This window comes from Eleutherodactylus coqui, chromosome 1, assembly GCF_035609145.1.
Source record: "Eleutherodactylus coqui strain aEleCoq1 chromosome 1, aEleCoq1.hap1, whole genome shotgun sequence".
In the NCBI taxonomy this organism is placed as follows: domain Eukaryota; kingdom Metazoa; phylum Chordata; class Amphibia; order Anura; family Eleutherodactylidae; genus Eleutherodactylus; species Eleutherodactylus coqui.
In genome coordinates, this window is record NC_089837.1 from 515,848,299 (window position 1) to 515,909,246 (window position 60,948).

A 60,948-nucleotide genomic window follows, 5' to 3' on the forward strand; every position below is an offset into this window, starting at 1 on the left:
TCACATGCTTCCCACACAGAGTATTGCGGGTCCTACCTCGGTCACGGTTTCTCTGGCTTATTATGCCACCTCCTCCTCCTCCTTGTGGCAATTGGCATTGGTCGCAGCTAGTGTGGTGCTTAGCTAAGATGTGCCAGAGCGTGTGCCTTGCTGCTTATGGTCTGTCTCAAGTAAATTGTTAGGGGGTGACCGCCAGGCTCTTGCCCCCTAATTGTCCTAAGAGTGGGAACTGGGAGCCTCAGATGCATGCTGCCCCTGCTATTCCCTATCCATTTCTGTGGCGTTTCCATCACTTTCTGATGTTTTCAGGTGAGTCACACAATCTCCCCTATGCGGAGCATCGGTCAGCTTGAAAAATGCTTCAGTCTCTCATTGACTTCAATGGGGTTCATTACTCGAAACGAGCTCTCGCTCATCTCTAAACAGTAAGTTACATGTTTGTAAAGCCCACTTATCCATAGCAGCATACAAGTTACAAATACAGCACAGTACCTCTCTATTGTAAAGAAAAGTCACCCTTGGTTAAACATATACAACTCCAGGAATTATAAGCCCTCCCCTCTCTAAGTCACATTCCCCTTTGCTTAGGGCTCGGAGTGGGGGGTGTCTCTATAGCAGCTCTCGTGTCCTTATAGTATAAGTTATATCTTTGAGGATTGAAGGAGGACTTGAACATCCACCATAAATTGGTAGACACTTGCCACCATCTGTTAGTCATGATGTCAATTTTATTAGGAGTGGATGGTGGAATTATCTGTATTGAGGTCATAGCATTAATTGACTACTAAATAGTAGCATTAATTGTACTGTGCGTGGCATAATAATATGAGCAGTTGTGGTATGACTTCACTTCTGCCTGAGGCGTCACATGTTCTTATTGTACTTTAAAAATAAATATAGAAAAGAACCTGGATCCAGGATGTAATGCTATGCCCAAAGCCTTTTTCATTTTCCATTCAATGAGGCTCATAAATCTGTCTGTAGTTTATTAGAAAATAAATATAAAATAGAATAGAAACCCGGATCCAGGATGTAACCTTATGCCTGAGGCCCTTTTCTTTCTTCATTCAATAAGGTTCATAAATCCTTATCTGTAGTTTATTTGAGTGAACTATATACATGGACTGGGCACTTCAGAGACCTCCAAATACTACCACATTGAAGCTCTTTTGATTTTCAGAACCAGAGAAATTTAACATGGCATAACATGGTGTTGAAATTGTTCTGCAGGAATATTAGCCTATGTAGAAAAGAAAACTTCCATTTATCTCAGATAAGCTGCAGGTGCTGATGTGCACCGCATAGTTTACACAAATGCTTCACAATTCATGTTGCTTGTACCAAATTCTAACCTTTGCATTAATATGGTGTAACAGAAATCTGGATTCATCTGGCCTGTTGACAATTTTTTACGGCTCAGTGATCTAATTTTTGTGTTCTTTTGCTCAGTGGAGTCTCACTTTTTTGTTTCTCTTAGAAAGCATTGGTGCTCAAACTGGTAATCTGCTGTTTTAACACATATGGGCCAAGAAACACCGAGCTGTGCATTCAGACACAATAGTTAAAGCAGCAGCATTGCATCTGGCTGCAATTTTCCTCACTGTGCACAGGCTGTTTGTCAGAGCGATTCTTAACATCCTTTCCTTGCCCTTTATATTGTCGAATAGTTTATGTCTAGGTCTGAATTGGCAATTAATAGTGTGCCACACTGTTTGCCTTGGTTCAGTGGGCCGAATTTGGAAAAACCCTCTCAAAACTAACTTTTTTCCATTCAAGACTTTGACATTATGTTTCACGTGAAAATGTTTGGCACAAAACTCAGTCACCTTAACCCTTTATTGATGGCCCCATTGCCTTTTTACATCCTAGCTAAGTGGGCTTTAATCATCAGGAATGTAAAAACATGCATCCCCTGAGGACTAAAGTCACGTGGTCTGTAGACGTGACAGCTGCATGCTGTGAGGTAGCCGACAACACGGAGCTGTCATGGGGGGGCCACGTGGAGCTTCCCTCCTGCCAATGCGATTGGCGCTATCCAATGGATAGAGCTAATTGCAATGAAGTCAATAAAATGTTTTTAAAAAGTTAAAGATTCAGCTGCCCTGATAGATTGGGTCCCTCAGGGCAGCTGAGAGTACTCACCCCTGTCCTCCGTGATTTTCTGCAGTGATCTAGTACTCCGGGACCTGACGCTGCTCTTCTGCACATACGCACCAGACATATGATGTCATGCGCATGTGCAGAAGGCCGGGGGCCCTGGCAAATTTGAAATCTCCTGTTTCTCTGCTCCTGAAGGTAGCCGGGATGCAGGAGATGTCACCGGGGACAGCGGTGACCGGTCCCCGGTCCCGTGATTGCCGGTATCAAATGGATACTGGCGATCACGGAAAAAAATTAAAAACTTAAAGTTTCAGCTACCCTTATTGATCGATCCATGAGGGGTAGCTCACCCCCATCCTCCGTGATGTCCCGCAGCTGCGGGCTTATGTGCAATGGGCCAATGTGGTGCGCATGCACTGATGGCAATTCTGCTCACATTAGCGGGTTGGAATTATGTAAACCAGTTGCAGAAAACAGAACACAGCAAGTTTTATTTTATTGCGGATAATCACAACATAGAACTCATTGTGCTCCATGGTCACAGATGTACCCGCAGCCGATATAAAACTACATTGTGTACGAGCTGCGGGTACCCACGTCATCGCTAAATGACGGTGCAAGAAACTCAAACAAAAAAAAAAAACTGCGCATGACTGCCTGTGTGAGTACACAGTTATGCGCAGTACATTTTGTGGCCATATGCAGGGCCATGGCCGGGCTCAGAGCTGGCATCTGCTGCAGGCCTCCAAAAGCGGATTCCACATACGGCTGTGTGAACCCGGTGTTATTCAGACTGCTACCTGTAATTCGTAATTTACAAGAAGCCCTAGGAACGTTTGCCTTCCTGCAGTTCCAAGAGCAGCTTGTTGAGCGCCTTATGTGTGAGATTAGTGCACCTAAGCAAGCTTACAAAGCCTCACAGAGTGTCACATTTCACACCCCATCCCTGCCACTTGGGTCAAGAAATACCCCACAAAAAAGCATGGGAGCAGGAGGGATACCTGGTTTAATAGGGATACCCGGTTTATTTGCCCCATGTGCCCATCTCAGCCAGGGCCACGTAATTACCGCTGTCTTTGGACATACCACACAGTTTACATTATTACTTTTATCTAAGTAATTAGGGAATCCCAAAAAGGGATTGGTGGGTGAATCATTTTTGGGGAATCAATTTTTTTTCCACACAAGTGAGCAATGGGGCCTGGAATTTATTCAGTTGTGCCCTAAAATTCAACAGGTTTTCACTTCATTATAGGCCAAGCCATGTGTCTGTAAGTACATTAGGGACACAATTGGTATGTTTCTCAACACAGCACAAACAGAAGTATCCATTTTGGGGTAAAGTCTTCATTGAAACAATTGCCAAAAAAATGTATTTTTTTTCCTTCTGCTTTGCTTAGATTTATTCAAATGCTGTGGGGTCAAAATATGCAGTACACCCCTAGATGAATTAATTAAGAGGTCAAGTTTTCAAATTATCGTTTTGGCTGCTCAATGACTCTACAAGTGGGGAATGGGGCTGGGAATTTATTCAGTTGTACCATGAAATCCAATGGGTGTTCCCTCTGTTAAAAGCCATACCATGTGTCCTGTAAGTAGGTGAAAGTATTTATTCCTGTGTATGTTATACCAAAAAACTTTTAAAAATGACATAATGAAAATTGTAATTTTTCTCCTTCTACTTTGCTTGGAGACATTCACAAACTGGGGTCAAAATATGCAGTACACCCCTAGATAAATTTGTTAAGGGGTCTAGTTTTCAAAATGAGGTCATTTGTGGAGATTCTCTATCGTTTTGGCCATGCAAGGGCTCTACAAGTGGGCAATGGGGCCTCAATCACCTTCAAGCAAAAGTTCTGTTCTGAAAGCAACAGGCTGCTCCTTTCGGATTGGGCCTGTTTTGCGTACAGAAATAATATTAGGGCCACAATGGGTATGTTTCTGAATACAGGGCAAACAGGGTTATCTATTTTGGGGTGTGATTCCTCATTTTCATGTGCACTATAGAAAAAAAAAAACATCCTTTTAAAATTATGTATATGCAGAAATATGAAATTTTATTTGTTCTCCTCTAAATCCCATTAATTCCTGAAAAAAAAAACTGTATAGAAAATCGCGATCACGTAAACGTTAGAAGACAGTTAAAGTTTGACGTTCCGTTCAGTTTGGGCCCTGTTGTGCATCCAGACAGAAGATTAGGGCCACAATGGGTATGTTTCTGAACACAGGACAAACGAGGGTATCTATTTTTGGGTGAAAGCCTCCATTCATATGTCTGCTGTCCAAAAAAAATGGTTTTTAAATCACATAATTGATAAAAAAAAAAAAAGTCGTAATTTTTTCCTTCTGCTTTGCTTTGATTCATTCAAAAACTGTTGGGTCAAAATACACAGTACATCCCTAGATTAATGCGCTAGGAGGTCTCATTTCCAAAATGAGGTCATTTGTGGGGTCCTCCGCGTTTTGGCCACTCAAGGGGTCTACAAGTGAGCAATGGGGCCTAAAACGCCTTCAAGCAAAATGTCTGATCTGAAAGTCACCGGCTGCTCCTTTCGGTTTTGGCCCCGTTGTACATACGGACAGAAGATTAGGGCCACAATGGGTATGTTTCTGAACACAGAACAAACGGGGGTATGCATTTTGAGGTGTAAATCCTCATTTTCATGTGCACTATAGAAAAAAATCCTGTGTTTAAAATTACGTATTTGCAAAAATTTGAAATTTTATTTTTTCTACTCTAAATTGCATTAATTCCTGAAAAGAAACTGTGGGGTCAAAATATTTCTGACCCCCTCAGTGAATACACTAAAAGGTGTAGTTTTTAAAATGGGGTCATTTGCGGGGTTATCTATAATTCTGACACCTATGAGCCTTTGAAATGTTGGCTTGGTGCCGGAAAATAAAGTGTTCCTCAAAATGTTGATAATTAATGTTAAATTTGTATGTCTCCTAAATGGTTAAAAAAATGAAAGTTTTTTTTACTGTTAAATATTTTTTATTTATCTAGAATATCAGAAATTACAGCACGTCCAAAACATATTAATAACAAATATTATCTCAAAACCTGTTCTGTGGAAGGTACATCTTTTGGAAAATAAATTTGGTAATACAAACATTTCCTCCTTCTTCAGCTAGAATTGTTCTCCAAGTCAAAAGAGAAACTCTCGAATACTTATCCTTGGCTTTAAGATGTCATAACTGAATCGAATTACTTATAGATTTTCTTGTGGTGCTGAGTAATTTTGATGCACTTATGAATAGAAATGGAATGCGATGATAGGAGGGAGGAGTGGGAGATATGGGAGTGTGAATTAGTAAGGGGAGAAAAAGGGAAAACAAGTGAGTGGGAGGGAGGGTCAGGGGAGGTTATAGAATCTCTTTTGAGAAGTAGAAATTGAATCCTTTAAAAATCTATCAAAATACGAGACAAGCTTTATGTTTTTGTAAGACAGAGTCAGCAAGTGAGCATGAGTTGGGAACAACTGCTCAATGCATCTGTGATCCTATCTACTGTGGACTGCTCTACTTTCTATTTATATTGTCTAAACTCAAAATTCTGATCAAGGAGTGAATGAACCGTGGAACCCCTCGAGATCCATTTTATATGGATGTATGAGAATCTTCTAATTTAAGATAGTTTACCCAGGGATCCCAACTTTCCCTAAAGACTATAATTGTGTCATTCCTGTAGGCGTGTATTTTTTCGTAAGATCAATGGTCTGATATCATCTTAATTAGCTCCTGCTCTGAGGGAATCTGGGGACATCTCCAATATTTTGCTATCAGTAGTTTGATGGAGAGTAGCCCATGCGTAATAAATTTTCTATGTTTAATGGGGACCCCCTCTATTCCCATATTCCCAACAACAAAATCGCCAGTTCAGGTGAAGGATGAATATCAATTTTCAGAACTCTTTTCAAGAGAGAGAAGAATGTCTTCCAGATGGTTTGGATGCTCGGACAGCTCCAGAAAATATGGAGCAGTGATCCTCTCTTCCCACCCCCCCCCCCCCCCCACCCCCAGCATCTGTCCGAGGTCCCCGGGAAAAAAATCTGCCAGTCTTGCTGGGGACCAGTACCAGCGTGTAATGACTTTGGAATGTACCTCCATGAGACTTGCACATAAAGGTGAATTGTTAGCCCATGTGTGTGTGTTTTTCCATTGCTGAGAGAAGAATGATCCTCCCACTTCTCTCTCCCAGTTTAAGATATGGGCTCTTTTGGGGTTGTTAAAGTCGGAGCTACTCTCCCCAATGAAAATCTCATAAGAACCTTAGAGAGGGATTATAGGGTGGGGGTTCAAATAGAAATTTATAGAGGAAAAGGGGGAGTGAGATCGTCTGAGAAGTCAGATCAGGCCACATCCTCCTAATCTGAGAGTATCTCGAAATTCTCCATCGGTTAAACCAAATTCCTCCTGGAGCTTACCGAATGATTTCAGTTCTCCCCCCTCTCCTAAATACACCAAGGTGGCAATTCCTCTCTCTTTCCAGTTCTGTAGGTGCAGATCTTCCACTCAAAACTCTAGAACATCTATAGGTAGTGGAATCTCTTTTCTAGGGCTGTGATTCTTTGAGCAGTGGAGCAAATGTTTCCATATACACAAGGCTGTTTCTAATGTCGGGCCCAACGTAATAATTAGGACATGCTCTAAGTATCCTGCTATCAGTAGATTACGCAACCCCTTTCTCCCCAGTGTGTACTGCTCTATGTTTGGCCAACTTACTCCTGCTGTTGGGAAGCACCAGCATCTTATTTGCTTTATTATGTTTGCCTTATAGTAGGCCTCTAGGTTTGGGACCCCCATACCCCCATTACTTCTGGGGCAAAAGATTATGGCCGCTGCTACTCTAGTTTCGTCTTATTCCATATGAAGGACATCATCTGTTTTTGGCGTTTCTTAAGCCAAGTCACAGAGCATTTAAGTGGGATTGTGCGGGATTTATACAAAATCTTTGGCAATATCATCATCCTATATAAAACAATTCTACCCAACCACGAGAACTCTATTTTGTCGTAGCTTTCTAGACTCCTATTTAAATCCTCTATTAATGAACAAACATTATCATTAAGAATTTCTCTCACTGGGGACATCAGATTTACTCCTAAGTATTGGATACCCACTTGACTCCACACGTATGGAAACTCCACTGATATTAGTCTTTGTGTTTTATTAGAAATCAAAAAACCTATTAAACTGGATTTTGTCTGGTTGACCTTGTAATAGGATATTTTTCCAAAGGAGGCAATTACCCTTGAAACCACTCTCAGGGACTCTAATGGGGAGGTTAATATTAGTATTATGTCGTCTGCGAAAAACCCTATTTTATGCTGTCTGTGGGAGAGATGAAAACCCATAACAGCTGTGTCCAAGCGAATTGCTTCTGCCAGGGGTTCCATGATCAAAATAAAAAGCCTTGGTGAAAGGGGGCAGCCCTGCCTTGTTCCATTTGTGATTTTGAAGCTATCAGAGACCAACCCATTAATCAGTACTCTAGCTGAGGGAGCACTATAAAGGGCTTGGATCGCTTCAAAATTCTCCCCTCAAAACCTAGTTTTCCTAAAGTCGAAAAGGCATACTCCCAGTTAATTCTGTCGAACGCCTTCTCTGCATCCAAAGTGAGGAGCATAAAAGGCGTCCCAGAAGCCTCCATCTCCCCCATCAAGTCCAACACTCTCCTTGTGGAGTCTGATGTCTGGCGTCCCCTGACGAAGCCTGTTTGATCACTATGAATAAGGGTTGGTACAATGTCTAATAATCTTGATGCTAATAGTTTGGTGTAAAATTTTGTGTCGCTATTTAGAAGCGAGATGGGTCTAAAGTTTGTGGGCGAGGAGGGATCTTTCCCTGGCTTGGGGATTGTTACGATATTGGCTCTGAGCATTTCTGACGGCAAGCAGCCCCTGTCCATTGCTACATTGAAGGTATCCATCATATGGTTCACTAAGTGGGAGCTGAAAATTTTATAATATTCATTAGAAAAGCCATCAGGGCCTGGGGCCTTGTCCTTTTTTGATTTTTTTATTAAACGCAATATCTCTTGAGATGTAATAGGAGAACCTAATTTTTCGAGTTGGATTTTGTTTAGAGTCAGGAGGTGTAGTGGTGCAAGGAACTGCTCAATCTCAATTTTGGTAGGGTGATTTACCGAGGATCCCCCTTAAGATTGTACAGGGAATCATAGAATTTCCAGAAAATCTCCGCAAATTCAATGGGATTTGAGGTTTTTGTGCCCGTCTCGGGGTTAATCATGTAAGGGATCTTTGCTTTAGTCCTTTTTTGTTTAACTCTGCTCGCTATGAGACTTGTGTATTTGTTGTTAGCGATGTAATATTTTGTTTTGAGATATTTCAAATTTTTTTCATGTTCATCAAACATTATGTTCTTTACTTTTAGTCTGGTCTCTAAAAGGCGCTTGTGCAAAGGTGGAGTGGGGGCAGCTTGTAATTCCTGTTCTATTTTAGCTAATTCTGTCAATGTGCTCTTAAGGAGCTTAGTCTTTTCTTTTTTATATATAGCACCCTGCTGTATCATAACTCCTCTGACAACTGAATTATGTGCACTCCATAATGTGAATCAACACGTTTCCAGCGTATCATTGATCTGAAAGTATTCCTCCAATACTTTCTTGATTGTTTCTTGAAATTTAGGGGTTTTCATAAGAAATGTGTTATTCCTCCAGTTCCCGGACAAGAGGGGATGGGGACCCAGGAGCAACGTGAGTTTTACTGGAGCGTGGTCTGACCAAGTCGCCACCCCTATAGAAGCTTCCCCCACTCTTGTCAGAGTAGGGAGATCTATCAAAATCATGTTGATCCTGGAGAATTTCTGATGACTAGGGGAATAAAATGTGTACTCCCGAGAGTTTACATTTAGGCATCTAAAGGAGTCATGTATCTCAGTTTTCAGAAATCGGGAAGACAAAGTCGTTCCCCCGCCCCTTCTTGTGTTAGTAGAATCTAATCCCGCTTCCGCTATAGCATTGAAGTCCCCACATAATATCAGATTCCCCTTTTGCAGTCTACTTATTTTTCTCATCACTCTATCCAAAAATCTTATTTGGCGGGTGTTGGGTGCATAGATATTGGCTATAGTCACGAGAAGACCTTCAATCTTACAGATCAACACAATAAATCTCCCATCCTTATCCTCCTCCTTTCCCAACAATTGAAAGTCCACAGAGTCCCTCACAGCCACCAGAACCCCCGCTTTCTTACGAGGGCCGTTAGCCAAAAATACGAAGGGGAATTTAGGATGGTCCAACTTTGGCTCTTTGCCTTGGGCGAAATGTGTTTCTTGGACACATAAGATATCTGTTCGTGTGGTCAGTGCCTCTTTCCAGAGCGCCGATCTTTTAAAAGGGAAGTTCAGTCCCTTTGCATTTAGAGATAGTAAATTTAACTCCATTTTGGGGTTGATGGTAAAGCTCCAAGACTCTCCTTTGGTATTATGAAGTCGTATAGAGGTGCATAATATGACTTCTGTCTAGAGTAATTTCTGTATTGATTCTCATTCTGGTAACAGATCCTATTCTCGGGGGTTAGACGGGTTCGGGGGGGAAGTTCCAGGGTGTAACTTTTGTTCGGTGTTAAAGTCCGAAGAATAAACATAAACACAAGTAACTGGGAAGGGCCCTTACGGGTCTCTGAACATCTTGAGACCTTATGTGCATAGGCCTTGTATTGGGGTACAAAACGTTCTGCCATTTACTGGATGGTGCCTCCTCTGTTGTTGTGAGGACCAGTGACGAGAAAATTATTCCCTATGCGAGGGAGAGGTCGGATGCCATGGAGATCAGCGAGGGCTGGACGGCGCTTTGTTGGGGTGCAAGGCTCTTTTTTTTTTAAACCAATCTTTTTCAATTTAGGAGAGGGGTGTATATTTAGGAGCTGGTAGTTTCCATTTTTTCAGTTGCCAAAGTCCGTCATCTAGAGACGATATGGTGGTGGATTTTCCATCTCTAAATACATATAATTTGGTTGGAAATTGTAGGTAATTTTGTTGTTTCTAATAACTTCTGTAATTGGGGCAAGCTTTTTACGTGCAGCCATGGTCAGCGGAGAAAAGTCTGAGATTTTTATGTTGGCATATGGAGAGGGGAATTCTTTTAGATGTCTGGATTTCTGAAGTACCTCCTCTTTTATGTGGAAGTAGTGTATTCTTGTTATCACATCCCTAGGAACTTTCTCCGGAATATTTTTTGACTTAGGGAGTCTGTGGATTCTGTCTAAAATAAACTAAGCTGGATTGGTATTTGGCAGCAAGGATTTCAGGAGATCTTTTACATAAGCACGTAAATCTTCAGGTTTCACAGTCTCCTCTATTCCTCTAAACTTTAGGTTGTTTCATCTATTACGATCTTCCTGATCTGCTAAATTAAATTAGAGGGCTTCAACTTCCTCAGACAGCTTGTAGTGAGCATCTATTAGCTCATTGTGGGAGCTTGTTATCTCCCCAGTTTTTGCCTCTAAGTGATCCCCCCTGTCGCGAGTTCTAGGATGTCAGAATTCACTCTTTTATTTATAGCAGCTAAATCTTTTGCAATGAGCCCCTAAGAAAGAGCCAGCATCATATCCCTAATGAAGAATTCAGAGGCCGTCCTACCAGAGCATTCAATACTTAGGATGGGATCTGGCATGCCCCCTCCCTCCTCAAGATCCCAGACAATAGGCTCCGGGGCATCACTCTCCTCCAGCCTTGGCTTTCTCTTCTCTGGGCTCTGTCTGGGAGAGGAAGATTTTTTACCTTCTCCTCTTCCTGCAGCCTCCCTGTTTGCAGGGCACATCGCCCCCCCCCCCTCACAGACTGTGCTATGCAGAGCTGATTCCTCTTGATCCTCTGCTTGTAACTGCCAGTCTGAAGTGTAAGGAGTTAATATCCATAGATTATCTGGAGATGAGGGGCTCGGGGAAGCTCTCTTACCTCCTCTTCTATCTTTCAGTTCTCCTCTGGCTGCTTGTGGAATGTCAGAGCTGACAGCCCCCCTTCTCTTCTGCTCACGCTGCACAGGGCTGCTTGCTCTTCCTTCCCTGACTGCACCTTCGACACTGTGTGGATCCAAGTAGGTGCATGGGGACTTTCAGAAGACGGGGAGCAGGGGGAGATGTCCTTATCACCTCTTTTGTTCTGTACGTCTCCTCCTGCTGCCTTCTCCCTCTCCAGCCCGCTCTCTGCAGGAGCTGCAGTCGCCATTTCCTGCTCCTCTGTCGCTCCCCGTGCTGGGGAAAAAAATCTGTCAGGCTCTTCGGTCCTGCTCTGGCTGACTTTCTCGTTTTTATCTCCCTTCTCCAGGTACCTTCCGATGTCCGGAGGGGAGGTTTCCTGGTCCTCTGGAGTTGCTGGAAGTTGCTAAAGCTGAGTGTTTAAACGGAGCTACACTATTATGTGTCCGCCATTTGCACCATCCAGGCCACGCCGCAAAAACGAAAGTTTTTTTTAAACGTGCATTCAGAATAAAGTGAACAGATGGAAATATATATCTCAGCAAAAATTTGTACAGTATGTTTACACATATTTGAGATATTACAGTTGAAAATGTGAAAAAATGACAATGTATTCAAAATTTTCCCAATTTTGGCACTTTTAATAAATATCCACAAATTCTATGGGTCTATTTTTACCACGTAAATGAATTACAACATGTGGCGAAAAAACAAAGTCAGAATCACTTGGATATGCAAAGCCTTTAAGGAGTTAGGATATGTTAAGTGACACGTCAGATTTCCAAAATTTGGCTCCGTAACTAAGGCTCAAACAGGCTTAAGGGTTTAAAGTGGGGTGCCCAGAACTGGACACGGTATTCCAGATGAGGTCTGACTAAGGAAGAGTAGAGGGGGATAATAACCTCATGTGATCTAGACTCTATGCTTCTCTTAATACATCCCAGAATTGTGTTTGCATTTTTGGCTGCTGAGTCACATTGTTGACTCATGTTCAGTCTAAGAACTATTAGTATACCCAAGTCTTTTTCACATGTGCTGATGTTTAGCTCAATTCCTCCCATTCTGTATGTGTTTTTTTCATTTTTCTTGCCCAGATGTAGGACTTGGCATTTCTCCTTGTTAAATACCATTCTATTGGTCACTGCCCACTGCACAAGCTTTTCTAGATCTTTTTGATCAAAGGCATCTCCTAGTGTTTCTATCATAAGGGTGTTCCTTAAGGTATTGAACATCATATCTATGGGTCAGCCCAACACAGCACCTGCTTTCCAGGCTCAGTGAGTATGAGCAAAATGAACCTTCTTATAAGGAACATTACACTTATACAACATGTGTGAAGGGACATGATAAGGAAATGCATCCTTTTCCCAAACTCATGTTCCTGGCTGTAATTTGCCCAAAGTACATGTCTATATGCATTATAGCCGCATACTGCATAGATGCCACCCAGAAACATAATCTGTGTCCCATGTATGAACGCATCTGCAATATAAGCTAATAACACAGTATTAGGAAATAAACATCAAGAATAATCTTTACCTTTGGTAATTTCTGCATAGTAAGCTTTAGCTAACACAGGGGCATTAGAGCATATCTAATATTCTAACAAATTTCTTGCTCCAGATATGATCTCATGATACATACTTAATTTGTTACTGCATTCTTCATCTAATGCATGCTCACTAGACACAATTGAAATCTCGCAAATAATACAGGAAGGAAAGTAAAATGCTCCCTTTTGTACCTTTCCCTTGCACCTTTATACAAGTACGATTAGTAAGTTGAACTTGGTAAGAGCCTTCAATTCCCTGGCTGCAAACTATGAGTACTTTCAATGATGATAGATCTGGAATAGAACTGAAAACACGTTTATGAATCTGCTGCAATATTTTCTGCATAAAAAGTCAAAACATAGCATCTATTAGTCACTAAAATGGGTACAAGGGCTTTAGAGAAAAAATTAAGTTGGTCCTTAACAGTTTTCCAATGTTATGGAAGGTGCAGATGACACATCTTTGCACAAACCTAGTGGCAGAGCGATGGCATCCTGGTGCTACTCAGTGCTGGTTTATCAGACTCACCATTGCCTCCTTGGACTGATTGCCAGGTCTTTTTGAGATTGTACAGGTCACGGGGTGCCTAGACCCCACCCTTAACTGCCTGTAGTTTTTTATACCTAAAACGGGATTTGAAAAATTCCATAATGTGATTAAAGTACATAAAATCACCATTTGGTCAGTTTGAACATTCCTTTTTATATTTTATAATTCTGTTAATAAATAATGAGTAACTTCTAAATGTTTCTTTCAAATGTTCCATATTTTCATAACAATGATACATTACATAAACAACCAGAAAATCTAATATCACATTTATTATATTGTTCCCTAGAATTACATTTGCTAGCAATACAAACTCAATCCTGTCAAATCTGGGCTCAAGAAAAACATAAAAAATTAAAAAAACAAACAAACAGAGCAAAAAAGTCATAAGTTAAATGCGACTTTATCTTGTGGTCTTCCTTCTCTTGATCTCACTTTCTCTGGTTACCCAAAGAACAAACCATAAAAAGGAATCTGTCCCCACACATTACATTGATCTCAGTCACTCTCCTCCATTCTTCATATTAATGGGTGTAAATAGAGCAGGTATCCACAGCTGACTATAGAGCCCCATCATTCTTTGTAGATTCCTCTGTTCCAGATGCCCTTTGTACACCATTTGTTGCCTTAGGTCTCCTGGGAGGAGCTATGATGCTTAGCCCCACTTTGACTTGTCATCAGCTGGCACTTGGGCACTGTTAGCAACATTTATCAATTCAAATTAAAGCAAAAACAAAATCACAGTCTTAGATCTTGGGGTGCTTTTCTTCTCCCATTCATAAAAATAGATGAAACAAAATTCTATATGTCAATTTTATCCATCTCTGCCCAGAGTGACCCTATCAGTTTTCTGCTACAGCAAATGAATATTTCTAATATTCCTAATATATCTATCTCTATGACAGCAAGAACAACTTCTGTATACTTTATACATACAATTCATGAATTAGCTAAGCACCACACTACCTCCAACAAAGCACAATCACTGCCTGCATGACACTCCGCTGTCACTTCTCCTGGGTTACATGCTGCCCAACCCCCCCCCCCCTCCCCCCACACACACACACACACACGACCCAGTGTCCACAGCGCACACCAAAGTGTCCCTGCGCAGCCTTCAGCTGCACTCATGCCACACGCTGGCCTCATAGCCACACCACCCACATGTCTATTTATAAGTGCGTCTGCCATGAGGAGGAACCGCAGGCACACACTGCAGAGGGTTGGCACGGCTAGGCAGCAACCCTCTTTAAAAGGGGCGGGGCGATAGCCCACAATGCTGTACAGAAGCAATGAGAAATATAATCCTGTGCCACTGCCATCAGGAGCTGCACACGTGGGCATAGCAATGGGGAACCTATGTGCCACCCACTATTCATTCTGTCAAGGTGTCTGCATGCCCCAGTCAGACCGCGGTTTTTTATAAATAGTCACAGGCAGGTACAACTCCGCAATGGGAATTCCGTGTGCACCCACAGCATGGGTGGCTCCCTGGAACCCACCTGCTGTACATAAATGTATCCCATTGCAGTGCCCATCACAGCTGAGGTAACGTCCGATTAAATGCAGGTGGGCTTCGGCCCACACTGCATGCCCCAGTCAGACTGGGGTTCTTTAGAAGTGGACACATGCAGTTATAACTCCCTGTGGACCCACAGCATTGGTGGGTGCCAGGAAGACATGGGCCAGGCATGGCACGTGCGTGAGGCTGCCGAGCTGCAGAGCCGCCACCAGGTTACGGCCGTTGTCACACACGACCATGCCCGGTTGGAGGCTCAGCGGCGAAATCCAGCGGTCGGTCTGCTCTGTCAGACCCTGCAGCAGTTCATGGGCCGTGTGCCTCTTCTCTCCTAAGCTGAGTAGTTTCAGCACGGCCTGCTGACGCTTGCCCACCGCTGTGCTGCCATGCCGCGCTACACCGACTGCTGGCGACGTGCTGCTGCTGCTGACACATCTTGATTGCGAGACAGAGGTTGCGTTGGAGGAGGAGGAGGAGGAGGGTGGTTTAGTGGAGGAAGCATACACCGCCGCAGATACCAGCACCGAGCTGGGGCCCGCAATTCTGGGGGTGGGTAGGACGTGAGCGGTCCCAGGCTCTGACTCTGTCCCAGCCTCCACTAAATTCACCCAATGTGCCGTCAGGGAGATATAGTGGCCCTGCCCGCCTGTGCTTGTCCACGTGTCCGTTGTTAAGTGGACCTTGGCAGTAACCGCGTTGGTGAGGGCGCGTACAATGTTGCAGTAGACGTGGTCGTGCAGGGCTGGGACGGCACATCGGGAAAAGTAGTGGCGACTGGGAACCGAGTAGCGCGGGGCCGCCGCCGCCATCATTCTTTTGAAAGCCTCCGTTTCCACAAGCCTATACGGCAGCATCTCCAGGCTGATCAATTTGGCTATGTGCACGTTTAACGCTTGAGCGTGCGGGTGCGTGGCGGCGTACTTGCGCTTGCGCTCAAACAGTTGCGCTAGCGACATCTGGACGCTGCGCTGAGAGACATTGCTGGATGGGGCCGAGGACAGCGGAGGTGAGGGTGTGGGTGCAGGCCGGTAGGTACTCATGCCTGTGTCCTGAGAGGGGGGTTGGATCTCAGTGACAGGTTGGGGCACAGGGGGAGAGGCAGTGGTGCAAACCGGAGGCGGTGAACGGCCTTCGTCCCACCTTGTGGGGTGCTTGGTCATCATATGCCTGCGCATACTGGTGGTGGTGGCTCCCCGGCTGATCTCGGCGCGACAAAGGTTGCACACCACTGTTCGTCGGTCGTCAGGCGTCTCTGTGAAAAACTGCCACACCTTAGAGCACCTTGGCCTCTGCAGGATGGCATGGCGCGAGGGGGCGCTTTGGGAAACAGTTGGTGGATTATTCGGTCTGGCCCTGCCTCTACCCCCGGCCACCGCACTGGCTCGGCCTGTGCCCACACCCTGACTTGGGCCTCTGCGTCCTTGCCCGCGTACACGTCCTCTAGGCCTACCCCTACCCCCCAGCATGCTGTATTACCAGTAGTGCAGAAACAGAACGCTGTAATTAAATGTGCCGCTTATTGGCCTGTGGTTGTAGGCTGACTTTGCTTACGGAACGCACAGCAGAGACAGGAAAGAATTTTGCGCAAGCCTGCTGTAACACTTAGCTGGCTGCGTATGAATTAGGACAACTACCCCCAGCAGAGACCCAGTACACTTGTGGACAGGAATACAGCGGTGATGTAAGAGGCAACACAGAGGCAGGAAAGAATTTTGCGCAAGCCTGCTGTAACACTTAGCTGGCTGCATATGAATTAGGACAACTACCCCCAGCAGAGACCCAGTACACTTGTGGACAGGAATACAGCGGGGATGTAAGAGGCAACACAGAGACAGGAAAGAATTTTGCGCAAGCCTGCTGTAACACTTAGCTGGCTGCGTATGAATTAGGACAACTACCCCCAGCACAGACCCAGTACACTGAGGACAGTCACAGGCAGCCCAAATAGATTTTTTTTCCCAAATGTTTTTGGAAAGGCCCACTGCCTTTATACACTAAATATGTCTTCTGTCCCTGCCTCGCCACTACTGGCCCTGGACAATGTAAAATTACTGCAGGACGCAATGCTCTGCACGGCCGATATACAAAAAAAAAAATGTGCAACACTGCAAAAAGCAGCCTCCACACTACTGCACACGGTTAAATGTGGCCCTAAGAAGGACCGTTGGGGTTCTTGAAGCCTAAAATAACTCCTAACGCTCTCCCTATAGCAGCTCCGGCACCAGCAGCACTGTCCCTGAACTATGTCAGAATGCATCTGTGGCGAGCCGCGGGAGGGGCCGATTTATATACTCGGGTGACACCTGATCTCGCCAGCCACTCACTGCAGGGTGGTGGTATAGGGCTTGAACGTTGCAGGGGGAAGTTGTAATGCCTACCCTGTCTTTCTATTGGCCAGAAAAGCGTGCTAACATCTCAGAGATGAAAGTGAAAGTAACTCGAACATCGCGTGGTGCTCGTCTCGAGTAACGAGCATCTCGAACACGCTAATACTCGAACGAGTATCAAGCTCGGACGAGTACGTTCGCTCATCTCTACTAAGGAGGGAATATTGTAGCCAAACATCTGCACCTATGTCTAGCTCCTATATGATGGGCAATTTACCTTCATGGAATGCCTCCCTCCACAGTCATAGCATCCCTGTTTGGCTGTGGACGGCTGTAATGGAAATATTTTTATGGCTATTTTGTAGCCAACAATCCTTGATTCTATATGTATATACCTATCTGAACAGGCTTTAATATATCAACTAGACCCCACATTCTAAGAACCTAACTCCAGACCTGTTCTACATGTTCTATTGTAGGTAACTAAGAGAATGGTTTTGGTGTTTGTTGTAACCACCCACATATGATACCAATCTGTCTGTTTGTATAGGAGCCTGCCATATACATTTCTATTGTCTAGGAGGTAGACCTTGTCTGACTAGATCTTATCACTCTGTAGAACCTGGCCAATTCTAGAGTTTGGTAACATCTTTGTTTTATGACGATACAAAGCTTGGGTATGACTAAGCAAGTTTTAGTGTATAAAATAGGACAAAAATTGTAATAGATCAGAAGCATCTTGTACCTGTAAGGAGATGATCTCCTACAGTGTGGGACCATGGAACCCGTCTGCCCGTCACTGTGGCTTCTCCAGTGAAAGATGAACTCCAGGCAGAAATGTTTAAGGAAGGCTCCTACTTATTAACGGATGCAGTTTGTATGTTGTAAGTATGTCTTGTAAGTCTTTTGTATTGTAAAGTGTGTTTATGTTTTATCACTTGCTGTACGTATTTTACCTGTAGAGTATCATTGTAAACATTTACACAATATCACCTAGTTTTATGTAAATTTGTTTTATCATAATCATTTATTCATTTGTATTAATAAATTGTGTTGTATCAACCCACTTGTCCTTCTTTAAAGCCGTATCCGAACTTGTTGTTTGCCAGTTGGCGAAACATTAATTGGCGCTGTGAACAGGATACGCAGAAGGTTCAGTGGTTGATATTTAGCAAAATTTCGATAATCTGGAATTTTAAGTACTCTGTCTAATAATACAGAAAAATAGTGTGATATTGCATAAAACATGTCTATTTTTAAGAAAAATAATGTTTTGAATGAATCTGTTGAGATCCCAGGGTGGAAGGAGACTCCCTATGATACATTGGCCGCTGAATGGTCAAAATGTGCAGGTTTAAGTGAATCATGGGAAAAGTGTTTGAAGGATGCAGAACCAGTGAATGTGGTAGCGTGTTTGCAAAAAGTCAAATTGAGGAAAGAAAAAGATTTTATTAATGTGTTGAGACGCGGATGGATGTTGTTAGAAGCGTATCGTATTCAAAGAGAAGAGAAAGAACGAATGTTGGTGCAAGTGCAAGAATTAGAAAAGCAGTTGTGTGAGGCAAGAAGTGCTTTGACAATTGCTCAGTGTCAGAACAAGTTGATTATGGATAAATGTGATGGCTATCAGAATGTGGCTGAGAAGGCAGCAGTACGAGTGGCTCAGTATAAGTGTAAGAAAAGACGAAGAGTAAATAGAAGGAAAGTTGCTTTGGCTGTAGCTGAAGCGGAGATTAAATGGGAGCCTGATAAATGGGATGGAAATATCTGGGATTCTAGCAGTAGTGAAGACGATGATGAGGGTTGTGGTGAACAAAGAAGAGTAGATTCCTTAACAGTTGAGGCTAAACCAGCTGTTAGAAGAAAGCAAGTAAATACTCTTGATAATGGTCAAATAGCTACTAAATTTACTAACAGAAAAGAAGATTTTTCTCAGCAAGAAATAACTGATCTTATTGGTAGATTTCAGCAGAAGTCAGGAGAAAGTTTAATAGCTTGGATGGTACGCCTATATGATCAGGGAGCTTCAGGGGTTAACTTGGATGCACAGGATGTGAAAAAGTTTATCACCCTTAGTAATGAACCAAATGTCCAAACAGCATTCCGTGATTACAGTAATCTGGAACAAGAAGGGTTAACAAATGTATTAGCTGTAGCAGCCCGGGGGTGTAAGGAAAAATATCCCAGTGAAGCTGATTGGCCTTCTGATGGTAGACAGTGGTTTACAGTAAGAGATTGTATTCAGCGTATTAAAGAAGAGATGATGAAAACAGCTATATTTATGGGACATGCAGATGAAATGTTACTGTTGCCCTTTCCAGTGGGTGTGAGGAATAAAACTATTAAATGTGCCCCGCTAGCGTACAAGACTGTTATTATGGCTTTATTGGTGAACCAGACTGGACTGAAAACAGGAGCCATCCTGGAGGCGGTCAGACAATTGGGAGATTTGGGAGAATGGGGCCCACAGCAATATTCTAACAGGGAAAGAGGAGATAAGTGTCAGAGTAGTAATGTTAAGAATCGGGTTTCCAGAAAAGAAATGTTTGTTGCATTATTGAAAGATGGTGTCATCAGAGATACAATAGATGGTGTAAGTACAAGATACATGTGGAGGATGTACCAGGAAAGGGGGCTTAATAAGAAACAGGGGTCCCAAAATAAAAAGGTAATGATTAAAGATGCAGAAATTCCACAGCGGGGGTGCAGCGAGTCACATGGCAAGAGAGACGTCCTTCCTTCCATGTCGCCGGAACAACCCACTACATCCAGGTTACAGGATTTTTATTCAGAGGTAAGATTCATTGGTGAAAGTATTAAAACAGGAAAAAAAGGAGGCGGAGTCACAGCAAGATCAAAATCCCAATCCTAATAGAACTCAGGTGACTGAAGATAGAGTGAGCAGGAAAGAGATGTTTCCAGTTTTATTAAAAGATGAAGTCCCACAGGAGAAAATAGATGGGATCCATGCAGATGACATGTGGAGAAAATATAAGAAAATAGGATTATATGACCCAGGGGAAGAATTCAGGGAAAAAGTACCTGATAGAACGCCAAATGCTCCAATGTGGAAAGACTATAATGATTGAAATAATCTTCTGTTTAATGTGCTATATGTCTCACTGTGTGTTTGTCTTTCCTTTTCCCCTTTTAAAGTAACAGGAAAAATATTCCGGCAAGGAATGCTGGGATGATGATGAGCCGGCTGAGATCCTTGGTTTTGAAAAATACTGAAGTACCTTTATTAATTATAGGTTTTATTTTACAGATCAGAGGTCAAGTCTGTTTGTTTGGAGGAGGGGATGCTAATAACTTTTGTTTGTTTATAGGAATAACAAGAACAGAACTTTGATCATCATTGACACATGATATCACCACACAATAGATAGAATAGATAGTTTTAGCTTTGCTTCACTATCAATTGTAAAACCAACTACACAACTACCTAAATTTAGACAAGGTTTTTTGATTTTAATTTTTTTTGGAGCTCCAGTGCATATGGAGTTCAGGAGAACTCATGTGTGTTGAAAAAACAGACTGTCTTTATTGTGCACATTAGCTGCAGCTTTGTCTGTGGTCTGTCTACATGTTAATTGTTTGTATATGTTCAATGTTTATGGATCCTGGTAACAGGTTTGTAGCTATACCTGAGAAAATGCAGAGTGTAATACAAATGTATGCAAATATATGGTTCTTTGTATGTAGGTAGAAGACTTATCTGCATATTGAATGAATGGATTGAAGGCAGGGAAAGTGAGTGTGAGATACACATAATTGATGACTGCGTGCTGGGATATTACTATGTACAAATTCATTTAGATGAGTTTGACTAATACAATATCTAGCTGGGTTTTGTTTTGTGGGAAACTATTACAATTATGTGAATATATTGCATAATAATGTACTTGTGAAAAAGTGTGTTGTGACAAATCTAGGAATGGGATGTGGTAAATACGTAACTACTAATGAAGATCATGACAAATCTAGGAATATTGGGTTATAAAATTTTATAAATTTGGTTTGCAGTATTTAATAACATATATGATAAACTAATAACTGTGTGGCTGCTGATGATAAATCTAAGGTTATTGTATTGTTACTTGATTGATTTGACTTGCAATATTTGATATTATGTCATTTGTTTAAATGACTAAGAATTCTTGAGTTATATGTATACTGTATATAGAAGTTATTTGTGCTGTAATGAAGATAGTTTAGGAATATCAAAAATATTCATTTGCTACAACAGAAAATTACTCCGGTCACTCTGGGCAGAGCTTGTTGGATAGATAAATTTGACCTACAGATTTTTGTTTCATCTATTTTTATGAAGAAGTGAAGAAAAGCACACAAGACCCCAGATTGTGATTTTGTTTTTGTTTTGTTTGATTTGCCATGGACTGATTTATTCTGGATCAAGTTTATTTGGGACCAGGACATTTGGACTTTTTCAATTGGGATTCGAAATTTCATCTTCTCTAAGTGCATGCTGCATCTGTCCATACGCTGAGACTATCCAACTGAGCCTGAAGAACTGACAAGTGTGCCTGACTGCTGCTACACTATCATCAGAGTGAACCTTAGATGTTCTGCAGAATGCTGACCGCCAGCTGATGATGTCAAAGGAGGGCTAAGCTTAACAGCTCCTCCCTGAAGACCTTGGGCAACAAAGTGCTGTAGAGAGGGCATCTGCAACATTAGAATAAAGGACTCTATAGTCAGCTGTGGATACTTCTGGATATGGAGAAGATTGTTTGATACCAATGTAATGGGCAGGACAGATTCCTACTTAGGGTCTGTTCTTTGGCTAACCAGGGAAAGCAGTGAGGGCATAATAATCCCCCCTGCTTCCCTGCATCGGAGATCCTATAGGTTTAGGGTCTAAAGAAGATCAAGAGAAGAAGAAACAATTTTACAGGAAGAGATATTTGTATTCAACATCTAACGGTTTTTGAATTTTTTGTTTTTTGTTATTTTCTCGAGCTCAGATTTGACAAGATTGGTTTTATGTTGCTAGCAAATGAAAAGATAGGGAACAATGTAATAAAAGTGAATGTATCATTGTTATGAAAAAATATGGAGCATTTGAAGGAAATATTTGGAAGCTGCTAATTGTTCATTAATAGAACTTGAAGATCAAACCATGATATGTCAAAATGTATATTCCAGCCCTAAATTGTATGTTTATTTTATGTTTCTTGATCACATTATGAAATAGTTGTGTGATATCTTTTAGTTATAATGGCTATAAAATAGCCAAGGGTGGATTGTAATGGAAATATTTTTATGGCTATTTTGTAGCCAACAATCCTTGATTCTATATGTATATACCTATCTGAACAGGCTTTAATATATCAACTAGGCCCCACATTCTAAGAACCTAACTCCAGACCTGTTCTACATGTTCTATTGTAGGTAACTAAGAGAATGGTTTTGGTGTTTGTTGTAACCACCCACATATGATACCAATCTGTCTGTTTGTATAGGAGCCTGCCATATACATATCTATTGTCTAGGAGGTAGACCTTGTCTGACTAGATCTTATCACTCTGTAAAACCTGGCCAATTCTAGAGTTTGGTAACATCTTTGTTTTATGACGATACAAAGCTTGGGTATGACTAAGCAAGTTTTAGTGTATAAAATAGGACAAAAATTGTAATAGATCAGAAGCATCTTGTACCTGTAAGGAGATGATCTCCTACAGTGTTGGACCATGGAACCCGTCTGCCCGTCACTGTGGCTTCTCCAGTGAAAGATGAACTCCAGGCAGAAATGTTTAAGGAAGGCTCCTACTTATTAACGGATGCAGTTTGTATGTTGTAAGTATGTCTTTTAAGTCTTTTGTATTGTAAAGTGTGTTTATGTTTTATCACTTGCTGTACGTATTTTACCTGTAGAGTATCATTGTAAACATTTACACAATATCACCTAGTTTTATGTAAATTTGTTTTATCATAATCATTTATTCATTTGTATTAATAAATTGTGTTGTATCAACCCACTTGTCCTTCTTTAAAGCCGTATCCGAACTTGTTGTTTGCCAGTTGGCAAAACAACGGCATGTGAATGTATCGCAGCCTCTATGATTCAACTCAGTAGCATTTTCACTTATTTTAAATTGCTTTATATATATCCTCTCTTTGATGCTACTAGCAACAATCAAAGTTGTTCAAGCGGGAAATACTTGAATCCAGAATATACAACATTTTAGCCAAGTCTTTCCGTTGACTAGAATGCCCCCCCTTATCCCCTCTGCACTGTCTGCATCTGCAGTCTATGGATAAGCAGAGTTTAACTTTCTGAGCACTCCAAAATGTCAAACAGCTGCATACTTACTTACTTAAGTACACATCATATAACCATGAATTTCTATTCAACATGTCAGTCTGAGTGCAAATTCCCTTCATCTCCATACCTGCTCTCATGTATTTTTGCCTCATATGTGACCCATACCAGATACCATCGTGAACTTTCACTTATCAGTTTTTCCCTGATTCCATCACATTGTGGGCCTTCCCTGATCGGTCATAGGTCCCATAACAATTGTCAGGAGCAACAATCTCAATCTTCAATATTTGCCATGTAAATTCTGTTTATTAGAATGACACCTGGTGGTGGGTAGCTAACCTTTTGCACCAAATATAGACTACATTTTGGAGAGGAATTTGTACTTATAATCCGCATACTTTACAGCTGATTTCCCGAATGTGATTCTAAGCAAGTCAATAATGGTTGGATTACACTTAGATATTCTATTGAACTTGGTAAGAGCCACCCCAATAACAATCTGTCAGGGAGAGCCAGTCCCATCTTCAGATATTTAGCTATGTAAATTACCTTACTCACACAACTGTCAGTAAATAGCTATTTCACAACCCTGTTTATGTATATCTATACCCTATTGGCAAGCCTCAACTGTAGGGTCATGGAGACTATGAAAATTAGGCGTAAAAAATCAAAACCATCAGGCTTTTTTTTGTAATAATAATGCCCATTATTTCTTATATCCATTCAAATAAAGAGACCTATTTAACTCTGCTGCTAGTCCCAAGCTCTGCAATTTATGCCTCTCTAGTCCCACGCTGACTTCCAGGCTGTATGACTACATAACCATTTGACAATTGGCTGCAGCAATCACATATACTCCTCATGTGATCACTCTGCTCAAAAGTGATTGGAGCAATGCAGATTGCAAAGGCTGGGAGCAGCAAAAGAAGTGAGTGTATATTTTTTAAAATTGCATTTCTACGAATTAAAAAAAAAAAAGTCATCTCCTGCAGCAACCCCAGGACCCAACCAGCCCACTGTGATTTCTACCGGTGGATTCTACGGCAATAGAATTGCCATTATATAGAATAGCACTATATACAGTATTAGTGATATTCCTTCAGCGATAACACCCTAAAGTCTTAGAATAAATATCCCTTACTGCAATAGCTACACATTATGGAATAACGTATTATGGAATGTACATATTATATTTCACATATAAAACACCCATATACATATAACATACTTCATGATATTAAGACATGTTTTGACATCTCTTTCTAATATTCCGTAATACCTTAATATATAGTACTTTGTAATACCAGAGTTTATATAAATTACAGATACATTCCACTGCTTTCTAGCATATATGCATACTAACTAGACGGACTCACAAACTTTTCTAGCTTTTATATACTAGTTAGCTCACTTTAGCTAAAAACACATTTTACTGCAGTATATTCAACCATGAAAAATATACTCGAGCGAGCAACTATTCGGGTGCCGGCGGGGGGCAGGGAGCGGCGGGGGAGAGCGGGTGGGGGGGTGTGGACGGGAGGGAGATCTCTCCCGCTCTCTCCCCGCTCCCTCCTGCTCACTCCCACAAGACAGCGCTCACCCCGTCTGGCACCCAAATCTTTGCGGGCGAGCAGGCAGTACTCGGTAAAGACGATACTCGCTCGAGTATCTGTCCTTAACGGGTACGCTCGCTCATCTCTACTAACAACACTACCTCAGATGTAGACCCTCTGCTGGTGTGGGAATTTTATAAATGTTTAATTCATGCACGAAAATATTAGCTAACAGACTTTCTCCCTTTCTCCAAACCATCATACATAGGGACCAAGTGTTACCATGCAGCGGTTGCATTACCTCCTGGGGCGGCAGGTTGCCTGGTCAGTGGTGTGCTGGTGGCTTTCAGCATCATGCACGCACACACCGGTGAGTGCAGCTGCCATGCATGAGCTCCTTTTTTATGTGCTGTTGGGAGTTGGCTGCCTCCCTCTCTCCGGCTTTGGGTGGAGTCTTTGGTTTAAAAGTCTGGCAGTGACTGCAATCACTGCCAGTTATTGGTTTCCTTCAGAGAGTGAGCTAGTCTGCTTCTGTAGGTCTCCTGCCTTTGTCAGCTTGTCTGCTTTCTTGTTACTATCTGCCAGGTTTTTCTATCTGCCTCAGTTTTATCAGTGTTGTTTTGTGTTGGTATTATCATCTGTCTTTCCTGTCGGTATTCTACCCATTCCACCCAGGTATGCCAGCGTCCCTTCCTCGGTCCCTAAAGAAAGTAGTGACCGCCTCCCAGTTGCCCACCTGGGGTTAGCCAGGAGTGGAGGCAAGTAGGCAGGGACAGGGGTTGCGGGTAAGATCCAGGGCAACCCGGGCTGGCGTATCCACGGTAGTATACCGTAACATAATAACTGGCCCTTAAAATTGCTCAGCGGGTCTTTGTTTTGCTCTCCAATAGAGGCCACGAGTGCCCTCGCAAGTCAGTTGCGGGGTTTAGTGGGCATGATCTAAGACCTGTCCGGTCGAATGGTGGCCAGCATGCAAGTAGATTGTACTTCTGGATGCAGCCTCGCTAATCCGGCTCAGAATCCCAGAAAGTGGGATTGATTATGCCCTTACTTCAGGATTCCCCCCAGACATGGGCCTACTCCTTACCCGAGAGTTCGGTTTGCCTGCAGTCAGTTGGAGGTATTTTTGATGAGCCGGACCATGCGGGGTGGGCTGTCTCTCATCTCATGTCTCCATGTCAGGGGCAGCAGTATTGCTCTAAATTTAGACAATATTCAGGTAAAACCTCTTGGAATGATGGCGCCCTTAGAGATGTGTTTTTGATGGGGCTGTCTGACGCTGTCAAGGATCTGCTCATTTCTCATCCCGCACCCGTGACACTGAATGATGCGATGGAATTGGCAGTCTAAGCTAACAGGAGGCTGAGATCTAGAAAAGAGGAACATCAGGCCCACGAGGCTAGGGAGTCCAGCAGACCTGTTCCCACTTCTCCCATGCCAACTTCTGGTGCCGAGCCTATGGAAGTGGACCAGCTAAATCCCGAGGAACGGCGATGGTTCACGATGGCTCAGCATCTCTGTTTCTATTGTGGGTAGTGACCTGTCCTCAGAAGCGGACGCAACATCAGCCTGAACAGACGGAAGAACTTCAGATCCTAAGCGACTGTTGAGAGGGTTGCCTAGGATCACAGGTACTCCCTAAGTTGTTGGTGCCTTGTCAGATTGGCTTCCGGAATTTCACTCGGTCTCATCAAGCCTTTATTGATTTGTGTGCTGCCGCCAATTTGATTAATTTAAATTTTGTCAGACCTCTTATAACTGAACTCTCAGTGTTAAAGATTCCCATACACTTTACTAGTATTGATTCTACCCCTCTGTCTGCAGGTGTTGGTTGTACAATGGAGGATTCCCATTTTACAGTTCACTGTGGGTTCTCCATAAAGAGAATCTGTCATTCCTAGTAATGGAAATGATGTCTGTTGATGTAGTGCTTGGTATGCCCCGGTTGGCACTGCACATTCCTCGATTTTATTGGTCCTTTCGGGAATTGACACATTGGCGGTTGTCCTGTCATGGTCACTTAGCTACTATACATATGTGTTCAGCAGATGCCGTACTTATTCCAGAGTATTTGTCTGATTTTCATGACGGATTTTCCAAGAACCTGTCTGAGACTTTGCCCCCCCCCCAATAGGAAGTGGTACTGTGGTAGTGATTTGATCCCCGACAGTCCCATCCCTAAGAGAGCCATTTTCAATTTGTAGAGGCATGAGTACGAAGCCCTTAAGTCCTATATCTCAGTCTATGGCCAAACAACATATCAGGCCATCCAGGTCCCCGGCGGGGGCAGGTCTCTTCTTTGTAGAGAAGAAGGATGGGACTTTGAGGCCTTGTGTGGATTTTAGGGCTTTGAATAAAATTACCATGAAGAACCAGTGCCCCTGAATCCTTGCCCTGAATCCTGACTTATTGAATCAGGTGGTAGGGGCCCACTGGTTTTCCCAATTGGACTTAAGAGGGGCTTACAATTTAATTCGCATTCGAGAGGGAGATGAGTGGAAGACCGCATTCAAGACCCCGTTAGGACATTTTGAATGTCTGGTCATGCCCTTGGGACTTTGTAATGCCCCCGCTGTGTTTCAAGGATTTATGAATGTGGTCTTCCACAACTTCCTGGGTGCTTCTGGTCATATATCTCGATGGCATTCTGGTGTACTCCCCAGACTGGGATTCTCATGTGCTGCACCTGAGGCTGGTTCTGACCTGTTTGCTTGAGTACCAACTTTTTGTCAAGTTGGAGAAATGCAATTTTGGCACTAAACAAGTGTCTTTCCTGGGTTATGCGATTTCACCCACGGAGATTCAGATGGAGTCTGATAAAGTGGCAGCAATCTCCCAATGGGTCAGACCTGATAACCTGAAAGCTCTCCAGCAGTTTTTAGATTTTATGAATTTTTACCGTAAATTCATTAAGAATTATTCTATTATTGCACAGCCCCTGACCGATCTTACCAAGAAGGGTGCTGACTTGGTGAAATGGTCACCAGAGGTCCTAGAAGCTTTTAGTCATCTCAAGAGACAATTTACTGCTGCCCCGCTACTAGAACAGCCTGACGCGCGGTGACCGTTCTTCATTGAGGTCGATGCTTCTGAGGTAGGGGCGGAGGCTGTACTGTCTTAGGAGATCAGTGGGAGATTTGGGCATAGCCCATGTGCGTTCTTCTCGCGGAAGTTCAGTTCGGCGGAACGTAACTACGACGTGGGTAATCGTGAGTTGTTGGTGATTAAGTGGGGACTAGAAAAGTGGCGTCACCATCTTGAGTAGGCAAGACATCCCATTACTGTATATACGGATCATAAAAAAACTTGGTATATCTCACCAATGCTAAGAGACTCACAGCTCATTAAGACAGGTTGGCGTTGTCTTACGCCAGGTTTAACTTCGTCGTTACATATATTTCAGGGGAGAAGAACGTGAAGGAGGATGCCTTCTCACGCAGTTTCTGTTCGCCGGAAAGTGAGACAGTGGCTCCCGAGAATATCTTGGCACCTGGGGTGGTGGTGGGAGCTGTAGAATATGATCTCGTTCCTCGTCTACGGAGTTGCCAGCAGGACGCTCCCTCGGAGTGCCGGAGGGCAGATGGTTTGTGCCAGAGACCTTGCGTCCCAGGGTCATTGAAGAGTCTCACTCATCTGTTCTCGCAGGTCATCTGGGAGTTCAGGGGACTCTGGACCTTTTTTCTAGACACTACTTGTGGCCAGGCATGTCTTGGGAGATCCGCGACTTTGGACCATCTGGTTAACGCAGCAAGAAGCTGTATTCCAAAGGTATGGCATTAAACCACCCCACCCACTATTTTGTTGTGGTTCAACACAATGCAGGAGATAAAAGAGATGGAGTATTTTTTTTACTGCATGTATTAAAGAAACACAGGCAAAATTTTCCAAAACATGACATTACTGGATGGAATTCCAAAATGCCACGGAATTTAGAACCCTATTCATCTGCTAGCCCCGATACACTTAAACTCATCTCTCCCTCCAATTCATCAAAATAATCATAAGATAGTGTGTAGTGCTTTTTTTTTTTCTCTACCCCTCCCTCCTTTCCTGCCTTTTCCCTCCTCCCATATTACCATTCTCCGTTTTGTAGGCTACTTCCACATTAATTTTAAAGTTCTTGTCTGTTCATATTTGGTTGGGCATATGAGCAGTGCACATGATACATAGATTTATATAGATTAAAGCGCTTTGCTTCTTTAGATCTCTGTGTGTACATACAGAACACTCAACTTTGTTTAAATTGATGTTATATTGTCGTACTGCGCAAGTTGTCCTACAAAAAAAAAAAAACTTCTCATAGTACTGTTGAATGAAGCGATATTAAAAAAAATGTTTTAAGTTCTAAAAAGGTAACTAAAAATCCCCAACCTACTGTATATATTGATGAAATCATACTGGCCTGTAGAATTAATAGAAAATTTTATACTGCAACTTCTCTCTGCAGAATTTGACACCTAGACCCTTTGACTCCTCAATTATTCAGCCACCTGCCTTCATTTTCCACACTTCTGCCCATTTATAGTACTCTAGATAGCAATAATGCCATATGATCCACACAGTAACTGTAGCCCTTTTATTATAATTCCTGTAGGCCCCACACGGTTATTGCTGCTCTTAGTACCCCCACACAGTAAGGGAGCCCTCTTGCATGCCCGCAATCAGTAGAAATGCGCTTCATGACCACCATTCCATAATAAATTAATAATGCTACTAATGTTCACCATTAAGTAATGCCCCTCCTAGCAATCTTTCCATAATTAGAATGCCCCAGGAGGCTCCTTTTTGTAATAATAATGCCAGCTTTTTGTTATATCCATTCAAATAAAGCCACCTCTTTACCTCTGTTTCTCCTTCCAGCCTCTGCAATTTACGCTGCACTAGACCCACTCTGACTTTCAGGCTACATCATCACATACCCAATTGAAAATTGGCAGCAGCAATCATGCATACTGGTCATCTGATCACTCCATACAACAGTAACTGGAGCAATGCAGAATGTAGAGGCAGGGAGCAGCGAAAGAGATGATTATGTATATTTTTATTATTGCATTTTCACTGAATAAAAAAATTAAAAATGTCTGTTGCTGCACCAACTCAGGACATAATAAGCTCACCAGGATTTCTCCTGGTGCTTTCAACAGCAAGTGAGCCTCTGACAGGTACATTATCACCCACCATTGGTCTCGCTATCCTTATAGTGTCTATAAAATAGCATTATGTATTAGTGACATTTCTGACAGTGATAACATCCTGAAGTTATGGAATATCTAGCACTCACTGCATTAGATACACATATAACAAGGCTTCTCTGAGCAGTGTACTCTTTAGGCCTTGAGCAGATTTGGCATAAGGGCTTAGTCACATGGGCACATCGGCGCCCGTGTTACTGAACTAAAAGACGGCCGCACTACAGATGCAGATGAATCTCCGCACCGTCAGAAGAAAGAACATGTGACCGGCTCCATTGCTGGTCATGTGTTCTTTCTTCGGTGCTGCGGGGAGTCGTCCGTCCTGAAGTGCAGCCGTCTTCTTCGTGCAGTAAGGGCTTAGTCACACGGGCGGATCGTCGATGCGCCCGTGTGACTAAGCCCTAAGGCAAAATCAGGAGCACTGTTTAATAGAATATGTGTTTTTTAGCCTTAAACCTGAAAAAGATGTATAGACTCTGTTTCGTGGATCCTCAGGTAAGTAAAGAGGAGTAGTCTCTGTTAGCATCTGCTAACATGAGATTGGACTGATGAGACCAATTTGCAGCCCCAAATCAAGACAGAATATGCAGACAAAAAGGCATAAGGTACAGGCTGATAAAAATCTTACACTATGTAGGATAGTTGAGAAGTCAGGATAGGCGATAGAGAGAAGGACAAGGTCAGTACTGTAGCTGAATGTATAACAGAATTAACAGAAGGAGCTTAGGAAACTTCTAGAACCTAAGGAAGATATTGCTCAGGCACTGGAATGATGGGGAAAAGCATCCTAAGTAGTCTTATAAGGGAGTAGATTATCAGGGTAAGACTTACACTAGTGTTCACTGGCCATCTAAGAGACCATAGCATGTGTAGTGGCCCAGTACATCTATTCCTGGCCTCCTCCATAAATGTCATACATGTAATGTCTTGTGTTGGTGCACTGTGCTAAATTGTCTTGTCATTCTGTTATGTGTATTGCACAGCTGCAGCAAGTGAGGAGTATTTACATGAGCCTGGGAGATGCTTGCAATGCATCAATTTGTCTTGTCATGTGGTTAGAGTGAGGATATAAATGGAGTGGCAAAGGGCAGTCCATTCCTCTGGGTTCCAGAAAGAGATTGCCAGCCACATGGGGGTACCTTCAACTCCCATGTGGTGAAGAATGGAGGAGGAAGAGCGTTTACTGACTACCTGTGTGACAGCAACCGTGGCAGACTGATTCCCGAGAGAGAGAGAGAGAGAGAGAGAGAGAGAGAGAGAGAGAGAGAGAGAGAAGAGAGAGAGAGAAAGAGAGAGAGAGAGAGAGAGAGAGAGAGAGAGAGAGGGAGGGAGGGAGCATAAGCTAGAGAAGGTGCATACAGCCAGGCCTAATGCAGAGGTACTACGTGATTATTTTCCTACGCGGCTATCCTGAAGTCTGGGATCACCGCGTAGAGGTACGCCCATTTGTTTTCACATCCTACCATCCTGAAGTCTAGGATCACCAGGTGGAGGTACTCAAGTCTGCTTCTTTACCTGCATTGCCAATTTGTGTAAACTGTACCATTTTCTGGAGCAAATGTTAAGTATTGCCAGGCTCTTACCATTCCCAGGGACCTGAGGTACATTGCTTTTGGCTGTGGCTCCATTATTTACTGCCAAAGGTCATACCAGTGGGTAACGGAATGGTGGTATCACCCGTGACATCTCTCATCCCTGTCCTCCAGTTTATTGGGCATTTCTATCCTAGGGGGTGTCTGGAAGAGGCCCAGTGCTGCTCTGGCCGAGGCTACATGTTTCCCTCCATGAGGGAGCCTGGTAAGTGCCACCGTGACAAGTGACCACTCTACCCTCCCAGCTCCTCAACGTGTGCCTTGTGTCTGGGTCAATCTATGGGATGCTGCACATGTATTAGAGATTTCAGTGGGAGAAGGACACAGAGCAAGAGAGCAGCGGCAGGAGGAGAGCATCATGCTGGCCACGTTATTTATCTCTGATTCATGGATTGTATATTGTGATTTCTTATGTTACTTTATATGATTTGGCATCCTAATATGCTGACTGTGTTATATAATTGCACCTCGTCTGACAATACACGTGTTTCTGTTTACCTAGCATGTACTTAGTAGAAAAAAGCAAAAATTTAAATGGAACAGGATCCCGGATCCAGGATGGAACATTAAGTACAAGTTGTTTGACTTTCTTCTGCAATCATTAATCTTTCTGACATTTATGTGGTTGAGAAAATTGTATATAAGCCATGTATACACTGCATTCTACAGTTTTCCTATCTCTGCCCGCTGGCTTGCTGTGTTCAAGTCATCAGCCATTGGCTTCATCACTACAGAAATGACACAATTTAGGATGATGACCATCTTGCTGTTTGTGTGCCTATCGCTCTGTTTCAAAGTTGCACAGTCTGAATTAAAGGTAAAATGAATTATATTTCAGATTGTATATTATTCACTGTATTTGCATTTATGTGGATACTTCAGGCTTCTATATCTGATGTCCCTCTATGTTAAGAACAGGGAAGCATTTCTAAATGGGCCAAATTCCTATAATTGTGTAGCTCTGAAACATTTCATTTGCTAATATGCTGTACCTAGTAAACATGTTTTGATGGTAGAAATTGTATATTGAAGCGATCTAGGTGAGAGGTAAGTGGCAATGCTGGAGTACATGAGAACTTCAGGGATGGCTCATTTTATTGCACTTCGATTTCTTTGCACAGTCTCTTGGACTTTGTGTCCATATGAGCACTTCCCTGGCATTGAAAGGGCACAATCACTGGTAAAGGAAAATTCTCTCATACAGGAACAGACTTTTACTGTAGGGTACAATGGCAGATGGAGGAGAGTGTACACTCAGTAGCAGTCCTGAAGAGATGTGAGGGATAGAAAATACTGGAGACAATGGGAAGATTAGGTAACATTGATAGGCTCACACATTACAGTTTTGAAGTGTATAGAAAAAAACATTGGTGTTAAGTAAATGAACCGAGAAGTGTCCATAAGGAAGTGTCTAAAATATCCAGCAATATGCCCTAAATTTATTATATAGCTTGCACCACCTTTTGCTCAATGTTGATGACTTTGTTGCATCTTTAAATATGTCTAGGAGGTGTGGGGTCACTTTGTACACCACCCAGCTATGGGAACAAAACCGAGGCAAAGTTTTCAAATATTGCATTGTTAAAGGGTTTGTCTGAGTTAAGGAAACCCCCAGTCAATGTATTCTCCATGTATTAAAATAACAAATCAGCAGTTTATCATCCATCTCCGCTCCCTGTTGATCCTCCGCCATCAGCTCCGGTCTCCCTGTAGCAACAGTTAGCACATCGAGCCCATCTACAAACAAGCTGTAGCAGCAAATGACAGCGTTCAGTGATCAAGGCTGATCATAGTCATTGGTTGCTGCAACAGGTATTCATTGACTGCTAAGGGATGTCACAGCTGCCTGTAAGCCTGGAGACGGCAGTACTTGTATCGGCTTTTTTCAGGTTGTGTTGGTTTTTTGGAACATTTTTACGGCATTAACACTGACAGATTTAGCTTCAGAGGGTAGCTGCTAACAGTAAACTAAATTTATAAAGTCCTTTGAGACCAACCATTATGCCTTTTTATTGAGGTCGCTAAGAGGGCTTTTCCTGATGCACCTTTTTATGGCACTGCATAAGACACCATAGCCAGGGGAGCGAGCACTGAACTGTCAGAAGACAGCCTGGCACTTGCTCTTAAGCCATTTGCACACAGCCAAGAATCGTGCTACATTTGTACATTGCAAAACACACAAATTTCGCATTAATATGAACACCACTCATTTGAATGGGGTCATACGCATGGACGATTTAAACCTGCATCATATTGCACTGCTATGCGATGCAGGAAAAAATAGTGGTGCACCCTATCTTCAGGCGTGCCCTTGCATCGTATCTCCCATTGTCTTTAATGGGGCTGGCGGCAGCATCACACCACATGCTAGGTGCATGCGATGTGATGCAAGGTTTCCCAATTGAAAGTAATGGGAGAAATGCCACGATCCTGCGGCTGAGAGTTGCGGTGGAGGAGCGCTACTTCCCCAAAGTGATACAAGGAGGTTTTGATATAAAAATGCCTCGCATCTGCAAGACATAGCATGTTGGCAAGTTTGATATCGGCCCGTGATTCACGGCCCGATATCACACTTGCCCATGTGAAGTTAGCCATACAGCATGGACCAGAAAAACCACCAATCCCCACTGTTTAACACTTGGCTGAAAGAGAGTCATACATCGGACCCTCGCGATCTGATCATTGGGATTCAGGTCTGTTAGTTTTGGTGGGCTAAGAGCCTCTGAATGAGTTTCATACAGCTTAATAATACACTGCTATAATGAAGTATAATAGTGTATTATCTGTATGATCAAACACAGTGAAATTCAAGTACATTAGTGAGCAAATGTAAAAAAATTGAAAAAAGGTAAAAAATACAAAAATTAAAAAAATAATAATGATAAAAAAAACTAAGTAAATATCCACCAAACAAAGAAAGAATGTTAGGGGTATTTGAATACATATGCTTTCATAAACATCACATTTATATAAGGTGGCAATTCTTTTTTTACAACTTCTTCACCCTTTATATATATATATTGAGTGAAGCGGTTAAGAAAAAATCCCCACCTCATATAAATTTGATGTTTATGAAATCATACGAGCCTGAAGAATGAATTTTGCATATTATTTATACTGTATACTGCATCATGTACACCATAAACAAATACATAAAAACATACTAGAATCCCGGAATTTCTTAATCTTGCTTCTAGAAAAAGTAAAAGAAAAAGTGACCAAAATGTTATACGTAGAGATGAGCGAACGCGTTCGTCCGAGCTTGCTATTCGTGCGAATATTAGGGTGTTCGGGATGTTCGTTATTCGTAACGAACACCATGCGGTGTTCTGGTAAATTAAACTTTCTTCCCTGAGACGTTAGCGCTTTTTTTTGGCCAATATAAAGACAGGGAAGGCATTACAACTTCCCCCTGCAACGTTTAAGCCCTATACCACCCCCCTGCTGTGAGTGGCTGGGGAGATAAGGTGTCACCCGAGTATTGAAATCTGCCCCTCCCGCTGCTCGCTATGGATGCATTCTATATGCGCTCAATGGGGCCAGCGGCAGCAGCGCTGACCCCATTGAGAACATATAGAAGACAAATCCTTCTTCTCTGGCACAGCTGTAACAGCTGTAGCAGAGAAGAACGATGTTTGCCCATTGAATTCAATGGAACCGGCAATACAGCCGACTCCACTGAATGCAATGGGCTGCCGGCGATCGCAGGATGAATGGTCGGAAAGGGGTTAAATATATAACCCCTTTCCTGCAATTCATCCAGAAATGTGTTACACTAAAAATATATACCGGCGTATAAGGCGACCGGGCGTATAAGACGACCCCCCAACTGTCACCTTATACGCCGGTAATACAGTGGAGCAAAGAATAAAAAGCATTACTTACGTTTTTAGATGATCTGCGGCGCTCCTGCAGGCTGTCACTCCCTCCTGGTCCACGGCAGACAAGCTTTCTCCACGAAAGACTTTAAATCCCTGCCTCCAGAAGCACATGTGCCTTCAGCCAATCACAGCCAATGACAATGATGTCATTGAATGGCTGTGATTGGCTGTGTTTCTGGAGGCGGGGATTTCAAGCCTTGAAATCCCCGCCTCCAGAAACACAGCCAATCACAGCCATTCAATGACATCATTGTCATTGGCTGTGATTGGCTGAAGGCACATGTGCTTCTGGAGGCAGGGATTTAAAGTCTTTCGTGGAGAAAGCTTGTCTGCCGTGGACCAGGAGGGAGTGACAGCCTGCAGGAGCGCCGCAGATCATCTAAAAACGTAAGTAATGCTTTTTATTCTTTGCTCCACTGTATTACCGGCGTATAAGGTGACAGTTGGGGGGTCGTCTTATACGCCCGGTCGCCTTATACGCCGGTATATATTTTTAGTGTAACACATTTCTGGATGAATTGCAGGAAAGGGGTTATATATTTAACCCCTTTCCGACCATTCATCCTGCGATCGCCGGCAGCCCATTGCATTCAGTGGAGTCGGCTGTATTGCCGCTCCATTGAATTCAATGGGCAAACATCGTTCTTCTCTGCTACAGCTGTTACAGCTGTGCCAGAGGAGGACGATCTTTATGCTGACAGTGGGGGGGGGGGGGCACTCTTGCCGCTATTGTGGCTTAATAGTGGGACCTGTGAACTTGAGATGCAGCCCACCATGTAGCCCCTCGCCTGCCCTATCCGTCACTGTGTCATTCCCATCACTTTCCTGAATTGCCCAGATTTTCACACATGAAAACCTTAGCGAGCATCGGCGAAATACAAAAATGTTCCGGTCGCCCATTGACTTCAATGGGGTTCGTTGTTCGAAACGAACCCTCGAGCATCACGGGAAGTTCGTTACGAATAACGAACACCCGAACATTTTGGTGTTCGCTCATCTCTAGTTATACGGTATGTTCCCAAAAATGGGATAAATGAAGACTAGATCTAAAAAAAATAAGCCCTTGTAGAGCTCCATCGATAAAAAAAAATGAAAGTGTTATGGCTCTTGGAATGCGACAACACTAAAACAAATCTCAAAAAAGAGAGGTTTGTGTAGTAAAATAGCAAAACTTAAAAAGCTGTATAAGCTCGGTATCAGCAACACTGGCCCCATTGAAAGCAATGGGAGAAACTCTGCAATCTTCTGCTGTGGCTGCAGTTTGTCAATGTCTTTTTTTGAATCGGGGTGCCCAGAACTGAACACAGTATTCCAGATGAGGTCTGACTAAGGCAGAATAGAGGGGGATAATGACCTCACGTGATCTAGACTCTGTTTCTCTTAATACTTCCCAGAATTACAACATGTCAAGCATGTCTCGGGCCGCTTGCCATACATCCAGCAGCCAAGGCCAAGAGAAATCTTCTATAAAAGGCTTCCTTCCAAGAGATTTAACCCCTTAACGACCAGCCCATAGTGTTTTTACACCCTGCTCAAGTGGGCTTTATTCTCTGAGGATGTAAAAACATGTGTCCTGCAGAGAATAAAGCCCCTCGGGCTCTGGACGTGACAGCTCCATGCTGTCAGTGCCCGCATGTAGCCGACAGCATGGAGCTGTCATCCCGGGCTGCAGGGACCCCCCCCCCCCATCCCGGCAATGCAATCGGTGCTATCCAATCGATAGCGCCGATCGCATAAAAGTTAAAAAAAGTTGAAAAAGTCCACCGCACTGCTCCCCGCTCTCCTGATGCCAGCGGCATTACGTCAGCCGCATGCGTAGAAGGCCCGGAGCAGCGGGAGATTTAAAATCTCCTGGCTCCTGTAAGTAGCAATGGATAACGGTGATCGCGGAAAAGTGAAAAAAAGTTTGTTCGGATCCATGAGGGGAGTTGAAAATACTCACCTTGGTCCTCCCCGATGTCCCAGGACCTGAAGTCCCTTTCTGCGCATGCGCGCCCGATGATTGACGTCGGGCGCGTGCACAGAGGGGCTCGAGCCCTGAGAAATTCAAAATCCCTCTGCTCCTGGCTGCCATGTGTAGCCAGGAGCAGAGCGATGTCACCCAGCATGTGATCACTGTTATCCAATGGATAACAGTGATCATGTAAAGTAAAAAAAAACTTTTAAAAAGTTAAAAAAGCTTACGTTTCATCTCCCCTCACGGTGAGCTGTTCCTGGTCACGTGTTCGCTGTTATCCAATAATGGTGGTCACGTAAAAGTTTAAAAAAAAAATTTAAGTTTCATCTCCCCTTACCGATGCGATCGGTGAGAGGAGATGAAACTTTTTACCAGAGGCCTCCGTATTTGAACCCCGATGCAATCCTCCTTCGCGAACCTTCCCGAATTCTGCACATGTGATTGCCTGCAAAAAGCCGGACACATGCGCAGGAGTCAGGGAGCCCAGGAAATTTAAAATCTCCTTGCTCTCAGTGATCAACTGTCGCCGAGAGCATGGAGCAGTGACAGGTGGCCTCTTTGAGCGGTCCCCGGTCATGTAATAAAAAAGTAGCACTCTAACATAGGTCGGTCTCACATGACCGGATAGGAATTAGATTCCGCATGCGTCTGATCCGCAGTAATACGTAGATCAATCGCATTGGATTACACAATTCTGCTCACATTAGCGGGTTGGAATTGTGTAATCCACTCGCAGAAAAGAGAATGCAGCAGGTTCTATTTTACCGCGGCTATCCGCAGCATAGAGCCTAACTATGTTGTATACGGGCTGTGGGTACCCGCATCATCGCTAAGCAACGGTGCGGGAAATACAAACCAAAAAAAAGGTGTACTGCGCATGACCGCCCGTGTAAGTATGCAGTTATGCGCAGTACATTACATGGCCGTACGCAGGGTCACAGCTGTGATCCGCTGCGGGCCTCCGCAAGTGGATTCCGCCTACGGCTGCGTGAGCCCGGCGTAATTCAGAATACATGTAAACATGTAAAATACATGTAAAATACATGTAACACGTATTTTACAAGAAGCCCCGGGAACGCTCGCCTTCATGCAGTTCCAGGAGCAGCTTGTTGAGCGCCTTCTGTGTGAGACCGCCGCACCTCCACAAGCTTACAAAGACTCATGGAACGCCACTTTTTACACCCCATACCCGCCACTGAGGTCAAAAAATGACCCCCAAAAAGCATGAGAGGAGGGGGGATACCCGGTTTTATGGCCCCACGGGCCCATTCCAACCAGCCTCCGCAATTAAGCCTGTCTTCGGAAATACTACACAGTTCACTTTATTACTTTTATCTAAGATTTGCGAACGCCGAAAAGGGTGCGGAGTGTGTGTGTGGGCGGGGGGGGGGGGGGGGGGGGGAGTGGGGGGGATTTTTAGGGAGTCAATTTTTATTCCGTACAAATAAGCAATGGGGCCTGGAATTTATTCAGTTGTGCCCTGAAATCCAACGGGTGTTCCCTCCTTTATAGTCCTTGCCATGGGTCCTGTAAGTAAATTAGGGCCACAATGGGTATGTTTCTCAACTCGGGACAAACGGGGGTATCCATTTGGGGGTGAATGTCTTCATTCCTATGTAGCCTGTACAAAAAAAACAGTTTTTAAATTTAAAAAATTGCCAAAAAAATTAAAAATCGTAACGTTTTTCTTCTGCTTTGCTTAAATACTGTGGGGTCAAAATACGCAGATAAGGGGTCTAGTTTTCAAAATGGGGTCATTTATAGTTTTGGCCGCTCAATGGCTCTATAAGTGGGCAATGGGGCCTGGAATTTATTCAGTTGTGCCCTGAAATCCAACGGGTATTCCTTTCATTGTAGGCCTAGCCATGTGTCCTGTAAGTTTATTAGGGCCACAATGGGTATGTTTCTGAAAACGGGACAAACAGGGGTATCCATTTTGGGGTGAAAGTCTTCATTTATACACGTGCTGTACAAAAAAACCTGTTTTTAAATTGACGCAATAGCCCAAAAAATGAAAATCGTAATTTTTTCTTACTGCTTTGCTTAGATCTATTCAAAAATTGTAGGGTAAAATACACAGTACACCCCTAGATAAATTCGTTAAGGGGTCTAGTTTTCAAAATGGGGTCATTTGTGGGTGTCTCTATGGTTTTGGGCGCACAAGAACTCTACAAGTGTGCTATGGGGCCTAAAAGGACTTCAAGCAAAATCTATGTTTTGAAAGACACTGACTACTCCTTTCATTTTGGGCGCCGTTGTGGACTCAGATATAACATTAGGGCCACAATGGGTATATTTCTGAACAATGTAGAAACAGGGGTATTCATTTTGGGGTGTAAATCCTTATTTTCACGTAAACTGTAAGAAAAAAATATGTCTTTAAAATGACAGATTTGCAAAAATATGAAATTTTACTTTACTGAAAAAAAAAACTGTGGGGTCAAAATACTCATGACTACACTAAGGGGTGTAGTTTTTAAAATGGGGTCATTTGTGGGGGTATCTATTATTCTGACATTCATGACCCTTTTCAATCTTGGCTTGGTGTAGGAAAACAAAGTGTTCCTCAAAATGCTAAAAAGTAATGTTACATTTGTATGTCTCCTAAATGGTTAAAAAAAACCCGAAAGTTTTTCCAATGTTCGCCCAAAATAAATGGGTGGAAATATATATCTTAGCAAACATTTCTATATTATGTTTGCACATATTTAAGATATTGCAGTTGGAAATGTGAAAAAATGACGATTTTTTCAAACTTTTCCCAATTTTGGCGCTTTTAATAAATAAACACAAATTCTATCGGTCTTTTTTTTCCGCCTAAATGAAGTACAACATGTGGCGAATAAACAATGTCAGAATCGCTTGGATATGCAAAACCTTTCTGGTGTTTTTCCATGTTAAAGTGACACATGTCAGATTTGCAAAATTTGGCCTGGTCATTAAGGCGCAAACAGGCTTGGTCACTAAGGGGTTAAGCAGCATATGGTAGATTTGACAACCCAGAATCTGGGAGATCTCCCCCATTTTCTGAAATTTTTAAGGATATTCTGGGTTGAAAACTAGGAATCGTCTTTACTTCCTCATGTGAAATAAATATGAAACCTTATAAACATGTTGACTAAATATTTATTTCCTCTTTTTACATTTAGTACATGTATAGTCCATGTAGGATTAGTGACGAATGTGACAGCAAGTGTTGCCACAGGGATGACCCGAACGGCGCTGGTATATGTATCCCATACTCCCCTCAGTCATGTTACGGCTCGGTGAGTACCTGTATCTGGTTGTTCTATTGCTTTCTCCTCTGCACACAATAGAATTCTTCCTTTACACAGGCCCTAAACTCTCAGATCCACATAATATTATTATGTTGATGCAGCTCTGACAATTTAACCCACGGCAGAACTCCAAGACTGAGCTCTAGAATTCTGCTGCAGATTTTATTGCACATTCTCATATGGATCTAACCTCAGTCATTGGACAAATCCATCTGCAGCCGTCTGATGTGGTTTCATCACCAAGAATTAACATTTTTCTTTTTACAGTGCAGACTTGAAAGTCTCTCAAAGAAAAATCTGAATTCTATGCCCTACAGACTAGATATGCAGAGGATTCAGCAGAATCCAAAAATGTTGCAGATTTCACCCCAAATATTGGTTCAGAATCTGTGCTCAATTCCGTGGAGAAATCCCACCATGTTAATGAAGCTTGGAGGCCCTCTGTCCGCCTCCTGACTGTCTGTTTAACATCTAGTTAAATTGCCCATAGAATGCAAATCCAGGAGCGTCTTATCTTATAACTAGAGATGAGCGAACGTACTCGGTAAGGGCGATTTCGCAATCGAGCACCGCGATTTTCGAGTACTTCACTACTCGGGTGAAAAGTACTCGGGTGCGCCGGGGGGCAGGGGGTGGCGCGGCGGAGCGGGGGGTAGCAGCGGGGAACAGGGGGGAGCCCTCTCTCTCTCCCTCTCCCCCCCACTCCCCTCTGCAACCCCCCGCTCACCCACAGCGCACCCGAGTACTTTTCACCCGAGTAGTGAAGTACTCAAACATCGCGGTGCTCGATTGCGAAATCGCCCTTACCGAGTACGTACGCTCATCTCTACTTATAACCTTACAGCTGTTCCTCCTTTATCCCTCCTGGAACTGTATGATAAATACACCCTCAGTGTGCTTGTACACATAGCAGTAGTACGGGTGCTCTTTATTGCAAATCGGGTTTTGATGCAGTTTTGGGAAGCTTGGCTTTTACAGATTAAAGACTATACCACATACAAGCAGATCATGAAGGGTATAATTTCTTAAGGAGAGCACCTAGAAGGAGAAATGATACCCTTCTGACCACATCTATACTGATGAGGGGCAGTCACTCCAAAACAGCTGTCTGTGTAGAGTTATTCTGGCTTTGGCTTACAATTCCAAGTAAGGCTTGTTTAAAAAGTCTGACATTGACTTGCAGAAATGCTGCAATCCAATAGGTAGCACTACAGAAGTGTTCTTCCGTCTTCCCATTCACATAGGGATCAAAAACTGCATTATAATACTAACACGATTCAAGGTAAAATTGTGTGGGAGATGAAGTGTCAGACAGGACATTCTTGGGGTCTGAACCTCCAGCCTCACGCTGCATCTCCCATCGCTGATTTTACTAATAATTCATTAAAAAAGAATGAAATCCATACAAACATTCTTGTGTCAGTGAATATACACTTCAATATAAGAATTCCTACTGCAGCCTAGAGAAGTAACTGCTGGATGTCAAGAATTCTCTTCTTCACCCCATTATCTGTCTTGGAGATGCTACTCCAGCCGCTGCTTTCACTTACTGACAGGTTAATGCCAAAACATGCCATGAAAAAGGCACACTTCTACTGCACCTCCACGCCTGCAGCACTGCCTCCTACACTGAGGACCTCTGCCTCACTCCTCATGATGAAGCAATGGTGTTTCTATGGGTTATGCCTGCAGGGGCGCCACTGATCTCCAAAGGGAAGGCAGGATTTATGTGCAGACAATGTCAGCAGGAAGTAACCATGTCCCTGGTTGCCTGACATACATCCATCAGCCGGCCGGGGTAGAGGAATATTTTTGTATAGGGTTCCCTTCCAAGAGACGTCAGTGACATACAGCTGATTTGACAACTATTCCAGTAATCAGGCCTCCCTTCTGCCTGGGAGTCTCCCGGATGTTACAGAAGAGTTGGCAAGTCTGTAACAGTCTTTACTTCCTCCTGTGATATAAATGTGACGCCTTATAAACAAATTCACTAAACATTTATTTCCTCTTTTTTACATCAAGCACATTGGAGAGCGATGTTATAACAGTAATGAATGTTATAGCTGGTGCTGCCACCAGTTGCCCTACGATGAGACCATTGCCATATGTGTGCCAAGATCAACAGAGCCTGTGAAATGTTTTGGCCCGGTGAGTACCTGCATCCAGCTATTGTCTGGTTTCTCCCCCCTGCATACAGTATAAGTTCTCATTCACAAGACCTTTACACTCAATGGCACACATTTACATCATGGAGATTCAGGGTTTGTATAGTGGGGAAAATGTGGGTGCCTGCTGATTCTAATAGCTGACACCTGCCCGCAACAGCGTTGATCAGCAGCACCGTTGTTCGAAACTATTAACTCTTTAAATTCTGCTGTCATTTCTGACAGAAGAATTTAAATGTCCAGATCAATGTTTCGGGGACCCACACTGCCCCCAGCGATACAATTTTGAGGTGCTGTGCAGTTACCATGGCAGCCGGGGACCTTCTGAAAGCCCCAGGGCTGCCATTGCACATTGCCCTTCAAGCCACACCACGGGCCATAGCGTTAAACTATTATTAAAGTTATTGAGAGGCACGCGCACCTCTTAGGTATGGAAAATAAACCTATGGACCTGACATTGACCATTTAATCCTTGTGGCTACTATTACTAGAAGGGGGCTACTGTTTATCACAGCCCCCTCCTTCAAAGTATGTAATGTGGCATCAGACAGAAATATAACAGCAGGTACACACCAGCTCCCTGCAGCAGGCAGAAACACAAAATTTTATATGGGGAATACTGATGTACGACCCCTCTCACACCGACCATACAATGGGGGGCTTCTTAGTATTATACCTATAGATAAGGCTTGTATAGGGGTCCAGTCACACAGATGCTTGCAGGAAGCTGCCTGGCTCTTTAATGCTGGGGGCCCAGGCAGTGGCATAGCAAGGTCAGGTGGTACACAGTGCAGAAAATTTCCCCTCTACCCCCTGCCCCAATTTTGAAATCATTAAAAGCAGGAAAGACAAGATACTTACAGTTGCAAGTCTAATTTTCTGGTTTATTTACTTAATAAATACTAAGCAGCATTTAAATTCCCTACGATGAGATTGTAGGGAGCCGTGCGGGTATCATGGCAGCTAGGAGCCTTCTGAAAGGCTTCAGGGCTGTCTTGACAGTATGCCTATCAAGCTATAATGGTGGGGTGGCCTCATAGACTGCCCGTCAGATTGCAGTATGATGTAATGCTATGGCATCGCACAAAAATTGCAAAGCCCCAACTTGCGATGCGTTTTTAACATTAGAAAGTCCCATTGACAATTACGTAAAAAAAAATGCAGCAAGATCGCGTGAAAAACGTGTAAGAAAAGCCAAGTGTGCAGGAGCCCTAATGTGGAGAAGCCCACAAGTAGAACAGTGACACTGATGTATACACCACTGCATGTGGCTGCAGCAAAAGCCATATTGTAGGACTACTTGGCTTAAAACCTACAGGAAATTAACAGACAAGGAGACTGCAATACAAGTCACAGATGCGATTGGTGTAACGTTGGAGTGTACAACAGATCCCAACAATGTATTGCTTAGTACATATAATATGTGAAATGTGATTGTACTCAACAGGAGAAACCAAGTAGTCTTGCAGATATAATACCATTAATGGCTAACAAAAATACACAATGTTATAGCGAGCTTTCAAACCTCTCAGGGTCCTTCCTCAGGCATAATGAAATCCCAAGAGGCGTGTGTGGATAGATGGATGGATAGGAGATAGATAGATAGATTGATAGATAGATAGATATGAGATAGATAGATAGATATGAGATAGATAGATAGATAGATATGAGATAGATAGATAGATAGATAGATAGATAGATAGATAGATAGATAGATAGATAGATATGAGAGAGATATGAGATAGATAGATATGAGAGAGATATGAGATAGATAGATATGAGATAGATATGAGATAGATAGATAGATATGAGAGAGATATGAGATAGATAGATATGAGATAGATATGAGATAGATAGATAGATATGAGATAGATAGATAGATAGATAGATAGATAGATAGATAGATAGATAGATAGATAGATATGAGAGAGATATGAGAGACATATGAGAGACATATGAGATAGATAGATAGATAGATAGATAGATAGATAGATAGATAGATAGATAGATAGATAGATAGATAGATATGAGATAGATAGATATGAGATAGATAGATATGAGATAGATAGATAGATAGATAGATATGAGATAGATAGATATGCGATACATAGATAGATATGAGATAGATAGATATGAGATAGATAGATAGATATGACAAGGCACAGAGATGGAAGTTATTAATTTGCACTTAAAATAAGAATACCCCAACAGGATGAGAAATAAATACATACTTAAAGATGTGAAGGTTTAATGGTCTCCAAATTAGGAGGTGATCAGGCCTGTGTGTTATATCTGCTATAGATTTCTCATACTTCCCAGTCACACATGCATCCTCTTGAAAAATGTAACCCTCTGTAGAAAGTGTCAAAAGTTGTTATAAATTTGTACTCCCAAATTCTTCTATGGCTTTGTGAATTGAAATTGCCTTTTAATATGGTGACTTTCGTGTGTTCTATGTTGTGTCTGTGACTAGAAAAATGCTTGAACAGAATGCACAACAAGCTATAGAGACAATTTGTAAATAAAGGTTTGCATATATGAATATACCAAGTCCAAACAGGAAATATATACAACTGTGAAAAAATAAATACCCATAACAGTATCAAACCATAAGCAGGTAAAAACACCCACCAATGGATCCAAGAAACATCTTGATGTGTGTTCCATGCGTTTTTATCGCTCTTCCCCATGCATGTGCTGCATCTACAGTGCCATTTTCTCATCACATGATGTTCTCCCACAATTCACCCCTTGAGAAAGGAAACAACATGCATTCTGGTGTTTTTCAGATACATTGTGGGTATTTTTCCAGTGCATATTTTGATATTTTTAGGATATAAAACAAATCGTCATCGCTCCTGTTGTAGATCCCTCGGTATAATGAATGTGTAAGGGCTCCCAAACACAATTTGCACAAAATATATTTATTTAAAAAATGACATAAAGTCCCAAAAGAGTATGCAACGCGTTTCGGTGTCCTAATTGACGCCCTTCTCAAGCATGATATACAGCACAACAATAGTCCTTTATATAATGTATATTGTGCTTACCTTGTGGAGCAGATGACAGCGCTGCATGGTGCTGAACGCCAATTGATCTTGGGCTGACGTCATCGACCAGCATCCGATCGCCTGACTTGCCGTCTTCTCAGCTGTACTGCGCATGTGACCACAGTAATGGAACGCAAGTTGCGTGTCACTCTAACAGCGCATGCATTCAAGGTCATCCATCTCCACAACCAAGCTATAGACTGCATGTTTTCTATGCGTACACACAATACAACATCGAGCAATATCTATTATCCTTATTTCTATCTGCAACTTGAAAAAGTTTGACAACAAATAGAATATATTATTCTGTATAATCAATAAATAGATAAATAAATACATGGTGTATCTACTCTATATAGTATTAATGTACTTACACATTCATTATATCGAGGGATCTACAACAGATGCGCAGAAGATTTGTTCTATATCCTTCATTCACTTTCCCCATTTGGTCATCCATTTTTGGGGTCCTTTCCTTCTACTGCTCTCCTATTCTTCTAGGATTGTTGAAGATCCACATTATTTATTACAAGCACGCCAGGACCATCGGTGCTAGCAGGATGCCCTCTATCTTTTATGGGCCCCGTTATGCACCAGGTTTGTTCAAGCTAAATATTTATCGTATCTATGTGTGGTTTCGCGAATTGCCTCTCTCTCTGTTGATATTTTTAGGGGTATTTCTATATTTTGAGAATTTTTTCACTGCTATATATATTCCCTTTCTGGACTTGTGGAAGCTATTTATATGTACTAAGCAATACTTTGTTGAGATCTGTTGCATACCATAACTTTACACCAATCAGATCTGTGCGTTTTCTTAACATTTCCTTGTCTATTGTTGTCATGTAGCTTTCATTTATGTTCTTAATATATTAATTATATGGTACATTAAAGTAACTCTCTGGGCTTGGAGAAAGAAAGATGGCCACACCAGCTTCTCTAACTGCCTGAAGCACACTGTGAATTAGCATGCATCATTAGTGTAAGACACTACACCATCTTTGATTAACCAGTGCTGGCCAGTCAGAGCAGCATGCAGTGGCTTAGACTACCAATATGGATCTTGCAGATTGTCTATCCGCAAGTTATAGAGAAGGTTCTGCCATCTTTGTTACTTGGGGCTCAAAGGGTCACTTTAAATAGTACCATGATAAAAATACAACTTATCTTGCAAAAAAAACAAGCCCTTATATGTCTATGATGATTGGAAAATAAAAAATAAAAAGTTATGGCTTGTGAAATGCGGGAACTAAAGACAAAAACAAAATAGATCTCCTGAACAGGGTCTATATCTGAAATCTGACTCTTCACTAAAAGGCTATGATTAGTTTTGAGCCATTATCGAAATATTGTGTTTGGAAGTGATCAATCCCATCTGCAAAAAAATATTGTGAATTAAGACTCCCCATTCCAACTTCCATTAAAATTAATGGGAGTAAAAATGTGGTTCTCTTTTTTTGTCCAGCAGAGGTGGTGGTGTTGGCGGTGGTCAGCACTGATGCCCTGCAGTGGTGAGGTCCTGGTGCACTGTTAGCGCATCCCTTCATCCGGCGGCCTCTGGTGAGCACAGCGGCGCTGGTCAAGTGGTGCAGCATTTGCGCTATGTGTAAAAATATCCTCAATGTGCAAATAAAATGCTCACATAGACCTGAATAGTCCCATTCACACCTTCATTTAGGGCTTCAGTCACAATTTTGTTTCTCTATTCTCTTTTTAGAGCAGAAATAAGCTTCCATTTTTTTCTCCTTTAATTTCTATGGGTTTTCAAAAAATGGAAAGCAAACTGACAGCTCTCTGATTGCTTCCTGTTGCAGCCTTTCTGAGGCCTGCACCTTGCTTGCAAGCCAGACCAGGTTTTGGGTGTGCCCTTCCTTCTCCTGGAGCTGAGGGGTGTGGTAGTGGCAGGAGTGATGCCATTCAGCACCTGGTGCTGACTAGCTCAACTCCTACTGAAAATGTGCTAGCATTGACCCCTGTGCTGGTCAATGCTTCAGTTGCCGCTGGACAGCGACGGAGGAACACATCCTGGCTGAAGCTCTTCATGCGAGCTTAGTGCTTTTCTGTTTTTGTTTGGTTTTCAGTTTCACCTTTCTTTTGTGCTAGGGCTCCCTGATAGGGACTTACCAGTGGCCCAGGCACGTGTGTGGGCTCGCACTTGTCAGAGCGATCGGTCCGCCGAGTAGGCAGGGACCACTCCCGGGTTAGGGGACTATAGGGAGAGAATTGCCCTAGTTTTGTTTCCTTTGCACAGTTGTGCCTTTTGTTTATGTTATTGAGGTTGCACGTCCAGAGGACGCAACACTTCCATTGCGGTAGGCTTCTGTTTTTTTGGGTTTTTTTCTACAGGAACAAGAAGTGCCGTCTGCAGCGCAATTTTTTCATTAAAAGTAAAAAGTGTAAATATAAGTAAATGGAAGTAAACGGAGCTTTCCTTTTGCTTTCCTCTTTTTCAAAAACACAGTGAAAAAGAGAAAAAAACAAAATGGAAATTATTTCCATTCTAAATTTCACTTACTGCTCCACAAATGAGAGAAACAGACATGTGACTGAAGCCCTAAACGCAGGTGTGAAATGGCCCTAACTGCACATCCAAAAATATTTGCCATTATTTTTGGACTTGTCAAAAGTTTTGATCTCTTGGGCTCTGAGCTTTGTGACACCTCTAGGACCGCTAGATGAAGCCAGCTAAAGTTCTGTCCCTGCTATCCAGCTGAAGATGGGCTCGATATCTAAACTATAGGTTCATCCTCAGCTGACAAGCAGTGCCAGCGCTTGGATGAGGGCTTCAGCTGCTTCATTCTAGCAATCAGTGGGGTCTCAGCATCCGCAGCCCCAGCAGTCAAAACTCATCACATGTCGCTAGGATATCAACAATTTTCAGAAAGCGCACTTCATTATGTGACATAAATGTGAAACCTTATAAATGAATTCACAAAACTTTCTTTCCTTTGTTTTATATTTAGAACCTTGGAGATTCATGTTATTCTAGTGATAATTGCTATAGTGGGTGTTGCTCCAGGAGAAATATTCGCAACGCAGTTGCCGAATGCGTACCAAAAGAAGAATCTTGTAAATGTTTTGGTTCGGTGAGTACCTGCTGCCAGCTGCTGTACTAGTTTCTCCTCCACACATACAGTATGAGGCCTCATTAACACGAGCTTTGAACTGTCATATTTTACAGTGTTTTTCTGTCATAGATTTGACAGCTTAAGGGTGCCTACTAGAGATGAGCGAGCATACTCGTCCGCGCTTGATGCTCATCCGAGTATTAGGGTGCTCGAGATGCTCGTTACTCGAGACGAGCACCACGCGGTACTCGTCTCGATTAAACGAGCACTGACCATTGAATTCAATGGAGCCGGCAATACAGCCGGCTCCATTGAAAGCAATGGCCTGCCGGCGAGCACGGGATGAATTGTCGGGAAGGGCTTAAATATATAAGCCCTTCCCTGCAATTCATCCAGAAATGTGTAAAAAATATATATATATATATATATATATATATATATATATATATATATATATATATATATACTCACCTTGTCCCGGCAGAACGATGTTAGTCCATTGAATTCAATGGAGCCGGCAATACAGCCGGCTCCATTAAAAGCAATGGGCTGCCGGCGATCGCGGGATGAATTGTCGGGAAGGGGTTAAATATATAAGCCCTTCCCTGCAATTCATCCAGAAATGTGTAAAAATAAAAAATATATATATACTCACCTGGTCCCGGCAGACGGAGTTCAGCGCGGCCAGCGGCAGTCCTCCTGAACTGCTCTGAACAGCTGTGAGTAGTATTCAGCAGCCGGGGATTTAAAATCCCCGCCTGCTGAATGAGCTGCCTCTAATTGGTCACAGCCTGACCAATCAGAGGCAGATTCCACTCACACACCCATTCATGAATTTATGAATGGGTGTGTGACTGCTGCCTCTGATTGGCTCAGCGGGACCAATCAGATGAGAGGCATAGGAACACTGGAGCTGTTCCTATGCAGCTCTTACCCCTTTTTAGGGTGGCTTCAGACAAATGTGTTTTTTGTGCGAGCATACACCCGCACAAAAACACAAGTCTATTAGTCCCAATGCATTCCCTATGGTGTGTGCACATGTCGGTGCTTTACAGGCTAGGACATGCGTGTGCTATAGTGAATGCACGCATTGTTTTCAATGGAGCTAGAGCTGCTGCCAGTGGCTCCATTGAAGACAATGGTCTGCTGGTACCCCTGCATTGTTTTTCAGGGAAGGGCTTTACATATAAGCCCTTCCTTGAAAAACAAAAATTTTAGTGTAAAATTTTTTTAAAAAAACGTACCTCTCTGCTGCTGCCGTGACCCCCACAGGAATAAAGAACACATCTGCCGCATGCGGCAGGTGTTTCCTTCATCCCCACTAGTAAAAAGAATTCCCTGCTGCTACATCTGCCACATCTTATGTGGCGACCATCTGAATTGCCCCTAAAGCTAGTCTCACATGGGCGATCGGCGTTTTGCATAGAGAAAATCACAACAAAATCACAGATTTTTGAGCATCAGCGATGCTTTTTCTTGAAAATAATCTCGCATCGCACGATTAAATCATGCAATTGTTTATCATGAAAGTCAAAAGGACTTTCAAATATTAAAAACGCATCATGCGAAAATTGCAAGCTCGTGCATTGCGATGCAATAAAAAGGAGGCTTCATAGTGAAACAAGGGAGCTTAAAAAAATTGCAGAAAGAATAGGGCATGCCGCCATTTTTTTCTCGCAACATCGCATCAGTGAAAATATCTCTAATGTGAAGGAAACCATTGGCTTCATAATCTGCTTTTTTACTCTCGCATCACACGAAAATCAAGATTTTATCGCCCGCGATAAAGGCAGCCTAATAGTCTTTTCTTCCTCATGTGAAGTAATAATTGTGGCCGATCTCAGGAATGAGAACAACGAGACAAACAAAGAGAACTATAATTCACAGAATATTTATTTCCTTTTTTACATTTAGGACGTTGGAGATTTCTGTTCTCTAAGTAAAATATGTAATAGTGGATGTTGCCAAAGAAGACTCTCATTGACCGGTGCTGATGAAAGTAGATGTGCACCAAAAGCAGCAGAGAATCAGTTCTGTGACCCTATAGTAAGTATCTGGAAGCGGCTGCTGTATTGATTTCTCCTTTAAGCAGCCTTCAAATGCAATAAAATCATGCAATGCAAGAGTAAGTGAAAACGCATCATTATGAAACCACTGATCTTCATTGGTTTCATTCCCATTTGTGATGTTTTCACACATGCTATGTTGCATGAAAAAAAAAATCACAGCATGTCCTATCGTTCTGTGATATCGCCCATTGTTAGTAATACGGCCGGTGGCAGCAGTGCTGACTACATCAAGCACAATGTAAGAACTCCGCGATCCTCTGCCACAGCTATGACAGCCCCGGCAAGGCGCTACTTCACCCCTGCAGTGATGCAAGGTTTTTTTCACAGTCTCACACCCATGGGATAACCATGAATGGCAATGACGATATCTGGCCCTAATTTATGGCCTGATGTCACCCTCGCCAGTATGAAGGAACCCTTAGGCCATATTCAAACTACTGTGAAAGTTGCGGCTGAGATTTTTGGGTGCAACTCGGTTCACATGGCACAAGGATACCATGTCCATCGTGTGTGTCATGTGCGGGACGCCACAGATTACATGTCCCATTCTTATGAGACATTTACACAAACATAGAACGTAGGGATTTTTCCAGACTCAGCCTATCAGTTCAAGTGAAAAAAATTACACATGTGAAATAACCATTCATATAAACGGGTTCATTTCCCCAGCAGATTGTCCATGTAAGTTATAGGTGACACATGTTCCAGGATACGGAGCAAACACCAGAGTACAGAAATATAAACTTTTATTGTAACAAGTAGCTATGAGGGGAAAATGGTTATGTAGGTGTAGATGATGAAAAAAATCCCATAATGGATATAGGTTTGATTCTGAATCCTAACTATCGCTAACTAATAGAACAAATAAGATTATTTCCATTCAATGATTTAACATAATAATGGTATATATATGAACAACACGTGTTAACTAGAGATGAGCGAGCCTACTCGGCCATGCCCCTTTTTTGCCTGAGCGCTGCGATTTTCGAGTACTTCTGTACTCTGGTGAAAAGGTTCGGGGGCGCCGTGGGTGAGTGGGGGGTTGCAGCGGGGAGTGGGGGGGGGGGGAGGGATCCCGCTGCTACCCCCCGCTCCGCCACGCCTCCCCCTGCCCCCCGGTGCCCCCCGAATCTTTTCACCCGAGTACAGAAGTACTCGAAAATCGCGGTGCTCGATCGAGTAGTTACTCGAAACGAGTATACTCGCTCATCTCTAGTGTTAACCCAACAATATGGGCTTAGCTCAAACAGTTTAAAGCAAACACAGCTCTGATAAGCCGCTTTCTGTCAGAAGATGGCGACAGAAAATAATTTTTAAAAATTAAATATCTTTGAAAAAAATAAAAATAGTACCACAAAAAAAAACTCCATAAATGTAATATCCTAGTAATCGTACTGTCCCATAGAATGAAATAATCATGTTATTTTTGTTTCAGTGTGTACACCATAGAAACAAGATGCACCCAAAGGCGGCAGAATTTAGTTTTTTTTTCCTCCATTTTACTCTTTCTTTATTTTAACTCAGAATTTAGAAAAAGTTTTTCAGTACATTATATGGTACATTAAATGGTACAATTGAAAAATACAACTCGTTCCGCAAAAACCAGCCCTCAGAGAGCTTTGTTAATGGATAAGTAAAAGAGTTATGATTTTTTTAAAGAGGGGAGGAAAAACCAAAAATGGAAATAAAAAAAAGGGCCGCGCCCTTAGAGGGTTGATTCAATATGTCTATTTGCACGTGCTTTTTTTTTCACAGACCAAAAAAAAAGAAAGAAAATGTGTCATGTCATATTCTGCTGTGATTCTTGGTCAAGAATCATCCGTTGAAATCAATGGAAGTGTTAAAAAAAATGCACTTCCATGATGTGAAAATATGTTTTGTTTTATATATGCACCTATTGAATTCAATCAGTTTTAAATAACATTAATTGGGCCACCTCTAATTTATTTTTAACCACGTGATAAGTGGATTGCAATCAGATGACACTTGTGTGTTGAAACCACAAAAACTGATGTAAAATGCACCTACATTCCCAGTATCAGGACCCCCGGCCTCACACTGCATCTCCCACTGCTAATTTTAATTGTTAGTAGCAGATGTGGCTTGGAGGCATAAGTGCCATCATTAACCTTATCATCTTTTTCTTCAGCCTACTGCTCGGCTCTACAGTTACTGCCCGTGTGAGAGTGGACTTAAATGTGCAAAGAGCGGGACCGGCCATAGAATCTGCAAGAAGCCAAACACAGAGAATTTTAGAGTTTAGAAAGTATCTGGCAGTATCTACACTGATCTACAGGAAGTTGTCTGTGCTATGGAAATAAAGCTTCTACAACTTCCTAATATGTTTTGTCTTTCCTTGCTGTTTTCATGATTTCTGCTTGCTGTCAGTAAATTAAAATACTGACATTCAGAGGTTGAGAAGCCATCACCTTGTCTGCCTCAGGAGTTTGTTACAATGTAGCAGACAGGAGTTTAGAACAGGAGTAATAGGTGAACTGTTGATGTGTGTAGCTCATACAGAATTACTTAAAGGGCATAGGTTGGGCTCAAAAAGACATAATCACCTGTGTGCCACCAATCCTGATGCACTATCTTGGCACATAATATGCACCAATAATAGAATATGTGAACGGCATCGTTAAAGTATATGGAATTTTACTACTGTGTATTAAGCATGCAAAAACTGTGGGTAGTACACAAAGAGGTTCATCTTTCACAGAAGGTATTTTGTGTGCTTCATGTGCCGATGCTCTCAACCAGATACCACACCTTCAGCCTTTGATGTCACTGTGGCTCCACTATAGCGAGCCTGACGTTTTCTAGATGGAGACATTCACTTTTGTATGAAGTAATGGTCTCTCAGCCACCTAGCTATGGTGGGCTTGGGGGATTTCTCCCCTTTCTTTGAAGTCTGTAGATTCTTAGACACTGCCCCACATCTGGTGTATACAAGCACCTTTCCTGCCCTGAGGTAGGTTTAGGCCTCCTTCCCACGAGCGTGACGGGCTCCGCAGCGTAATATTCCGCTGTGAAGCCCGTCACGGCGCCCCCCAGAGCCCCTATACTTACCTGCGGGAGATAGCGTGAAATCGCTTCCCCGCCCACCGCCGCGCGTCACCGCCCGTCACCGCCCACCGCCCTCGCGTCACCAGCCGTGTCACGTGACGCGGCCGGACCGCGTCATTTGGCGTCATATGACGCTCGGCGGTGGGCGGGAAAGCGTTTTTTCACGCTATCTCCCGCTGGTTACAGCGGGAGATAGCGTGAATGGACGGCTTCCATTGACTGCAATGGAAGCCGTCAGTGCGTACAGCCCGTCCTCACCCGCAGAAAATAGAGCATGCTGCGGGTGAGGACGGGAGAAATCGCGGTGCGTAATTCCGCGGTGGAATTACGCATCGTGAGCATTGTGCTATTAGGTTCAATAGAACCTAATAGCTGCGGGCAACGCAGCGGATTTTCGCCGCGAATTACGCGGCGGAAATCCGTTCGTGGGAAGGAGGCCTTAGTGCAGAAGGCCAGCAGGAAAATTGTCTGATTCATATTGGAGAAACAATTAACATTGGGTCTAAATAAAGGCCTTAATATCATTGGGAGGATAGATAAGGTTCCTGGACAGTCTACGCCTATTGATCACTGATCCATTTGACTGATGTAATTTGTACCAGGAATGCCACCTTCCCTGACCTGCATAGCAAGTCTGTCTCCTGTGAAGGTTAGGAGTAGAGATGAGCGAACGTACTCACTTAGGGCGATTTCGCAATCGAGCATCGCTTTTTTTGAGTAACTGACTACTGGTGCGAAAAGATTTGGGGGGAGCCGGGGGGCGGCGTGGTGGAGTGGGTAGTAGAAGTGGGGAACAGGGGGGAGTTCTCTCTCCCCCCCTCCACTCCCCTCTGCAACTTCCCCTTCCTGCTCACCCCCGGTGCCCCCCGAATCTTTTCGCTCGAGTAGTCAGTTACTCGAAAAAAGCGATGCTCAATTGCGAAATCACCCTAAACGAGTATGTTTCCTCATCTCTAGTTAGGAGTGCTCACATAGCTTTGCTAATACTAGAGGGAAATCCAATTTTGGGAAAGGGCTGATGTTAGCTGTCTGCAGTCTTTCAATGGCCATTATAAACCGCTTTATCAAAGGGACTTTAGCTATACATTTACCTTAGTTCTTTCTCAAAACCATCCTGTGGGAAATGAAGCATCACTCCTCAATATGGTTCCTCTGATAAAAGCCTTCTTTATTCACCACTATTTATGAAGGTGGACACTATACATGTATAGGCACGTATTGTTGCCACTCCTCGAGTGGCCAACAGGGTTCAAGTTTCTGCCTCTGATAAATCCATGTTTCTTAGCAAGGACTTCTAAATTATTGTAAAATATCAGGTCTGGTCTAAATGAACGCTTCCCATAGAGTCCCTAACTCATCCTTCAGAACAAGAGAAATCACTCTCCATTAGGCCACAATTTTATGACTGCCTTTAATTACGTTTTGTCTTGCCTGACTTTAGACAGGTCTCTGGATACTACTGACACATCTTTTGCTCACACCACCTCCTGAAGGTAAACTCAATGCTTGCAGATATAGAAGCTGGTCTGAAGCAGCTGATATGTAAGATTAAAGCTGAAAGTGAAAAAATTCACCTCTACCTGAACTTAAAGATGACAAAAATAATGACAACTGCAAAAAATGGCCAAATTCAAATCGAAAAAGGATTTATGCTTTTCAGTTATGGTGCTGCTGAAAGTGCTGCTACCCACTGGAGGGATGCATTTCTTTAACAAAGATTTATGAAAAACATTACTCTCGTAACGCCAACTCAAAAGCCACCGGATTGATGACTCTGGTAACAGGGAAAGGTCCCACAAAACGTGGAGCTAATTTCATTGTGGGGACCTTTAATCTCAAATTTTGGTTGGGAAAGATACACCAACTGACCAACTAAGAAGGAATTCGAGATGGTACGTCTGTTGGCACCACCCCTTAACATGCCTCTCCTGGCCTGTTCTAAATTCCATCAGATCTCACCCCAAACCTCCTCAAGCTTGGCAATTCTAGCATCAGCTGCAGTATTCTCGGAAACCGAAGAAACCCCAAAGAACATCTGGGGTGATAACCCACATTACAGAAAAATGGCGAGGTACCAGACGCGGAATTGGAATGATTATTAATTCCAAGTTCTGCCAACGCCAAAAATTCTGCCTACTGCTGTTGCCGATCGCTCACATAAAGCCTGAGATACTGAATAAGTTCTTGGTTCATGCGTTCAGTCTGCCCACTAGATTCTGGGTGAGAGGCCGTGGAGAATGACAACCCCACTCCCAAGTTCTTATAGAACGAAAGCCAAAAGCAGGCCACAAATTGTAGCCTCCATTCTGACACAACATCATCGGGGATGCCATGCAACCGTACAACTTCCTTAATAAAAATGGATGCCAATTCAAGAGCCGACGGTAACTTCTTCAATGGCACAAAATGAGTCATCTTAGAAAAACGGTCAACTACCACCCATATTACCAAAACCCTTGAGAGACGGGCAAATGGGTAATAAAATCCACGGATAAGTGCAACCATGGTCTAGATGGAACAGGCAGTGGCATAATGGGCCCCTCGGGACGTCTCCTGACATTCTTCCCACGAGTGCAGGTGGTGCAGGCTTCCGCAAAACTGCTGACATCCCGGGCCATCCACGGCCACCAGTGCAAATGTTTGCATAATTCTAACGTACTACGGATTCCCGGGTGCTCTGCTAAGACCAATGCATGGACCTCCTCCAGGACCTGCAACCACCAGGTACTGGGTACAAAAAGCTACCCTTCGGGAAGAGAAACTGGCTACTCAGCCTGGGCTGCCAAAATCTGATTGGATGCGTCTGATGTCAAGGCCGCCACCACTATCCCAGGCGACAGGATGCCCTCAGAATGGGAATCGTCCGGCTCAGGGGCTCCAAAATTAACATTCTTAGAACCTGGAATGTATGTAACTAGAAAATTAAAGCGTGAAAAGAACAAAGCCCACCAGGCCTGTTGCGCGTTTAGACGTTTGGCAGATTCTAAATATATCAAATTTTTATGATCAGTAAATACTGTAACTTGATGCTTAACCCCCTCCAGAAAATGTCTCCACTCCTCAAACGCCCATTTGATAGCCAATAATTCTCCATTGCCAATATCATAGTTTCTCTGCAGGAACTGAACTTCCTGGAAAAGAAGGCACATGGTTGCAACTTGGCCAGGGAGGCGGAACCCTGCGACAAAACCGTCCCCACACCATGTTCAGACGCATAAACCTCCACCACAAAGGGCAAGTTAAGATTGGGGTTTACCATTACAGGAGCTGACGAGAATGCCTTCTTCAAACTTACAAAAGCCTCAATCGCCTCAGGTGACCAGTTAACCAAATCAGTGCCCTTCTTGGTTAGGTCAGTCAACTTGCACCTGAACCAATTTTTATTTTAACTGGGCTGCCTCCAGGCCTAGTTACCAATTAAGCCACATTAACCAAAGCGATTAATGGGTTTCACCTGCCCTCTTGGTTGGGCATGGGCATTAGTACTGTTGGTACACCAATTTTTTGGGGCCCTCGCCTACAGTGTAATCCAATTAATTTTTTGCCCACCTGCATTACAGCTGATGTTACATCAGCTGTGCTGGGCACTGCAATGGGATATATTTATGTACCGCCGGTGAGTTCCAGGGAGCCACCCATGCTGTCGGTCCACACGGAGTTGTAACTACATGTGTCCACTTCTAAAGAACCCCAGTCTGACTGGGACATGCAGTGTGGGCCGAAGCCCACCTGCATTAAACATGACATTACCTCAGCTGTGATGGGCAATGCTATGGGATATATTTATGTACCGCCGGTGGCTTCCTGGCACCCACCCATGCTGTAGGTCCACAGGGACTTCACAATAGGGAGTTGTACCTGCCTGTGTCTATGAATTAAAAAGCCTGGTCAGGTTGGGGCATGCAGTGTGGGCCGAAGCCCACCTGCATTTAATCTGACGTTAATCTGTCCAGGGCACTGCAATGAGATACATTTATGTACAGCCGGTGGGTTCCAGGGAGCCACCCATGCTGTGGGTGCACACGGAATTCCCATTGCGGAGTTGTACCTGCCTGTGACTATTTATAAAAAAACGCGGTCTGACTGGGGCATGCAGACACCTTGACAGAATGAATAGTGTGTGGCACATAGGTTCCCCATTGCTATGCCCACGTGTGCAGCTCCTGATGGCGGTGGCACAGGATTATATTTCTCATTGCTTCTGTACAGCATTGTGGGCTATCGCCCCACCCCTTTTAAAGAGGGTCGCTGCCTAGCCGTGCCAACCCTCTGCAGTGTGTGCCTGCGGTTCCTCCTCATGGCAGACGCACTTATAAATAGACATGAGTGTGGCGTGGCATGAGGGCAGCTGAAGGCTGCGCAGGGACAATTTGGTGTGCGCTGTGGACACTGGGTCGTGCAGGGGGGGGGGGGTTGGGCAGCATGTAACCCAGGAGAAGTGGCAGCGGAGTGTCATGCAGGCAGTGATTGTGCTTTGTTGGAGGTAGTGTGGTGCTTAGCTAAGGTATGCATTGCTAATGAGGGCTTTTCAGAAGTAAAAATTGTTGGGAGGGGGGAGCCCACTCTTGCCGCTATTGTGGCTTAATAGTGGGACCTGGGAACTTGAGATGCAGCCCAACATGTAGCCTGCCCTATCCATTGCTGTGTCGTTCCCATCACTTTCTTGAATTGCCCAGATTTTCACAAATGGAAACCTTAGCGAGCATCGGCGATATACAAAAATGGTCGGGTCGCCCATTGACTTCAATGGGGTTCGTTATTCGAAACGAACCCTCGAGCATCGCGACATTTTCGTCCCGAGTAACGAGCACCCGAGCATTTTGGTGCTCGCTCATCTCTAGTCATGTACAAAAGCCGCAGTTTGCCGGGATAATTAAAAATCTGCCTGCTCCTAGTTACTAAACATAGCGGATAGCCTGGAGATCTCACGAGGAAGGGCGGAGTGTGCGGTTCTTGGTCATGTAATTGCCATTATCCAATGGATAACATATACAATGGATAATGGCAATCATTTAAAAGAAAAAAAAAAGCTCAAGTTTCGCTTCCCATCACGAATCCGAACCATGAGGGGAGGTGAAATTACTTACCTAAGGTCTCTGGCAATGTTCCCCGATGGAATTCCGCGCAGGCACCCCTCACCAAAATGGCGGACACAAGTGCAGAAGCTGGGGAGCACCCAGGAAATTTAAAAAGCTCCTTGCTCCTGGCTACGAAAGGTATCAGTGACCTAGGGCTGCAGAGAGTGGTCTCCAGTCATGTAAAAGTTAAGCAGTTAAAGTGGAATGCTACTTTTGGATTGTGTATATGGAGATAATATTAGTGCTACAATGGGTATGTTTCTGAACACAGGACAAACAGGGCGATCCATTTTGGGGTGAAAGTCTTCATTCATGTGTGCTGTACAAATAAAAGTGTTTTTTAAATGACACAACTGCCAAAAAAGCAAAAATTGTAATATTTTCCTTCTGTTTTGCTTAGATTCATTCAAAAACTGTGGAGTCAAAATACACAGTACACCCCTGAATGAATTTGTTAAGGGGTCTACTATTTAAAATATAGTGATTTGTGGGGGTTCCCCATCGTTTTGGCAGCTTAAGGGCTCTAGAAGTGTGTAAAGGGGCCTAAATAGCTCTTAAGCAAAATGTCTGCTCTGAAAGCCAGCGGCTGCTCCTTTAGTTTTGAGCCCAATTGTGCATAGATGCATAATATTAGGGCCACAGTGAGTATGTTTCTGAACACAAAAGAAACAGGGGTATCGATTTTGGGGTGCAAATCCTCCTTTTTATGTGCACTATAGAAAAAAAATCTTTAAAGTCTTTAAAATGACATTTGAAAAAAAGTGAAATTTTATTTTTTCCCCTCTGAATTACATTAATTCCCGAAAAGAAACCATGTGGTTAAAATACTCATGACCCCCCTTCCCCCTCAGTGAATGCATTAAAATGTGTATTTTTTAAAATGGGGTCATTTCTGGAGATATCTATCATTCTGACACCTATGAGCCTTTGCAATCTTGGCTTGGTGTAGGAAAACAAAATGTTTGTCAAAATGTTAATAATCAATATTAAATTTGTACGTCTCCTAAATGGTTAAAAAACTGGAGTTTTTCTAATGTGCGTCCAGAATAAACAGAACTAAATATATATTTCATCAAAAATGTATACATTATGTTTGCACATATTTGAGATATTGCTGTTGAAAATGTAAAAGAAGGAATTTTAAAAAAAAAATCTTCCCAATGTTGGCGTTTTTAATAAATATACACAAATTCTATTAGCCTATTTTTACCACCTAAATGAAGCACAACATGTGGTGAAAAAAAGCTATGTTAGAATTACTTGGAAATGCACAATGTTTACGTAGTTATACTATGTTTAATTGACAGATGTCAGATTTCCCAAGTTTGGCCTGGTCATTAAAGTGCAAAGGTTTGGTCACTAAGGGGTTAACCAGGGGCGTAACTATAGAGGGTGCAGGGGATGCGGTTGCACCCGGGCCTAGGAGCCTTAGGGGGCCCATAAAGCCTCTCTTCTCCATATAGGCAGCCCAGTACTATGAATAAAGCATTATAGTTGGGGGCCCTGAGCCTTTACTTACGCCCCTGGGTTTAACCATGGGTGATTCTTCTTTAAGATGGAAAAATAGGCATGTTGCCAGAAGCACGATCCCAACTGCTAGTTCCAGTGGAGCAGCTTAATGCACAAACACAAAGGAGCTGGAATCACATGATCCAATCTTGAAGTGAAAAGCTGTGACAACATATGCAGTGCAAAAGTATAAAACTCTGTATTCTTACAT

General features: G+C 43.0%; 1 protein-coding gene across 1 annotated transcript; it reads left to right on the forward strand.

The window, feature by feature from the left end:
* The first annotated feature begins 32,275 nt into the window (after nucleotides 1-32,275).
* On the forward strand, nucleotides 32,276-53,424 carry LOC136614637 (leucine-rich colipase-like protein 1). The gene is made up of 6 exons (XM_066594124.1): nucleotides 32,276-32,433; nucleotides 40,604-40,720; nucleotides 42,755-42,880; nucleotides 48,911-49,033; nucleotides 50,930-51,061; nucleotides 53,234-53,424. Exons 1-6 carry the CDS (start codon nucleotides 32,353-32,355, stop codon nucleotides 53,345-53,347), a joined length of 693 nt encoding a protein of 230 aa, XP_066450221.1. The 5' UTR covers nucleotides 32,276-32,352; the 3' UTR covers nucleotides 53,348-53,424.
* The last annotated feature ends 7,524 nt before the right edge of the window (nucleotides 53,425-60,948 follow it).

What these genes read in the sequence shown, in the direction of transcription:
- LOC136614637 (XM_066594124.1), top strand. Translation starts at nt 32,353, where the DNA reads ATGACACAATTTAGGATGATGACCATCTTGCTGTTTGTGTGCCTATCG. An exon ending in CTCAGTCATGTTACGGCTCG is followed by an intron (nt 40,721 to 42,754) that starts GTGAGTACCTGT and finishes TTTTACATCAAG; the next exon opens with CACATTGGAGAGCGATGTTA. An exon ending in CTGTGAAATGTTTTGGCCCG is followed by an intron (nt 42,881 to 48,910) that starts GTGAGTACCTGC and finishes TTTTATATTTAG; the next exon opens with AACCTTGGAGATTCATGTTA.